The following is a 72,089-nucleotide window of genomic DNA, read 5'->3' on the forward strand; positions in this document are numbered from 1 at the left end:
CTTACAAAATTGCATGTATAATTTTTATAATTTTCTACATGTGAAATTTTTTCAATAAATTTTTTTTCGACCGGCGTAGTAAGAAAAATTTTTTTTTATTTAAGTAAATTTTACTCGATTTAAGAATCAAATCCACATAAAAAAAAATTTTCCTTGAATTAATCATTGAATTACAATTTTCAATTTTCAATTTTTCTCACCAAATTATTTTGATCTTATGACATTAATTAACAATTATGAACAACCACAACGCTCGTTAAAATATCTGAGGTTTCAGGTCCATGCAAACTGACTCTATACTGAACGGATGTTGGGCACGAAACGCTAATAAATGTGATAAAGTCTCTAGTCTGCAGACAAACTACACCCTAAAATATCCGGATAGATGGACGTAGATAAATATGTAGACAGGAGAATCATGGCGTCTATACTAGTACGTAGGATTGACTGCTATTATACAATCCATACACACATACATATGGAAGCAAGACCTAAACATGATGTTTTGGAGCAGCAGATAGAAGAGCCTAGTACAACACACACTAGATGCTACTAGTTGGAGTTAGAGTTGGAGTTGGGTTAGTTGGATTTAGTTTTCGAGTTTATGTTCCTCGGCTTCCTGAGTTAACCAACCGCGTAAACGCGTACCGTTCTCGTCCAAGCACTTGGGTCATATTATATTACGCGATAAATATTAAACCGGATATGTTGTCGGATTCGAAATAGAGGAATTAAAATAAGGGATTCAATATAACCGGGTTAGTATTAAAGCTCGACAAATTTCAGAAGTTTTGTGCTTTAATGAATTTATTTTCATATTTTCGAGACATACGGCTTTGAGAATTAATTAATCAATTACTTATAATAAATAGTAAGTGCTTGATAGAATCGTCTATAAGAAAAGAAATTTTGTAGAAAAGAAGTCGAATGAGATAGCAATTTATCTGGAGCTGATATCCTTGATGTTCTTTTTATTTTATAAGTTCAAGTCTAAGTCTTACACCTTCGCCCGAGGGAAAAGCTAATAAACCGGGTAAACATCGAGCTAGAGCTGGATGTCGATCAAGTCTACGGGCTTGAGGGCGAGTCTAAGAAAGAGGTGCAAGTTCGCCCTTATCGTTAGCTTGGACTTTGACCCTCGACCTGCGGCCAGGCTTCAGTCATTTGTTGATGTCCTCGATAAATCGAATCGAAGGAGAGAAAGAGAGAAAGTGAAAAAGGCAGGATGACCACGATGACTAAGTTGCCGAATAGAGTGAGGCTAGAGGCTACTGGCACAAAAAATGCCTCGTAATAAATGAGCGTATGTCAAGTGAATTAAGTTATTTGTTTGATTGTTCGACAATTGATTTGTTATCGTTAACATGTGATGTATGGGGCTATAAATCTCCAGGAGGATTTTTTTATGCAGAAAACTAATGGATTTCTTTGTCTTCTTTGGAAGCTTTTTGTTTGTTTATTGGGAATATTTTTGGATGAAAAATTGAATTTTAATTTTAGAAAAATAAAATTAATTTTCTACACGGAGAGAAATTTATAGGAACCTTTCCAAAAATTATGGGAATGGTTCCTATAATAAAATGATCATTATAGGCATCAATCCTATACTCATTATGGGAACCATACTCATAGTTTATTGGAAACGTTTCTATACAATAATGGAATAGCTTCAATATATTATGGGAATGGTTCCTATAATATTATGGGAATGGTTCCTGAAATATTATAGGAATGGTTCCTATAATATTATGGGAATAACGCACGTAATAATAGAAAAAAGTTTATTTTCTTAATAATGAAGCAATCACTTCAAAAATATAAAGTAATTATTGTATATTTTTTTGCTAATAAATTTTTTTTTTGTAAAAAAAAATTGATCTTTCACTAGAGTGAAAAAATTTCTTTTTCATAATTTTTATTCACGTGTCTATTAATCGTAAATTGTTTATTCCAGCTCAGTTATTATTGTGTTAAATAATATTAAAAAATATTGTAGCAATTCTAAAGTTTCTCTAATAAAAGGGATATTTTCTCACTATACAATTAAAGGAGCAAAATAGATATGGAAATTCATCGTTTATTTTTACAATTTCATTTTATTTTTAAAGCAAATTATTTATTAACAATACATACGTTGAGCCGCAAAAACATGTGAAAATTTGGAATTTCAAAACCATTGGAAATTTTATTTTGTTTAAGAAATTTTTTTGTTAATTAATTTTTTTTTTTTTTTTAATTAATTTTATTTTAATTTACAAGCATGTATACCATTAAAGATTAAAAAAATATCAACTGCTACAACTAATTAATTTAATAATAATAAATATTATTACTGATAACATTTTTATCAATTTATATATTATAAAAAAAGAATCATTTAATCAAAAAAAAAAAAAAATAAATTCAGTTAAAAATAATTAATTAAATACCACAGTTATGTGAAAAAAAATTACTCCAATATTATTAGGCATCATTCCTATAATATTATGGAAACTATTTCTGTATATTATGGGAATCATAATTATAGTAACATTTCCCAAAAATTATGGGTACAATTCCCATAATTTAAGTAATCGCTTCTAAAATAGTATAGGAAAATATTTCATTAATATTCTAGGAATGATTTCCACATTTTTCTCTCCGTGTATGAGAGCTTTAAAGTTTGAGTGTAAGTAATTGCTAAAAGTGTTCAATTATGAACAAAATAAAAATACTAACTTGAGATATAAATTTTGATTAGAGAATCATAAAAAATAATTGATAAATTTTTTCTCCTAGCTTTATGTTTTTGCACGGTGCAATGAATTTAATGCATGAAAATAAAAAAAAATCGATTTTAGATATCGGATCACTCGTAAATCTCGGGTTAACGGTGTATAGTACGATAGCCGCATGTATAACGACGGGCATCGCGGGTACCACGTTTTACGACTCTATTTTCGATGCACCGTCGGCGGAGCTTTACGCGAGGAATATGCTAAATCGTGTGCCCGCGGAAAAACTCGGGTATTTCCTCTCGATGCAAATTTCCCAAGTTGAGAGCTGAGTCCTGAGTTTCACCAATCTAATGAATATCTCTTTTCAACAGCGAGTCGCTTCTAGGGCGCAAATCGTTTGGACCAATTTAACTTTTTTTTTAACCCTCATTTCTCGGGAGTTTTTCTTCTCATTCCCAAGCTCCAAACGGAATTTCTCGATTCGGTAATATAGTACATACCGGTGCTATTTCGATGCAAAGCAAGTCATATCACTTTGCCGTTGAATCAAATAGAGTTTTTGCTTTTTTTATTTTTATTTTATTTCTTCAAAATAACAGATCATTCATTACTTTTCATTCTTCTGTTTCTTCACATCAGTATTTTATTCAGTCATTTGGTGGCTCGTCATGAAAAAATGTCTGATATGGTCATATGGGACCATATAAGAAAATTTAATATGTCCACATGTGACTTGATATAAACATTAACTATATTAGAAGATATAGTAATAAAAATATATTTTTATGCGTAATATATAAATTTTTATGTTTTTTTATGTACATAGAAAAAAAGGTTCACTTGAGCCAAGAAAATATTTTTCTTCCTAGTTATTTTCTTGAGCGAAAACAAAATTTTTTTTTTTGACAAGAAATTTCACTTATTCCAACAAAATTAATTCTCTTGCTTTAAGAAATACGTATTTTGATCCAAGAAAATTTATTTAAGTCAAGAAAATCTTGTTGTTTTGAGAAAATTCAGCCTCTTGTTCCAAAAAATTTAGTTCTTGATAGAAGTAAATTTTCTTGTCTTGAGAAAATTTCTCTCTTGCTCCAAAAAATTAAATATAAAAATAGAAGTAAATTTTCATAAATATTTTTATTGATTAACATGTCAAATGGGAAGATCAAATAATATTGAATCATTTTTTTTCATTCAATATGTATAATTGAACGTTAAAATAATATCCGAACAAAAACAGTTTCACTGTAAAAAAGTCGCGCCAAGTCCACGTTCATAAGACTATTAGGAAAAAAAAATTTTTTTTTTTCTTTAAAAAAAGATACAAAATAAAAAAATTAAAAAATCCAAGTAACCGATATGATTGTTTATGAATTTCGAAAATTAAAAAAAATTTTATTGTAAGTTTAAAAATTAAAAAAAAAATTTTAGAACGTATTTAGTGTGCGTGGTTGCAAAATATTTTACTTTTAATGAAATTCGTAAAATCTATTTACTAGGACTTTAAAAAAATTGAAATAGACAATGACGCACACCAAGTACGTTCTAAAATTTTTTTTTTAATTTTTAAATTTACAATAAAATTTTTTAATTTCCGAAAATCAAAAACAATCATATCGGTTACTTGGATTTTTAATTTTTTATTTTGTATCTTTTTAAAGAAAAAAAATTTTTTTCCTAATAGTCTTATGAACGTGGACTTGGCGCGACTTTTTTACAGTGAAACTGTTTTTGTTCGGATTTTAGTATTTTTTGTAATTATAATGAAAATTTACAATCGGTACCAACTTAAATCTCGTGTTGACTGCATTTTTTACTGCAAACTATCCCTTTGAAGCTACAGTTTATGTAGATGTAATTCCAGTGCACCCTGGCGGCCATAAATGTAAGCTGTGAATTACTTTTTTTAACTGTAGTTGCTTATCTATAGGAGGATTACTACACATTTTTATTTTATCTAGTCTGTGGCGCTGACCTTTCTCCATAAAAAAAAAGTCAGGATCGAAATTTGTGAGAGAGCTATAGTATGTGCTGATAAAATTTAATAATTTCAAGTAAATAAATTGTTATAAGTGAATATAATTAATTAATACGGTGAAGTAAATTATGAATTACTGTTATGATAAACAAATTGGATAAAAAAAGTACCGTAGAATTAAATAAAATTTCGCAGCCTCAAAAAACCGTTCTGCTTACAGTAAACACAGTCGGTAGTCTGGCGCTCCGTTTACAACGGATTTGAACGGAACTTGGCGCCAGATTCTACCGAATCTGTGGATAAAATGGGTATCAAATATTCAAGAGAAAAATTTTCTCAAGGTGAGAAAATTTTTTTCTCAGCTGAAGTAGGTGGCGCCACTTCCTTAAAGTATCTAAAAATCTTGATCAACTATAAAAATTTATTGCATCAAGTTTTTATGATAATTTGAATTAAGAAAAAATGACTTCCACCAAAAATAGAATTTCAAGAAAAATTTTTACTTCGGTCAACACAATTTCGGTCTTCCTTCAGGCACCCGAAAATTTTCTTGAACTAAGAATTTTGTTCTCCAATCAAGAAATTTTTCTTTCTGTGTATACATTTTTATTGTATGTTTCTAAAATGTTAAAATATATTTTTTTAAGAATTTTTTCTATAACTAATATTTTGTTTAATATTTATCTCTACAACTATAATAAATTATTTTTTTATTGTTATGCTTTGACTGATATGTCTATACATGACCATATCAGGCCTTGTATAAAATTTTTTTACAGAATGGCAATTTATAAATAAGTAAAACTTACTTCTGAGAAATATGGATTTCCCAATTATTTTAATTTATTATTGTGTCTTTAATTAAAAACAGAAATAATAAAAGCAAATAAAAATTGAAGATAATACAAAAGAACCTAAAGATAAAAAAGTAAAAATAAATCTCTACTGCACTGGAACTCGACATACATTCACGAGTGCATCAAGGAGAATATTGACCTAGTGAAAGCAGCCCTACGGACCCTCCAGTGCATATCATTCCTGCGATCATTATTAACGCCCGCGTACTTTAGGGTGGCTTTCGTTAAATTACTAGGTACGCTGGTTCTGAAAGGAGAATAAAAGAGGTATGGAGGTAAGGAGGGATATGCACTGCGCCAGTTTCTCATCTCTATTCTCACTCATACTCATACTCACATTCACTCTCTACCCTCCTTTTTCCAGCACTTCTCCAGATGCACTCTTAACTTCCACGCACTTTATTCGCTCCCCTAGATTCATCCACATTCATAAGCACATGCATTTCTGTGCCTACATTTACGGCTAAAAATATATGCAAGTAGGCCAGTGGGCTACTGCACCAGCCACGATTTTCAAACTTTTTTATATTACAAAATATTACTTGGTTCAAGAATAATTTTATTTTCAAAATCAAAAAAATTTTTGTTAAATCAATCATTTGTTTTTTAATATACTTTTAAGTTTCTCTTTATATTTTTTAACAATAAAATAAAAAAATTTAATCACAACAAATATTCTGAAGATCATAAAAAGTTCATCAATTAATCTATCGTCTAACAATTTTTTTTTTAATTATTTTCCACTTTCATAAATTATATCAAACTAAACGTATCCTTAATTCTTTATATCAAATTTAAAAACAAATTTAAAAATTCTTGAATCAAAACAATTTATTCCCTTCAAAATAATATTGTTTTACCAAAAAAATTACTCGTGAATCAAATAAGATTTTTCCCAAATTAATTTTCCATAAAATTTTTTAATTGTAATTAAAAAAAACTATTTCAATCTTTGGAAAGTCCAATAAAAAATTTCCGATCAAAAGAATTATACATTTAATTTAAAAAAAGAATTTAATTTGAAAAATTATTTCATGGTATAGAAACATATAATTTTTAATAAATAAATTATCAAATAACATTAATGTATTTAACGTATTAAAAATGAATGGATAAAATTATGCATGTTCTCGATCGTTAGTTAACTATAGATAGTTAATTGTCTATGCACTTGCTTTAGAACGCAAAACAAGTCGAGTAAAGCAAGCAAATGAGGACGTAAGTCAACAAGGTGCGTGGGTGGATTTGGGGTCGAGTGGAACGAGACAGGGTGAGGATAAAGGGTGAGTGATGACGGAAGTACCGCGAGAACTTTGGGAAAAGCATATTTCCTTGGGGTTACTCATGCTGATGGCTTTTAGAAATAACTGCGTCGAGTTTTACTAATTTAAATATCAGTTTGGCGGGACTGTAAGCAAAGGAAGAGCGGGAAGAGGGAAAAGGATGTACGGGTTAGGGGTGGCTTGTAAATCTATCAGACATATACAAATTTATGGGTGAGTCGTGTATGGATGTTTTATTTAGTAGCTGAAATTTTTTATGTTTTTATTTTTGAAACTTCTTTGCTTTCATCTTTCTCACTATTTACAAGTAAAAGGATGTGAAATGTAAGAGGAGAATGAGGCTGTTTTTTGTAGTAGATGTTTTGTGTGTACGTATAAGGTGACTCATGAATAAAATATCAGTGCTAATGTCTCGGGCTGGGCGTCGCCTTTACTTCTTTAACCCCGAAAAGAAAACTGGAGGCTTGAAGGATAAATATAATGCTAAATGATTAATTGTTTAATGTATTGTAAAATTTATTTGTAGGCGTACTGGATCAAAATTTAATAAGGAGGATTAGCTAAGGGATATTTGTGATGAAACGATAAATATACAATTTAATCAACAAGTTTTATAATTAATTATCATTCAAGTATATTTTTTTTTAATAAAAACGAAAAATGATTATTTTCATTGAAGAGAAAAATATAATTAAACATTTTATCGTTTGCTTAACTTGACACAGTATAATCTAATAATGTGTTACGATTGATAAGATTTAAAGGCTATAACAATACGCTGTTTAAATATAAAGTAGCTCTTAGCATCCTAATCTCTTTATTTCTTTGCCAATTTATTTAAGTACTTGATATTAAAATTTAATACCTTTATGTAAGTAGTATCAATTATTATTTGTTTAGATATTGAATTATTAATATTATCGCAGTGTAAAATCAACTGTTCACATTTTTAAAGAGTGATATTTTAATTTTTTAACTGGTGAAAATACGAATTACTTTTCAATTTTTAAAAACTAATTTGAGAAAAAAATCAATGTTGCTTTAAAAATTTATTTTTTATTATGTACTGGCGGACAATAAGGCCTAAAGAAAAATTTCAACTTTACTGAAGAGAAAAATTCTTGAACCAAGAAAATAATTTTGACGAATTTTTTTCAATTAAAAACAAGCAGAAAAATTCTGAGAAACCTTATTCTTGGTTGCAGTACATTTTAGTTTATTTAAAAAATTTTTTCCTTGATGTAATATGATCTACTTCTTTAAAATGATATGTTTGGTTCAAATTTTTTTTTTTTTATTTAAATTGTGGGGGTCATATCTTCCACCACTTTTTTGTAAATTAATTTAAATAATTATTATTTATAATTATTAATTTTAATTCATTATCAGTTATGATTATTAATATTATTTAATTATTATTTATATTTATTAACATTATTTAATTATTATTATTAGCATATAATTATTTAGTTAATAATTATGATTATTATTATTATTATTATTTATTAGTAATAGGTAATTAATATAGTAATTACTTAAGTTGTAGATTTTTCTACAACGGTATTAAAATTTTGTTAGAAAAGTTTCAGTTGTGTCTCATCACCATAAATTATACTAGATTATAATTTACTTGGTGATGCCAAACAACTGATAAGTCTCGTCTGCTGCAAGAGCATTTTTGGGAAATTTTAGTTTATTATAATTTTGGTGCAATATAATAAAATTCACATTTGCAGCTGGCGAGACCCTAATAAAATGAATTGTTATAAGATTAAAAATAGGTATAAGTTTGTTGTAAGTAAAAAATTAATTTTTTTCTTCTCTCAAAATTATTTTTCCCAATTTAATCAAATCTCTTTAATTTATCAATAATAATTCCTCATATTAATTTATGATTTGTGTTGATCAGAAATAGTATCAAAAACATACTAAAAATTATCCAATTTTTCTTTTTAAAAACCATCACGCTCTCAACATAATTTCATAAAAAAGTTTGCTCATACTATATCTTAAAACCCAAGAGGATTATTGCATAAGATAGCAACTTTTTCCTCCCAGTTTCACACATACACTCGACATTATTTTTGTAAAGCACCGCGAAAGCTAATTTCCTTTTCGCATTGGATATTCACGACGACACTACACGTTAACACAACACATTTGCGCTGCAAGTTATTATCGAGCTGTGTTCAGTGTTATTTGGAAGCTCGCTCGTTTTATGTTTACCGGGCATTTCACCGGTTTTTCCTACAGACCATATACAGAGTATATCCTTGTATAAATAAAATACCAAATATAGTCTGGATTATATTTATATTATACGCCATACAATATACACTAGCCAGTTTCCTATTTTATTTCAACCACATATAATATTTATTTGACTCCTATCCCCCATGGGATTTATCACTCACGCAGCCCGTTAACGCCGTTGACGACGTCTTGGCTTTCGAGCAGTCTCTTATCGCAGCAATATAAAGAAAAAATAAAATTTACCATATATGTACTGTAAAACTCCACATTTCGTTTTAAGCAATATTCTGACATGTGAAAAAATAATAAACACAAAAAATTAATTATTCTTTACCATTTTAATATGATAAATTACAGCAAAATAAATTGATTTTTACTGAAGCTACTAAACAATTTATCGGACTTGATAGTAAAAATTAATCTAAGTAAGTAATATGATTTTTTAATCAATTATAGTATTGAAAATCTTCAACAGATGGCGCAAGGTCGCTTAATTTTCTCCTTACAAGAAAGTTAAGTTTAAGATTATAAGTTTTTAAATACATTTTTTTTTTCTTTTAAGGAGCTTACAATATATTAATTTTTAGTGTAATCAATAATTTTTTACTAAAAAAAAGGATGAATCTATATAAAAAAAAAAAATAAATATGACCAAATCAGACTTTGTGTAAAAAATTTTAAAAAGGTCGAAAGGGGAGTTTGATCTTGACGAAAAATTAAAGACTAAACAAAAAACCGGAATGCAAATGACTTACGTATCCGGACTGAAGTTCCTGACTTGACTTCCTGGACACACACTCCTGCTTAAACAATTGCGCTCTTAACTCTTACTCAACTTGATGTCAAGGAACCATTTCAAGGCTCGGAACCATTTGAGAGGGTGGATGCATAGTACCAGAAGCCTTTTTCCCAATTCACTTAACTACCCGGCCAGAAATAATAAAATGCAGATTCTATTCGTTTTGAATGAAACTTTCAGCCCGACAACGAGTCACGGCACTGGTTTGTTTGGTGCTCAGCATTCGAGCCCAGACGTCACCCTCGCTCTGTCTATAAGTTTCCCGATCCAACCCTGCGGATCTTGTGCCTTGTCGAGGCACTTACCTCCCGGTTTTCGGCATTTTTTAGCCGCGGCAACTTTTTTACGGCCACAAGTACCCGGTTTGAGCAGCCTTTGCTCCTCGTTGTCGTTACCCACCTCCGAGCTGGCCAAGTACTTCTTTTTAACGAGCTTCTGCTCAACTTACTGAGGATTTTTCGAGATACGCCGGAATAATGTAAGATACGGTGAAGATGTGACGGCTTTTTAACATTTTTCCGACGAAGTGAAGGGATTATAGTCCTTCTTTTTATTTATAAGCATTTTTTATTTTTTTTTTTGCTTAGCATTTACTAAAAAAAATTTTTTTTTTTATTTTATTTTATTTTATTTTTATTTTATTTCAATAAACAAACCCAACAGCCTAGGCCATTAACAGGGTTAATAATACAATCGTTAGTACATAAGAAAAATAGATTTTTGATGTATAACAAGATGACTTATAGCTAGCATAGTGATTTCATTCATTTATACTCATAAAAATTGCTGAGTAATTATTGCTTATTACTTATTAATTATTACCTATTAAAAATTACTTATTAACTATTAATTCATAATTGCACATCTTTAACGCCACTTAGTTGCTAGTTTGTCAAGTAACGCAGTTACATAGCCATTAGGACAATTCAACATATCAAGTGCAGGTTCCCATTGATAAAAGCGATTCACTGTATTAGAGATGCGATATATTGGCGCTGCCTGAGATAAGTTAGATTTAGCAATAGGTTATTTGCATATATAGGTTTGTTTTTATTTTTTATTTACTCATGCGGATTTTTTAATATCAGTAAAAAAGATGTGGCGAGAATTTTGATTTCTTTTCCATACTACACATTAAGAGAGCAATATTGGGCTATCACGGAATAAATTAAAGGAACAGGAACACACTTTCCAGAGCAGCATTCGTTATCTGTTAGACACTGAATTAATAAACGTCATTAAATTATTATTATCAGCTATAACTCCGTATATAGAAAATGACAATATTAACTTCTTATATAATTACGTACGTAATTTTTATCTGGAAAACAAAATCTTGGCTCGTCGATAATTAATAGCTGGTTTACTAGCGTGTTATCAAAATGAGTGTTTGTTTTTGATACACAGGTAGAAAAAAGTCTGCCAACAGCTTGGTCACATTTTTTGTTGCAGCATTCAACATGTTTCGAACACTGAAATAAATTGTTTGTGATTCGTTGATCGAGGCTTTAATTTCATTTTATGATTTAATTAAATGTGAGAATAAAAATATACTGAATTTAAAAAATATCTAATATTTTGTGAATAATAAACAATTATTCTCTTTAAGGGAAATTAATTGTATTCGACATTTTATAAAATTGTTATATTTTGTTTTCTTTTTTAAATCTTTTTTGTCACTGGCTCTAGTTATTATTTATTATTTTGTTTAATATATTTATATACTTACAATGCTGTCATCTTGTAAGCAGCTGTTGTTTTTGAGACTTTGTACTTCAATTTCACAGGTAATTAGTAAAGAAATTAAAATTATAAGTATCATTTTCGGCGGAAAATTATATCATTACGGGTGATCGTTACTAGTAATAGAGTGAATTAAAGAATTAATAGTTTAAATATATACTCTTCACGCCGACATATTGAGCATAAAGATATTTTTGTCATTAAAACTTCATTAAAAAGTTATTATTAAAACATTAGTGTAAATTTTTTTTATTTTTAGGAACAAGAAATATAGAATAAACCTATTTGAAAAACAGAAATAAAATTTTAAACTACACTTTGATAAAAAATTAAACTAAAGAGAACAAGTTGAAAATAATTTTCAATAAATTTAAAATAATAATAGAGTGATTAATTAATAAAATTAAATTAATTCTATTATAAAAAATCTATTTTATTAAAAAAAAAAAAAAAAAGGCCTTTTTGATATTTGTCACGCAATTTATTAAAACTGGCATCTATATTTTTCTTTAAATTTCTACATGTAATTTTTTTCTAATAATAATTCATTTCTTATAAAAATTTTTATAAGTTCAATGATTCTAGTTTAATTTACACTTTCCAATTTAATAAATGTTTCCTATCCATAAAATTTTTTAATCACTCAAATTCCTTTCTTAAAGAACATTCCATCCAAACAAAACTACTCCCTTACCCTTTTATTTCCTCAATATGTATATTTATCCAAAATGCTTTCAACAAAATGATAACCCCCGAAAATCATATTTAATACATACATATCTGGTAAATATTGATAAACCCATAACGTTTTGATCGCCAGTAAATTCAGTATCACCGTACCGAAAAAAGTCGTCGAAAGTCTCCCCAATCCACCGATAGCCGCCGAAGTTAGTACAGCGCTTTCGCGGTATTTGATCTTTTACTAACGTGAATTTTATGTTTCGGCTCGCTTACGTACGTGATATATTATATGTATATGGATTATTTATATTTTTAGGTCTACTCTTCTCTACATTCTTCATTCTATATTCTTTATATCGAGATTGTACCCTTTTATTTCCAGCATAGAATTGTGCTCACTTTCCGTAGCATCTGTTGTGACTGACAGCCTTGTAAAGACGCCCGAGAAATAAATATATCGTAAAATATTGGATAAATGCAAACAATTTCCAACGCTATTGCCTTACTACACTTACACTATGTACCTTATTTCTTTTTCTTGTAGAGCACAACAACCGGTGAATACATATCCTCATATTTATTTTTATTTTATATAAGAAATTCAGAAAGAACTAAACAGCTAAGGACAGCTATTGGTTATGCTTATACTCCTTGGAAATATTATTTTACATTTTATTGGTTTGTATACGCGACCGCGTATGTATAATATAATAACTCATAAAAAAACTTTCTCAGTTTTATAGACGTTAGTTTAACTGCAGAAAAAAAAAAAATAACTGAAATTCATTTAACAATATATTATATAATTTATATTGTGAAAAATTTGTGGAGTTAATGATTTTTAATTGATTTAACTCTTCCGGAGTGAATTCTTTTTTTTTTTTTTGTAGTAAAAATAAAAAAATTGTTATACGTTTAAAAATTACAAGGGGCGTGTTTGAAAATTAAAAAAATTGATGTAATTTTTCTTCTTAATTTAATTTAACAAATAAATTTTAATATCTAAAAAAAAATTGCATCAATATTTTTTTTAAATTTCTTCAAGCTATAAATTTGGATAAATTCTCTTTATGGGTGATTCTCTGTAAGGATGTTTTTTGCTGTCCCAGGCATTTTTTTTTTAGAAAAATTGTTATTTTGTTAGTAAAAAAAATTTATTACGAAAGTAAAAAAACATTTTTATTTGGAGCATTGAAAACTAAAATGAAATAAATTTTAGTTTTTTTGCTATAAATTCGTAAACCACCGAAATAACCGTCCCCTGGGTTGTCCTATTCCCAAAATTAAAAATTTAAGATTAAATTTTAAGTTATTGGTCCATAATATATAATTTGGTCCATAATGTTTATAAACTTAATTAGTTAACTAACAATCTTCTTCAATAAAAAGTACCGAAAATTAATTTGTTTCATTAAATTCATTAAACCAAAGTTTGTCCCAGGCATTTTAAGAACAGTCCCCTGCCAGAAGTTCAAAGCCAAAAAAAAAATCCAGCGTGTTATTTTACCTCTTGTAAGGTTTATAATGATCTAACTAGCCTTTAGTTAATAACCATAGGGCTGTTAGCGCTTTATCGCCATTTTATTTAGTGTCAAAGCACCGTTTGTGCTGGAAATATGTGTCTGGGCCACTTCAAAACTCAGTCCCCTGGCAACTATTTTTATTTATAATTTATTTATAAAATTGGATCCATAAGTCTTAATATTATTCTAATTAATGTAAACATTCATTGAGAACTTGAAAAGTTGAATGCATTGAAATAGTTTGCTTGATTTTTCTCAATTTGATAAAAAAAAAAAACAGTCCCCTGGCAAACAGTCCCCTGTCATGTTATATGGCAAAAGATACACAAATATCGAAAAAGCAAAAATTAGATCGGCTGTTTATTTATTATGATTAAGCTGATAGTTTTGTAACCCTTGTTAATTTTTTTTCTAATAAAATCAAAAATAATTTGGTCGGACAATTTTGTACAGATTTAATACGTCCTTACAGAGAATCACCCTTATAATAATAAACTATTTATTGCAGCTAAATAAAAATTTATTTTATTCTAAAAATTCCATAAGGTAAAAGCCCCAGTATATGATCATGTACCAGTATATGATCATATATTGGGGTTTTTACCTTACTTGGATGTGATAGGAGTTGAAATTTAATCTCGATTTATTTCAGTGTTTATTATAATCTTCATTATTTTATAATATACAGAAATATTGTATAATATGAATACTTATGTGCTAAAAAAAAATCATTATTATTGCTATTGAAAAATAAAATAAGGACATTGTAACGATGACTGGAGACGGCAGGGACTTTAAAGTAGCCTTAGCCGTTTATTACAATAAAATAGTAAATAAAAGGCAGGACAGTATAACCGAAGAGTATATGGGATGCGAATAAGAAAAGTGGCTATTATATCTGGAGATATAAACGCAGATGGAGATGGTTGACAGTGTTCTGGTTCTAGCAACGCTGATGATACCTTGTGTTGCATTGGAGCCATTGTAACAATAAGTTTAAGTATAAGGCTAAGGCTGACTCAGCGCGAGCGAGAATAAAAACGGATTGCCATCGAGGCGTTACTGCCAACATTAAATAAAGAAATATAGCCGGGATGTCGACCGGATCACATCAAGCCTAAGCATTCGTGCGTTGGCACTAAACTAAGCACAACCGCAGCGACACTTCGCCAAGCCAGTACACATCTAATAAAATTCTTTTGGTTGGAGAATATGGATGGATATTGTATTTTATTATTTACATGTATATAGAGATGGTCACCATGTCATTATTGGTGTGGTAACACTGCGAAGAGATATGACCGATTCTTTACGAGCCTGTGATTTATTTTATCGACGATGGAATTAAGCGATTTGTTGATGCGGTTGTGGTTGGTTTCATTTTTTTCATACTTTGTATACAAAAAAAAAATGTTTACCATAAAAAAATTAAGTTAATTAAAGAGAAAAATTCATTTATTATGTATGGCCTAATATGGCCATGTAAGATTATGTGTGAAAAAAAAAAATTTATTACAATTTTTTATTTTTTCTCTAAATGTGTAAATTTTTTCCTTTCAATATATTTGTTAGAATAATTTTTATCAAAACCTAAATTAGGTGTTAAAATGAATTTTACTTTATAATTTAATATCTCAGACTTAACTTTTTTGTATTAAGATAATTCAGCAACCATACACAGAAAAAAAGGTTTACTTGAACCAAAAAAATATGTTTCTTCCTAATTATTTTCTTAAGCAAAAAAAAAATTTTTTTTGACACAAGAAATTTCACTTATTCCAGCAAAATTAATTCTCTTACTTTAAGAAATACGTATTTTGATCCAAGAAAATTTATTTAGGTCAAGGAAATTCTGTTGTTTTGAGAAAATTCAGCCTCTTGCTCCAAAAAATTTAGTTCTTGATAGAAGTAAATTTTCTTGTCTTGAGAAAATTTCTCTCTTGCTCCAAAAATTAAATATAAAGATAGAAGTAAATTTTCATTAATATTTTTATTGATTAACATGTCAAATAGGAAGATCAAATAATATTGAATCATTTTTCTTTCATTCAATATGTATAATTGCACACTAAAATAATATAAAATGGGTATCAAATATTCAAGAGAAAAATTTTCTCAAGGTGAGATAATTTTTTTCTCAGCTGAAGTAGGTGGCGTTGCTACCATAAAGTATCTAAAAATCTTGATCCCATATAAAAATTTATTGTATCAAGTATTTATGATAATTTGAATTAAGAAAAAATTACTTCCACCAAGAATAGAATTTCAAGAAAAATTTTTACTTCGGCCAACACAACTTCGGCCTTCCTTCAGGCACCCGAAAATTTTCTTGAGTCAAGAATTTTGTTCTCCAGTCAAGAAATTTTTCTTTCTGTGTACGCCCTCTGCTGGATATTTTCAACACTAATTTTGATAAAAAAATTATGTATAGCTAGATATGTCCATATTACAAATTTTTTTTATCGGTTCTGTCCGTAATGATTTATGATGTATAATAAAAATCAAAAAATTTTTTTTAAATAATATTGTGTAAGTATGTTTATATAAAATATAAAAAAAAAATAAAGACGAATTTAATCCCGAGAAAGTATTGAGCGAAAGAAGTAAATATTCTTATGAATATCTTCAGGATCCTTTAACTTCAGAGAAAAATCCTCGTCATTTTAATTTTCTTCGCGGCTTGATTTCACCCCTCGAGACTGGAAATTTTTTTTCCTTTAAACTTTTCATCCCTTGTTGGGCAGGCATCTAGCCAGCGGAGTATCGCTAACGCAGATTCTTCTATCGTCTCTGGTCTCAGCAGACTCTCCTCTTCCCGATCTCTTCTCGGAAAAGAAGAAGAAGAAGTGTAAAGTCTCAGCACCCTCAGCTTAAAAAATAGATCCGATATCTCGGCGCGTTGGTCCTAAGATCCCGAGGGACTGAAAGGGACAATGCCACCACCGAGAAAATAGTGTAAGGGGATGATGAGGAAGGCGATGAAGGGAATGAAGAGTAGTGTAGTAGCATAGTATACTATTGTGTCGTAGGGTGTAGGGTGTCTTGTGAAAGATTCTTGAGTTCGAGAAGAGGCAAAGACGAGGACAGAGGACCTACCAGCTGAGACAAAGGTTGGAGAAAAATCATGTTGAAGGAGAATAAGGAAAATAAGTCGTGTAAGGTCGCTGAAAATGCCGCAGTGATTATATCCGACAAGCCCCTAAACAATTCAAAACAACCCTCTAAACTCCGCTGAGTTACACACCGGTTTTGCCATTTTACTTTGCAAATATTCTTTTTGTACTTTGGTACTTTAAATAAAAATATTTAAAACCATCCCCCTTGATGATGTCCTCATCTTTTTCCGAGCACTTATATTTATTCTTTCGAGATTTTTCTTCACGTCAGTTATCGTCGAACTTTTTTGTTCTTTATTTTTGAGATGGCTTCTTCGCAGATTTTTAGGTTTATTGAAAAGTCAGCAAGAACTCATCTTCTTCACGATGGAATTCATGTGCTGAATAAGATTTTTCATTCACAAAATTAAACAGTGGTTTATATTTTTATATAGAATTTCTTCTTGTTGTCGATAAGCTGTAAATTAATTTTTTTTATTTTATTATTTTTCTTTTATTTTATCAATTAATTATTTACTTAAAACAATATTAAACGCTATTTGAAATGTTTAAATAGTGTTTAAATATATAAAAAATATTTAGGAGACGGACGGGCAAGACGGAGAGGGCGGGTAAAATGAATAATCGTTTTAAATCGCTGGTCGGTCGATAGAAATATTTTAAACTGCAATCTATCATTCTATTATATAACTACATTTACCGTTATCGATAAAGCATTGGTTTTGCACACTTGTGAGATTTTTTTTCAATAAATATTGAAATTTAGGAAAAAAATTAAAATTTTAAATCGTAAGTATACAGTGATTATTTTAATGGTGTTAAAGACGATGTAGATTTGATTTTTTTCTTCATATTCGGGACGCTGTTTATATTTTTGCGACGATTGTTTTGATTAACATGTATTTTCCAATCAGTATTCGTTTTGCGCGACCTGAGTATTTATTTTGCCCGCTCTAGTAGGGCAAAACGGATAATGTTAACTTTTTTTTTTTTTTAAATTTCGAAGATGAATTTCTTTGTTTTTATTTTTATTTTACTTTAATTATAAACTTCAATTACCCAAAAAATGAATACCCAAGGTTAAGAATAGATATGATTATAATATATATTTGTTATTTCATTTTTAAATTAACATATCCTTTTTGCACGTCTTTCCCCTAACACTATTTAAAACAATATAAAATTTTTTTTTTGTTTTAATGAATTTTCTTTACAAATAAAACATTTCAAATTATTTTTTAATTCAACTTAAAAACCTCATTATCATTAAAGTACCCTTTTCTAACCGGGATTTATAATTTGTCACAGTTTCCTTAAATTACAAAGTTATTAGCAGACATTCATTACAATAGACCGACAAAAGTTTCAAATCATTTTTCCGAAGCAATATCATTGAAAGAAATTATGAACAAAAGCCCAAAGGATTTAAATAGTCAAAAATCCTGAACATTGAGTAAGTATTAGGGGCGTAACTGTGAGAGTACAGTAATTAAAAGTCATAAATTTAACTTGGGTTAATTTTAGCCTTAAAGTCCCAAATTTCTAAACTTCGAAATTTGAAAAGCAAAGTTTCATAAATGTGAATGAAACAATCAATGCCATTAAATATACTAAATAAGTTAATTTCTCATAACTAATAACTCATTTACTAAATACCAACAATTAAAGAATGATATTTATTTAGTAATTATTTAAGTAAAAACAAAAAAAAAACCACGATTATTTAATTTCTTACTTTTCTTTGGGGCACTTTTAAGCAAATTTATCTTATCCTCCAGTCAAGTTTTCGCAGAATAAGTTCCCATAAAAAACAAGAAATGAATAATTTTTGACGATGACCATTTTTGGACCTTGATAAATCTCTGTAAAAAAAACTTAGTTACATTTTTTATATCGCAGTTATTTTATCACTGGTTTATTTTCATTTAAATTTAAATAAATGTGAGTTTGACAGCAGTGTGACTGGAAAATTTATGGTAAACATTTCACCCACGCAACCACTTGCACAAAACGAAACTCAACTGTATTGAACAAAACAAAACTGGTTCTTGTTCTGGGCAGTAACCTGCTGTCTTGGCTGGGCTCTTTGTCCTTCATTTTTCACAATTTTCTTTGTGTCCTAGCGTCTAAATTTCACTCACATTAAACTGAGTATGTTTTGAAATATTTCTGTCTAAATAGCCCGAGGTTGTCTCGCGACCAACGGAACGACAGACTTCTCACTGCAGGAGAACTTTTGACCCAATTCATAATTAGGCTCGGCTTCATTGTTTAAGACATGATATTTATCATTACCATTATTATTATTAGTATTATATCATCGGGTACTTAAATAAACAAGGAGCTTAAAATACTCAAGAATAACTCAAAATAAAACGAATAATTGGCTTCTTATTCTCATACTTAACGTCATTGCAAAACAATAATAACGAATTATGTAAATAATTACAATAATCTCATTCTATTTATAAAAAAAAAATAAAATAAATTTCGTGAAAGCTTATCTCGAAAAAGCTATTTCCTCAACAAAATTATTAAATTAAACGATCTGTATCTTATTATTTTTATCTTATTTTATTGCATCAGATCCTTAAACAGGGCATCTCGCCCCATCCCTTCACACTCGTCCTTACATCCCACGAGGAACTTTACACACAAGGATCTTTATTCACCCTCAAAAATTTTCCGTCTCCAGTACAACCCCTATATAATAATTATGCTTTATTTTTTGTGTTCAAATCACTTCATTGGTTAGATCTCTGTAAGAACTAAAATTTATATAACAAGATTATTATTATTATTTTTTTTATTATTGTTATTAAAAGGAAGGACCTCCTATTGTATATTTTATTGTATACACACCGATTACAAAGAGGGAGTTCATCCAAAACTTTCCGACGGGGCCTCTTAAATAAGGGTCGATGTGACTTAAAGACATCCAGCTAATCGTAGTAAGAATTTACATCTCTATTTCAATTTTTACACTGATAAAAGGATTTGTTCATATTTAATAAACTTTATTAACTATTTATAAATGATTCTTTAACATCGTAGAATTAAATAAATTTTTATTAACAGTTAATAAGTAATTTATCAAGTACAAATTATTGACTGTTAATAAATATTTATTAATGGTTAATAAATATTTGTTAACTGTTAACAAATATTTATTTAACATAAAAAGCAAAAATAGCAATTTTCTTTTGACACTTTTTATAACCCTATAGTTGGAATACATGATAATAATTTAATTCACTAAATAAATTAACGTTTTTAATATTTAAAAAGGCCATTCGGCAGCCGAAATAGAAGTAGATTTCATGATGAATGAAAAAAATACTACTAGGGTTGTATATGAAAAAAAAAATAAATTTCTGTTACATAAAACAACAATGACGTCAAAACGAATGCAAAAGTAAAATTTCATTAAATCTGTCTGAGAAAGTAGGTAATTTTTGGTCTAGACTGATAATGAGGTTTACAAGTTAAAGCATATTTAATAGGCTTTCAGATGCCATTTATAGAATTTTCATAAGATATCACGTTCAATTGTAATTGCACGGAAATACGGTAAAAGTGAAAATTTTTGCGATTTTTGAAATTTTTTAAATTGCTATTATTCCTAAACTATTTAATTTAAAAAAATAAGTAAGTATACAAATTAAAGCTTATTAAATAAGCTTTCAAATGCAATTTACAGAAATCCGATAGGATATCGCGTTCTATTGTTATTTCACGGAAATAACGTGAAAGCGAAAATTTTTTGCGATTTTTGAAAATTTTTGAATTGCTCTCATTTCTAAACTAATCGACAGATTTGGCTCATCTTAGATCTTAACCTCGGAAATCGTCCTAAGAATAAGTATGTTACGTTTTATTGAGATCCGTACAGAATTACGGGAGTTAGAGAAGAGACAATGCCGATTATATCGTATATATATATATATATATATATATATATATATATATATATATATATATATATATATATATATATATAAATTTTTGAACCATATGCGTTTTCTGAATCCGCTTGACGAGCTGAGTCGAAACATAGCAAAATTTTTCAAAAGTTCCCTCATGACGACCAATGCAATAGTTAGATTTCTATGAAATCTACTAAAAATATAAAAGATAATTATGAGGTGTAATAGAATTTAGTATTTTACAATAAACGTTATTATTATGTAATATAATTAATGCAAATAATTTATAAAGATGATTTTTGTTTATAAGCAATGTTCATATCATATAACATTGCAAGCGAAACAAATTCACTCAACAAAATATTTATTAACTGTTGATAAATATTTGTTAACTATTAATAAATACTTATTAACTATTAACAAATGTACTCTCCTCCCAAATAAATATTTATTGAATATTAAAAAATATTTATTAAAATTTAATAAATTAGATAATTATCTTCAAATAAATTAAATTATTAATAGTTAATAAATTCTTCTATCAGTGTATAAGCGTTAAATTTTTATTATTTTTCAAAACTCACTAATCATTTAATTTTTTTGTTTATGATAAAATGTTTTATCATTAGAATTGAATGTCAGAAGCAATGAAAGCTTCAAAACGTAATTAATAATTGATAAGCGAAAATTATTTAATTGCTAGCTGCCACTGAACTGATCAGCCGTGAATTAGAATGATTAATAAGGGTGTTTTGCCTGACTGTTATAAAGTGAATTTTTTAAGTGACTTTAATTAAATTGCATAATGAAAGAGTCAATATTATCTTCATTCTGAAAATAAATAATTAAAATTAATAATTACTCATGAGTGTCAATGAATAATCTGCAACTACTCGTTGCACTCAATAAAAAGCCTCTATTGATTATCCGCGAATAAAATTAAACTAGAGACAGTATTATATAGAAAACGAGTCTACTGTAAAGTATTAAATTTTCCGCGTCTCCTACTCGGGATAGGTATCGTCTGGTGGGTCCTACCAGTCTGGAGACAAGACGGGTCTACAGTCTCTGGGCTTAAAAACTCACAGTGCAACAATCGCACGCATCATAATGCACTAATGTAGCAATATACCATCTACAATCTCTTATTCAAAAGAATAATAAAAGAGGATTTGTACTTGGCCGTGTGTTTGTATACAGACACAATCGCTGGTTTCCAGTGAGTTATATCTTTACTTGCGCCACGTAGTCGCCCACGCCGGGAGGTAACACGTTTCGCGCACGTTCCATGCACCGACTAGAGCTTTGTAATCGTATGGAAATAAGGTGCTAAGAAGAAGTTAAAGCAACTATGTTTGCTCAAGTGGCGCCAGTCGCCTAGTCATTACGTTTTTTTAACACTTCATTTTTATGCATCCATCGCTTAGTTTTTTTTTTTCTTTTTTTCCTGGTATACTTCTTAGTCCTTTCATATTTCGCAATCACAAATAAAATTCTTGTAACTCATAACTGTAACCAATTACACTGGCTTTCACGTTACATATGAGAGATATTGATATATGAAATAAATAATCAATATTTTTAAAAATCAACCTTAATTTTAAATATTTTAATAACAAAGTAATTTTTATTCAAATTAAAAAAAAAAATTATTTAATATTTACAAATTTATACTTTAGATAAATTATTAAAAATATTTTTCAGTAATTTTGCATCAAACAAACAACATAAAATAATTTTTTTTTACAAATTATCTTTTCTTAACACACCTTAAAGAGGTCCTTCCGCCATCAATGTTAATTAAAAAATATTAGATTATGCATAAAATTAAGTTTTATCTAATAGTCAAAGTCCTTATTTATGTACTAGTGAAGTTTAATTTATTCTTCACTATGGAAATTTTTGAGAAAAAAATTTCTAAAAATGTTAGTATTTTTTCCGAGTCTTACGAGAAAGTCAGACCTTGACAACTTTCTCGAATTATGGCATTAATCACTTATTAGATGAGGTAAAAAAAAAAAACTCAAAATAAGGTTTTTGAAATATTCAGGTTTGATTTTTTGCAATAAAATATATAGGTTGCCGTGGAATTTATGGAGAAATTAAAATTATATAATCACAGAAAATTTTTGAGTAACCTACATTTAAATGGCGTCAGAACATTTGGCAACGTTGCGTAGCGCGCGAGCTTCAGACCATTCAATAAATTCAAACTAAACTTTAACACACTTATGTTTTTCATTCATACTTATTAATTAATTTATTGTTAACAAATTTTCATATTTCATAATTAAAAAATAAAACAATAATTTAAAAATACTAGCATTCTTGCGATGAGACATTAGAATGTTATGGTTTTATGACTAAACATTTTTAATTAATTTATTTATTTACACTGACTGCAAAAACTTAAACATAGTTAAGGTTATATTGTGCAAATGAAAATGTAAACAAACAAAATATAGCGTTGCCAAATCACGGACAGGTTACTAACAGCTGATTTACAAGAGTCAAATTAATTTTTGTATTTAACTTTTTTTTTTTTTAATTTTCAAAATTTCAACGATTAATGCCTCATATACTATTTATTTTTTAATTTTAGGAATTTTTATGGGTTTTTTATTTTAATTTATCGAATATTGACTGCTACAGTTATTGTGACTCAACTGGAGCGAAAGGACTTCCTTAAAAGTTCTTTCTCCTCATTTTCAAAAATTTATTCAAACTTCCATAAAAAATCCTCATAGCTCGTAAATTACCACCCCAATTTGTCTAAGCCGTTGTATTAATTATCTCAGAGCCAAAAACAAAGAAATAAGTTAGAGTGTAGCCAGTCGATAACTCGTAAAACGTCAAGGACATTAAACTAGCTTGATCGACGTCCCCAAAAAATTAGCATTCCAATTTGACTTTTAGCCCGAGCTTCACTCGTAAACTTTGATAATTAACGTCTTCTCCCTATATTGCTACATTGCTATCACCCGGTTGCAAGAGTAAACGCAACTGGAAACTTCATGCCTTTGTGTCTTTATCTTTGTCTTTTGTCATAAATATATCCATCCATAATCTCATTACTCAGTACGATTTATAAATGGTTATTAACTCGATGCGCCTCATCATCGCTATTTAATTTAAGCGCTCGTGAAATGTAACATTCTGGTCTGATCCTCTATTACAGGATCAAGACGTGACTTTTTAATTGCAAGAAAATTCACCATCACATCTTAACAATTTGTAATTCGCGATCTCTTTACAGTTTTTCATCTTCATCATTTTGTTTCTTTTTTTTTGTCCCATCTCTTTTATATTTAACCTTTTATTCGTGTTTGTCAAAGTGTGTATTTGCGACAAAGTGCAGGCAGTAAAATTATGTAAGTTAAGGCTTTACCGAGGAGAATTATAAAAAGTTAAAATAAAATGTAAAACGAAAAAGTAGAGTTGCTTTTGATGCTGAGATTTACTTTTAGACTACATGGCAGTAATGAGGAAGTTCACTAGAGAGATCCTTTCAAGAATACTTTTATCGCTGCCTGGATTTGATAATTATGAGTATTATTTTCCGCTTTTCTACTATATAGTGTATATAGTATATAGTATATAGTATTGCGATGATTATGATAATAATAATAAAATGTTAAGTATAAAATAAAGAATTGGGGGTCGTACTTGTACTGCCGGCAGACCGAGACCGAGACCGCGGAGGAAATTTAACAAATCCGCTCATTAAAATCTAGTGCCTAAAAATTTTCTGTTTACTCGTTTTTTGTCATTCATTATTTATTATTACTTTTTGTTCTGGTGCTTTGGGACGAGTGCAGGTGCCGAGTGAGTGGAGGGTCGAAGGAGTCGGGGAGGACTGGGAAGTTTTAAAGACAAGTTTGAGCATGATCGTGCGAACGCACTTGACTTTGTGTCGTCGATTTTAATTGAGCCACCTACCAGCTAGAATCTTAATTAATTTAAAACCCGGGTTAATTAGCGAGTTTTAATTGACCCTCGTGAAAACCCTCATCCTCACGGTTTCAGCTCCTGTGCTCTAAACTTCGGCTTCAGCTGCGTTGGATACGCCGAACACAATTCCTAACCGCAATCATGCCTAATCTACAATCTAATTCAAGTTGTTTAATAGTGAAATTAGTTCAGGAAAATATTTTTTGTATGAGAATGTAAATGGAAATTTTTTAGAGGAATTTAATTTGATTTTTAGTAAAATTTGAAAAAAATTTTTTTTTGTTAAATTTTTTTGCCAAATCAATTTTTGTATTATTAATAATTATGTATTTACATTAATTAATTATTCAGATGAAGTGAAAACAGACAATTTCAAGTGCAGGTTGAAAAAAATTGTCAATTCCAAAATTTGAACAGGTAATTTGTTCATTTTTGTAACATTTAAAAAATTTCAATCTTCTCAACTAAATTTTTCCTTAAAATTTACTTATTTTTTAGAATAATTAATATTAATATTTCACCTACTTGTCTAAGCACTATAATAACTTTGAAATAAAGGGTTAATTTTTTTTTATACGTAGCTTAAATACATAAAAATAAATTTGGAAAATTTGAACTGGACATATATCTATATTACATTAGAAAGAATTATGATTTTACAGCACAATATTAGATGTTCATCCCTATTCTAGTAGCTTGCTCGTTTCCATGAAAAAAACATACTTTAAAATATAAAAAATATATATTTAAAATAAATGAATAGTATATAAAAAAAATTATGAAAGTATCAAAAATATACATTCAATATATTTTAATATATTTTTATACATGTATTTTTTATTTATTCTAAAATTCAATTTTAATATGTTTTAATTACTATAAAAATATATACAAAGTTTGGTTGAAAGTAATTTTTAGAGAATAAATATCTCATGCATATTTATATATTTGATACATTATTATTTTATTTTTGATAACTTTTTTTTACGTCAGCATGCTCCCTTAATAAAATATTCTAGATATTTGACCGAAAACAAGGTTACCTCTAAGCCGATCTCTAAGTGTGTATTCTGCATTTTTTACCAAGTGCAATTTAGTTATTTGCTATTCTGTGCAATATGGTATAAGACTTGAAGTAGACTGTTTTTGTTTCAGTATTCATTATTAATCTTGATTAATTAAATTTATATTATTGTGATAAAATTGACGTTGAGAGACCTATCAATATTAACATTAACATTATAAGAATCTATTTTGATTGTCGATAATAGCTTATGAGCACTTTTTGTTTTTGATTTTTACTTAAAATTATATTGATCTGTACTTAATTTTAAGATATTTTGTATACTCTGTATATGCTTTTGGCCGTTAGAGGCCGTTATCGGCAGAAAGTATATAAGCCTCGCATCTATTGGTTTTTCGTCATTCTTCACAAAACTTCGTGAGGTGTGGTTAGTTTTTCTTTCATCAAATATTCAGTTTATAAGTGAAAAAAAAAAAATTTAGTTATTAATAAACTTAAATACAATTGTATAAATAAGTGTGTTAGTTTGTGTTATTACAGCCAAAAAATGGAAACTGGTTATAAATTTGTTAAAAAAAACACAATTGAATTCGAGTGGAAAATAACTGAGGTTAGTAATCGTATGAAGAAGGCAGGTAATTCAATCGTATATCTAGAATCTCCAACATTCACAACAGGATCTAGAATTGGAGATAAATGGCGGATTCGGTTACATTTGGTTAATTCTGGTAAATTAGGATCAATTCCTGATATGACTATTTATTTGTCCAATGCTCATCACGATTCCGTGACAGTTCACGCTGCATTTTATATTTTGAATAATCAACAACAGAAACATTTTCTTTTTGAATATGAATTTATGATGCCCAAAAATTTTTCTTTCGCGAGAGCTATCAAGAGAGAAAAGCTATCGAACTATGAGCTTGAACTGCTAGTTAACGATTCTTTGACAATTCATACCGAGATTACTGTTAACGACGATGCCAGGACAATTCCAATAAAAGATTTCTGCTCATCAAATTTTGCGAATCAATTAGCAAACGATTTAGAACATTTTTACCAAAGCAAGATCAACACCGATGTCACTTTTATTGTTGGAGACAAAAAATTCCAGGCTCACAAAATAATCCTGAGTTCACGCAGCCCAGTTTTAGCAGCGATGTTCACCCACGACATGATCGAGAAAAAAACTAGCCGAGTTTCGGTGGAAGATATCACCTCTGAAATATTTGAAAAATTTTTGAATTACATGTACACTGACCGAGTAGCAAACTTGGACGACGTGGCTTTAGACCTGTTGAAGACTGCTGACATGTACCAGATTCAATCTTTGAAAGATATTTGCGAGTCATCACTCATCAAGTCGTTCAAATTGAAAAACTTTTTCGAAATCGTGGATTTAGCAGATCGTTACCGTGCGGAAACTCTGAAAGAACATGCTATCAAATATGTTGTCGACGGAAAGCGAGATGTTATTAATACTGATGAATTCAAACAGCTGGAAAAAAATAATCCATCTTTGGCGTTGGAATTACTTAAAAGAGTTGTTATTCAAAATACTAGTAGAGTTTCGACTTGTTCTATCATTGATACATTTCATATTTTAATTGCTGGAGCTATAATTCTAAAGCTTATTCGTTAAAAATGTTGTTAATATATTTTTAAGTTGAAAGTAATGTACCCTCATTAAACAAAATGATTTCACAATGTTAAATACCCATAAGAGATATGATTTAAAATGATATGCATGACTTGACAGAATTAAGAATGACTAGAAAATAAAATATTAATAGATTTTAAAAATGATAAATGTAAAATTTAATTTTATGTATTTTAACTTTTCTTATAATTATTTAATGTAATAAAATATAATTTAGTAATAAACGAACAATAAAAATATTTTTTTCAATAAATAAATTAAATAATAAATAACAATTAATAAATAAAACTTATGAAATTTTACTAAATCCTTTTATCAGTGCAATATTATTACATTTCAGGAGCTGATTTTTAAAAGAATATCTTTTCATATTTTAAAAAAGCAGTTTTTTAAACTATTAAATATTAATTAATTCGAGAATTATAAAGATTTCTACTAGTCCAGTCGAAATAAAGATTTTACTTGGTAAAAATCGCTAAGAAGAAATTTCTTTCACAGAATGATCCAAAATATGCTAAAACTACGACATCCGAAAAAATCCAACAAAAAAGTGCGTTGCGAGTCTATTTATTTATAACAAAACGGTCAAAATTGTAGTTTTAAGCAAATATATGATCAACTGTAGTACCCAGATGAAAAAATCCTTCGTAGTAGTATGTAGTTAAGACTAATGGATAAAATAAGTCAATCAGTAGACTCCTACGTGCTATAAATCTTTAATTATCTAAAAGTTAATAAATTTTTTCCGCAAGGTAATGTTTTTGTTGATCCGCCATATTGCTTGGCGTCGAAAGTTGTATTGCGCATGCGCAGCACGCACGCGCACCTATTCAAATTCAAACGCTGAGAAATAACTCCAAACTTTTTCAGAGAACTATATTTTTATTCAAAGAAAAAAATTAAATAGTTTTAAAGATTTTACATCAATAATTAAAAATTAATTAAGATATTCTTATTTTTAATTTTATTAAGAAATATTTCACTCAATAAAGTTTATTTAAAGAAATTTATAATTTTTATAATTAAATGCTATACATTTTTTTAGTATAAGGTAAAGGACCCTGTTATTGACCCTGCTCCAATTTCTGACCTTTTTAACTTCTTTATAAGTTAATAAAAAAACTATATTTTAAATAAGAAAAAAAAAATGTTTTCTCAATTAAAAGTAAGTAATTCTGTGACTAATGAATAGCAATTGAAAAAGTATAAAAAGTGTTAAGTGAACAAAAAAAAAATTTTAAACCAGCAGTGACCGTGGAAGCCATTTTTTTGTTGTTATCTAAGCCGTTTACGTTAGTAAGTACGACGATTCGATCTGGGTAATATTCACCATGAAAGTATAGAAATGTAATTAAAAATATATATACAGGTTAATATTTAATTACAATTTATGTTAAAATATTTATAATACACATTAGAATAATTTTTATTATTAAAATATGAGGGTCAATAACTAGGATCAATTCTGAAGGTATGATGCAGTTGTTGACCCTCAAGTTTTAACCTATAACAAGTAAGTTTATCTGTTTAGTGACATGTGCATTAAATCTAAAAATAGTAATATTCATAATAATCTTGGATTAGTTATTATTTTTCATAATGTGTAGTGATAAACTAACATTCATTATTAGTTTTTGTCAATAAAAAATTATATTTAAAGGCCTTGAAAGCACATTTTTGGAGTAATACTGTCATTGTAAAAATTATGGTTAAAATAATGTCAATTTCGTTAGTATTTAAATTATTATAACGGTTTTAGTTGAATAATATTTTTATAACAAAATTAACTTTTTTTTCTTTTATTTAGGAGTTAAAAAAAAAAACTAGCTACGATGAGAAACAGTTGGGTCTGGCGTTGGATGAAGTGAAGGCAGGTATTCCTGTGCGAAGAGCTGCCAAGAAGTTTAATATCCCAAAAACCCCCAAAAAGCTAAAAGATTACAAAATAAAGTATGAAAGAAATAGAAAAAATTATAAAAAAAAAAGAAAAATAAGTTCGTAAAAAAAAAAATAAGGAGTAATTTTTCAAATTAATTTTAATTTTTTATATTTTTAAGTGTTGCGTTGCATAACTTAAATTATTAATTAGTTAAAATGTAAAAAAACTTCTTTTTTAATAATAAATATTTGATATTTTAATCTAATTAATGATTTTAATTTATTTAAACTTAATAAAAGTACTTTATATAACGTAATCATAATTTAATTTAAGGGTCAGAAACTACACCACTGTCAGGATCAGAAACTGCCAAATAAGAAATTCTGAGGGTCAGAAACCGATGTCTTAGATGTCAATTATTAAAACGTCGATTTAAATTATTTATTCAATTAAAATAATTATTTTACGCATTCGACTTTATTTTGAAAACTATAAACTAGTTGATAAAGTTATTAATTGTCTCTTAAGTTAAAATTTATATTTATTATTATTGTATAACTCCAACTGTCACTCTAAAAAGGTCAGAAACTGGGTCCTTTACCTTAATCAAATTTTAAATAAATTAGAGCATGTATATTATTTATTAATTTCAACAATTGGTTTATCACATTTACAATAAAAGCAGTAACAATAAAAAAATGCTAATTCAAAAGTACACTAAAATAAATTTAAATTTAAATTTCATCGTCAGAACTATCAGAACTTTCGTAGTTATCCAAAGTTTCGGGAAGATCTCGTAACTTTTCTTTTTCGTTTGTATCCGTGTTTTCAGTGTCCAAGCAATCATTATCAGAATCGTAGTCGTCTGCTCCTGATGTAGAGATTGATGAAGCTTCTGAATTCGTACATGATACTCCAGCACAACTTTAACAAGCGTGAGAATATTTTAAGCCTAACTTTCTGCAGTTACACGCGTTATGACTGCATCCTTTTTTACACCCGCAAGATATTAAATCTAACAATTCTGGAGGAGCAACAACTTTATCCATACGGATTGGTTTCAAAATATCACCATTGTTCATCCAGCCCCATGATGTTGGATCAATTTTTAAACGGAAATTTGCCTGACAGTAAGTATACAATTTAACAATAACATTTAGTATAAGGATAGACAGAGCTGAAAGAAAATCATTATTTTCAACTCGTAAAGAAATTCATTTAATGCTAATATAGTATTTAAATTTTGTTAAATACAAAGAAATAAGAATTTCTTAATTAATTTTTAATTATTGATGTAAAAATTTCAAAACTATTTAATTTTTTTCTTTGAATAAAAATATAGTTCACTGAAAAAGTTTGGAGTTATTTCTCAGCGTTTGAATTTGAATAGGTGCACGCGCGTGCTGCGCATGCGCAATACAATTTTCGACGCCAAGCAATATGGCGGATCAACAAAAACATTACCTTGCGGAGAAAATTTATTAACTTTCAGATAATTAAAGATTTATAGCACGTAGGAGTCTACTGATTGACTTATTTTATCCATTAGTCTTAACTACATACTACTACGAAAAATTTTTTCATCTGGGTACTACAGTTGATCATATATTTGCTTAAAACTACTATTTTGACCGTTTTGTTATAAAAAAATAGACTCGCAACGCACTTTTTTGTTGGATTTTTTCGGATGTCGTAGTTTTAGCATATTTTGGATCATTCTGTGAAAGTAATTTCTTCTTAGCGATTTTTACCAAGTAACGTCTTTATTTTGCCTCTTCTCAACTGGACTATACATGAAAATCGAATTGTAGCTTCATAATCGATAACACTTTATAGCTAAAATAAAAAAGTTCAATAAAAATATTTATAATTAAAGATAACCAGTTTTTTATGTCTCATGAAAATAATACATATTTTTGATATATTAAAAATATATATCATTTTATATTTTGAATATAAATAAAATATATTTATTTTATACGTGAAATATATAAAAATATATTTCACGTATATTTCAAATATATTCTAATTACAGTACTTTTGGCCGTTTTTTGTATATAAAAAATATATTTCTGATAGAAGAAAAATATACGCAAAATATATTTTTTTTGTATGATAAATATAAATGTCGAATATATAAAAAATATACTCAGAATGTATTTTAAGTATAAGCAGCTTTATTTGATGAAAATATTTTCCAGACTATATTTTTTATATATTTTAAATATAATTAAAATATACTTAAAATATACTTTAAGTCTATAGGACAAAATTGACAGTCCGAGATTTTAAACTGTACAAGAAACTGGCCTAGTTTAAAGTTTTCCGGAACAAACATTGTAAACATGCACTTGCAAATGTTCTCAAGTTAACAAAATCCAAAATCTCGGGCTGTCAATTTTGTTCTATAGACTTTAAGTATATTTTACGTATATTTAAAATATATAAAAAATATAGTCTGGAAAATATTTTCATTATCTAAAGCTGCTCATATTTAAAATACATTCTGAGTATATTTTTTATATATTCGACATTTATATTTATCATACAAAAAAAATATATTTTGCGTATATTTTTCTTACATCAGAAATATATTTTTTATATACAAAAAACGGCCAAAAGTACTGTAATTAGAATATATTTAAGATATACGTGAAATATATTTTTATATATTTCACGTATATAATAAATATTTTTAATTTGTATTCAAAATATAAAATGACATATATTTTTAATATATCCAAAATATATATTATTTCCATGATTATAATCAAAAATGAAAAGATACCCTTTTCAAACTCAACTCCTCATTTATTATTAAATAGCCGCCATTTTGGTAATTTGCCGCATTCATATATCATGTCATTTTTCTCGTTGACTGTTCTATTAACATATAGTAGAAACGTTGACTATTGCTCAATTTTAAAAATCTTAGTATAGAAAAATTCACAGTATACAAACTATTCAATGTCTTGAGTTAAAATCACCCAACTTTAAGCCAGGTAGAATTTTCATGTCTCGTAAATGTGTATACTTTTTTACACAATATATAACAGTATTCAACATAATAATTTTCAAAAAAAATTATTAATTTCATTTATCTATTTGATATTTTTATACCCAAAATTTGTTTATATTGGAAATTTATAAATAAAAATTATCAAAATGTATTTTTAGTAATCTAAAAGCTTATAATAAGTTACGACTTTGACTATTTATTTCCCCATGCATCTATAGATGGCAGAAAGCGCACCCACATAGTTTTGACTTTAGTCATTCTCCGAAATATAGTCACGTATGTTTACGTTTTTACACGCTTTATTACTATTTCACTATCAAGCGTTTAAAATTAAATTTTAAAACTTATAATTAAAATAAAATTTATTTTCTACTAAAATTTTGTGATTTTTTGTAGTAGTGAAGTGATTAAATTTCAAGATGGAAACAAAATGTAACTTTTCTGAAACAATAAAAGTGATAGAAAACAAAGTGCCGCAAGTAACATCGCATATTTTGGCGTTCGATAAACCTAATTGTACTTTTGAGTCATCTGAATTTTCTACCAGTACTAAACTTGGAGATAAGTGGCAGGTTTCTATACGTGTGAACAATAACAGTGCATCTCAATTTAAAGATTTCATATCGGCTCACGTGCAAAACATGAGTAATCACATATTCAACGCGAAAGTGAAGTTTTTTTTAGTAAACTGCAGACGGCAACAACTTTTGATGAATCATTTTCAATATCAATTTTCCCCTAAAGCGATTTGGGGTTTCGATGTTTTAGTCCCTAAAAGATGGTTGCTGGAAAATAGGTTAGAGTTTTTACCCGAAGATACTTTAACTTTAGACACCGTAGTTAGTGTTATCGATGATAACGAAGACCGTGGTGTATTAACAATCAAAAGTGAAAATTTAAGTGAGAGTCTAAAAGAAAATGCATCAGAAAATCACAGTGAAGATTCGAAAAAAAATTTGAACAAAAATTCAGAGAGAAATTTAATTAAAAATTCAATTAAGAGTAAAAGTCCAAAGTTCTACAATTCGTCAAAAACTTCATTAGCCGACGATTTGGAACGATTATACTGGAGTAAAGACGACACTGATATTACTATTGTTGTCGAGGGCCGAAGATTCCCAGCTCACAAAATTTTTCTCAAAATGCGCAGTCAATTTCTAGCAGCACTGCTCAGCCAGGACACAACTAAGAAGGATTTATTGCTAGAAGATATTAAATCCACAATTTTTGAAAAAGTATTGAGATTTATTTACACTGATCGAGCTCATAACCTGGGTGATGATGCTGCTGAAGTGTTGGAGGCTGCTGATAAGTTTCAGCTTGAAACTTTAAAAATAATTTGCGAGGAGTCACTCACTAGGTCTTTAAATCGTGAAAACTTTATTGAAATAATAAGTCTAGCGGATCGCCACTTTGCTAAAAATTTGAAGAATTACGCCATGGAGTTTTTTGGTACCGTAGCAGAAGATATTGTTAATAGTCACGAGTTCACGAAATTAGAAAATACTAACCCGTACTTAGCGTTAGAGTTGTTTAAAAAGTTTCATATTTTTAAAATAAACAGTCTAAAAATAAACTCAGGTGAGGAAAATTCTGCTTGATTGAAAAAAATTATTGATAATTTTTTAATATTGACTTTTTAGTAGTAATTAATTTTTCTATGATAAAAACTAAGCATAATTTTAATATTTTATTTTTTTTCTATTTGTTTTAAGTATTTGTAAAAAATGTGACCAATAAAATTTTATGTAAATTATGAATTTATTTTGACTGAATTTTTATTTAAAATTTTCTTTAATTTTTTGAACTATAAAATTTCGTCCAAAAAAAAATAACTAACAAACTTTTCATTAAAAATCCAATAAATAAAAATCAATTGAATGGAAAGACTCATTGATAGTCGGGACAATAAATATAAAGTTTAATGAAAACAAATAAAAAAGTATAAAATGTCGTGGACCGGAACCACGAGGTAACCCTTCCGTTAAAAATACTTTCGGGTCATTACGCAGCGATAATAACTCTCATAAGCCAGAATCTCGAAACTCGAAAACTATTAGCATATTAATGACCGACAGTTGAGTTAACCCTTTCATCGGCGGCGTCGTCGGGGATGGATTTGCATCTCTATGTGTAGATAGACGAGTCCGGGTGCATGACTGTGTGAGTGTGTAATAAAATATATACAGAGAAAGATAGAAGTGACGAGAAGGAGCAGAAGGATGAGAATGAGAATGAGAATGAGAGAAAGAAGCGGACGGTGGCAGTGCGTTAAAAGCTTCAGCCACCCTCACGGATTCGCGAAAGCAAAATTAACATGACAAACTACCCTCAGCAATAAGGGTTGCGGAAATATATTGCGCTGGATATGCGGGTGTATGGTTGAAACAATAGATGTGTCGGGGGTCAAAACGTGCTGGGACGCTGGTTGGTACGTGCGTGAGTGCCACCGTCGTCCGCAAATGTATCAAGAGATATGTTTATACTCACCGCTTATTCATTCATATTGCATTTAATTATTTTTCACTTTTATTGCTTCAATTATTTTTTTGTTGACTTTGCTGGTATATTTATTTTGTAGGATAGAAAATTGAAAAATTTACTTTTTTTTGTCTCACTATTCCCTCAGATGTTATTTATTTTATTTTGATTTTTATTAATTGCAGCTTCTTTGTAGAAAAATTATTAATTCTATTTTTTGTGTTCAAAACTTTTGAGGCTGAAATAATTCGATGAATTAAAAAAAAAAAATGATTTTGAATTTTTTCTTAAAAAAATTTCTAAAGTCTTTTCATTATTCTTCACTAGATTGTTCGTACAAAATTTTAATCGAAAATTAATCAGTTTTACATTTTTAAAATTAATCAGTATTACATTTTTTTTTCTGTTTTTTCAATAATTTTTTTTAATAAAATTTTACAAAAAAGTTTTTTCTATATTTTAATCATATTTTTTATTAATTCTTATTACAACAGTCCAAAATTTTTATTTAGAATCATTTTTTGATCCCAACAATATTTTTTTTTTCAATTAAAAATTTATTTAAAAAAAATTTTTAACTTTTGAGTTTAAAATTGTTTGAGGAAATTAAAAAAATAAAATTATTTTTAAGTTTTTCTTCAAATAATTTCTAAAAGTCGTTTATTCTTCATTACATTATTCGTACAAAATTTTGATCGAATATTAATCAGCTTTACATTTTTACAATTAATCAGTATTACATTTTTTTTTCTGTTTTATTTTCAATAATTTTTTTTAATAAAACTTTACAATAAAAATTTTTTTACTTTAATCATTTTTTTATTCTTATTACAATATATAGTCCAAGATTTTTATTTAAAATCATTTTTTGATCCCAACAATATTTTTTTTTTCAATTAAAAATGTATTTAAAAAAAATTTTTAACTTTTTTGAAAATAAATTTTTTTTCTAAAATTATATCAACCTACCTTATCAATTAATGACTCATCGATTTAAAACCCAAACCCACCCAAATACTAAATGATCCAATTAATTTTTACAGCCAATAAATGACCCATAAAATAAAATTCTAACTTAACAAAATTCATAGATATTAGCATGTATCACCATAAACTTTAATAAAAATTCTTCCCCGAGATTTAAAGCCCCCGAAGACTGGTCGTCCATTGGGGGTCTCGAGTCGTAAAACAAAATGAAATTCACGTGTTAATCCGACAGATGATTAAACTTTGCTTTACTACCGCGGCAAAATGTCCATGAAAATCTTAACTCGACAGAATTTTAGCTTAAATTCCTTTCAACACGTCACATTTACAGTCTTCTCATCACCATCGTCACCTTCACGGCGAATATTACTTATTCACGTCTGCTCTGAGTTTCATGTTTCATACTAACGCTAACATTAACAATAACAGCAACTAACGCTAGCAAAAAGAAAATACAGGTTTCAAAACAAAAATCTTAATTAATCAGTTAAACTTTCATGCAACCGTATAACCTAACATGATGTCGAGATATTTATCATAGAAACTACTACTACCGAAAGTTCCTTTGACACAGACATTTTTAATCCTCGAATAAAGTGAGAACTTTAAATTAAGATTTCAACGACTTGAGTAAAGTTTTGTCGTAGAGAATTAAATCAATCTTAATTAGCAATGTAACATTTTTTTTTTAATTTACTGTTTAATTTATAAGAAAAATTCCTGGATTGCATTAAAATCGTCAAATGCTGCTTTACTATTTATCAGTAACAAAAATACTTTCCAAAGTTAATATCAATAAAATTTACCGGAGTCTTTAATAAAATATTATCATTATTTTTGTGTTATTCAATTGCTACACTGCAAAGTACTAAAAATTTTTCTGCGAATGTGTGATTCAACAATAACAATTGTAATGATGCATAATATGTGTGTAGAGGTTAATGTATGTGTGATCGCGGTTGTATGCTCGCGTAAAGATATGCCTCTGAAACCGATGCCCCGGCACGGGGGCGTCGAAAACATAAAACAATAATGGCGAAACATAAACGACAGAGCACTTAACACTTGGTACTTAAACAACTGGCAAATTGCTCCCTTGTCAGTCGGGCTTTAAGAGAGAATTTAGGACTCGGAGGTACCAACCTTGTGTGACGTATGTGCGAATGTAAGTATGTAGACATCCGTGATGGTACGTGGCCGACCCTATACTTCTATACTCGTACTCAATAATAAGACTGAGAGAGTATGCTCTCGCATAACAAGAGAAATGTGAATAGAAGCCCCTTGTGATTATTCTCGCTTATTCATCGTTGTATACTATGCAGTATATGTCTACTATAGCTATTGTAATTTGTATTGCTTCGTAACCTCTATTACCGAAAGTAAATTTGTGTCGATGATAAATATTTGCGTATTTACATTGCTAATTAATTATGTGTCTTTTTAATGTTGTGGAATAGTAAAGGGAATTTTTAGCTTAGAAATCAATGAAGAGTCATTTGTTTTGGATGTATAACTATTTTTTATTTGTCTCGAGTAAAAAAATGTTAGTTTTTGATGTTTTAAGAGCTCTCTCCAAAGGTTGTAAACAAAAAAAATTTTTAAGAGGTCGCTCCAAATTTTTTGAAATTTCAAAAATCGTCAGAAATCGAATTTTTTTTTAATTTTTTTTCTCGTTACGTCATAATTTTATAGACCAAAAAAAAATAAGTTCCTGAAAGTTTCAGTTCAAAATTTAAATTTTGAAAGGTCACTCATAATTTTTTTTTAATTCATTAGTGCATTACGTTAGATTTTTTTAAGCGACCTTTTAATATTCAAATTAAAATTTCCTGCATTTCTTCTTTTTAGTAAATTTCATAGAAATCTAACTATTGCATTGGTCCTCATGACGGAACTTTTGAAAATTTTTGCTATATTTCGACTCAGCTCGTCAAGCGGATTCAGAAAATGCATATGGTCAAAAGTTTATATATGTACAAATATAAATAATGCTGTGAAGCGGAAAAGAATAGGAGTTACGGTAATTATTACGTGAAGCGTTCCACATTCACGTAACAAGATATTGGTAGGAAAGGATTGAGAAAGGAATGTGGAGAGGATCATCTTAATGTGAGTTTATAGAATATGCGAGAAAAAATTATTAGATAGCTTGGACTGGGGTGGATGTATGTATATATATATATATATATATATATATATATATATATATATATATATATATATATATATATATATATATTAGGGTGTGTCATTTTAAGGCGATATTTTTAACTTCCCGCTAAGAAAATCAAAGATTTTCGAAAAATCGGGAAGTTATTATTTCCACCCCGTTTTGCAAAAATCGAGGTTTCAACAGATCTCGACGTTTGGAAGCCCTAAGAAGCTTTCATGACTATTTTTACGATGATGTCCGAACGTCTGTGAGTGTGTGAGTGTGTGTGTGTGTGTGTGTGTGTGTGTGTGTGTGTGTATATGTAAACCTCTCGTAACTTTTGAACGACTTGACCGATTTCATCGTGGTTGGTGTCATTCGAAAGGGCTTTGCTAAACTTAAATTTCCTGTGAGTTGGGACCAATTCGGACCGGTAGATTTCGAGAAAATGCAAAAAATGTAAAAAAAAAGTTGTTTTTTTTTCTTTTTTTTTTAAATATCTCCGAATTGGCTGAACCGATCGGTCTCAAAAACTAATTAGCTCTTAACCTTGAAAACCCCCATCAATCGCCACCAAAAACGTCAGAATCGGTTGATGCGTTCGTGAGATATCGTTGTCGAAAAAAGTGTTTTTTTTTGTAATAACTTCGAAATTTTTCATCAGATCAATTTTTTTGTTCTAAATTTTTTATAGAGCTTAAAACACTACACCGATCGCCACCAACCGCGTGAAAATCGGTTGATTCATTTAAAAGTTATAGCAGCTTGAAAAATAAAAAAATTAGGAAAACGGTTGACCCTAAAGGCCATCCTTGCAACTTCCCGCTAGTTCCGTTAATACCTGGCCGCCATTTTTGAGCTCTTTGAGCTCAAAAATACAATCTGTGTGTTGTTTTAAGCTCTCCGAGCTCAAAAAGATACCTTTTCTATCTCTTTGAGCTCAAAAGTCTGATAGAAGTTTCATAGAACACTATTTTTTGAATTTTCAAACCGCAATAACTTTTGAATGAATGAACCGATTTTTACGCGTTTGGCAGCATTCTACGCAGTTTTTTAAGCCTTATAAAGAATTTCTAAGTTTCAATTGGTCAAACTATAAATTTCGGAGTAACTCCGAAAAAACCATTTTTTTAGTTTTCTTTCGTTCACGATATCTCTCGAACGAATCAACCGATTTTGACCGGATTGGCGGCGATCGACGTGGTTTTTCAAGGTTGAGAGCTGATGAGTTTTTGGAATCGATCGGTAGAGCCGTTTAAAAGTTATCGCAAAAAAACCACTTCTGAAAAAATTTTTTTTTAGATTTCTCCAAATTTCTCAAAATCTATCGGTCCGAATCGGTCCAAATTTCCAGGAAATCTAAGTTTGGCCCAGCCCTTTCGAATGGCACCAACCGCGATGAAATCGGTTCAATCGTTCAAAAGTTATAAGAGGTTTACATACTTACACACACACACACACACACACACACACACACACACACACACACACACACACACACACACACACACACACACACACACATACAGACATAGTGACACCCTTGCGGGAATAGTCAGGGAAGCTTCCTAGGACCTCAAAACGTCGAGATCTGATGAAAACTCGATTTTCGAAAAACGGGGTAAAACCAATAACTTCCTGATTTTTAAAAATTTTCAATTTTCTTAGCGGGAAGTTAAAAATCGTGTATTATCAAATTTTGAGCTCGAAGAGCTCAAAAGCAAAAAGCAGCTACTTTTTTTATAGAGCTTAAAAAACTACATCGATTGCCGCCAACCGCGTGAAAATCGGTTGATTCATTCGAAAGTTATAACAGTTTGAAATTTAAAAAAATTGTGTTTCATCGAACTTTGATAAGACTTTTGAGCTCGAAGAGCTCAAAAGCATAAATCAGCTATTTTTTTTTATTGCTTATACAATGATAACTTAATGAATATTATTTTATTGTAATTAATTTAACAAAAATTATATCAACTTATTATATTTACCGATCGGTATAGCCGAGTAGTCTAAGGCATAAAACCGGCGCCTAGATCGAATAAAGTACTGAATTCAAACTCTGGCATGAACAGGATTTTTTCCACTAGTATAAAAATAATTTAAAGAGTAAAATTGATTTAGTCACTAATATAATCATCTCACGATGAATACAAAATAATGTTAATAGTAACAGTGAAATTAAACTTTTTTAAGTTATGATAAAAATTATTTACAATTATAAATTTTAATAATCATTATTAATAAGTTATAAGATCAAATTAAAGTGCTTTTTTATATTTGTTATTATTTTTATTTTTTATTATTTATTAAATTAAAGTAAGTATTTATGAAGAATAATAAATTAAGTTGATCAAGTACTATTAATTTCATAATAAACTAGAATTATTTTCTAATTTCATAGTTTAATATAAAACATAGTAATGAACAATTACATGAAAAAAAAAAAAAAAGCAAACGAAACTACTATTATAACAAAATCTTTAACATTTGTTATCAGAACTCTACTATCGTTACATTTTTCAAGTGTCACAAAACTGCTGAATAAAAAAAGTAATTAAATACTTCAAATAGAAAGACGAAAGTACAATTATTACATGAAAAAATACTTAATAAATGGTCTCCGATATGAAATAGTTTTACAATTACATTTCAATAGGATTCACTTAGTACATCACTTAAATTTTTTAAATATTAATATGGACATCCACGACGACTGTTATACTGATAACGTCGACGACGTTGCAATTTTTCTTTATCTTCACGGTATTCTTTAACGTAATTCTTAAAGAACTCCAATTTTTGTTGTAATTTTTCCTCTTTTTCTTTCAGCTGTCTTAATTTCTAAAAAATTGTTTACAATTTAAATTAATTAAAAAAGATAATAATAAAATTAGTATGTATTTAATAATTTTTATAACTTCATTAATAACTAATTTATAACAAAAAAAAAAAATTCGACGTTTAAAAATTTAAAATTACTAAACGTCTAATTCTTGAAACATAATTTTCTAAAACTAAGTTATTCATGAAATAAAATTCAAAAATGGAGAAATATTGACTAATTTAAACATAATTTACAAACATCGTATCTATTAAATAATTAACAACACCAATTTCTTACCAAAACTGTCTTCCAATTCGCATTATCTTCGAAATTTATTTCCTAGAATATCTTGAATTCCATCTAAAATAGCCTTGATGACTTCCAATTTCTCTGGTTCACTTTTGATATCCATTTTCAACTTTTCAAATTTTTCAATAATTGTATCAATCATGTGTATGGATAGTTTTTCAACTTCTAAATGTAATTTTTGATCTATCTATTTACTTTAAATGAATTACAGGTTATGTATTTGTACTAAAAAGAACAAGCTTTAACAATTCATCAACTTGACTTATTGTTTTACTTTACTTTTTGTACATAAATTCTCAACAAAATTTTGCAGTTGTATTTTAATTTTTTTTTATTTTTATTAAAATTTAAATAAAAAATATTTATTTAAATTAAGATCAAAATAAACTTTCAAAACTATATATCAATTCCAGACTATAGATGTAGACACTTACACTTAAGGTATTTAGCTAAAATAGAAGTGTTAAGTTATAATTTAGCACCCCAGTCTTAACTAATCACAATTATACTTATACACTGTCTAGATACTAAAGATGCGATTCTGCTGCCACCTAATGGCAGAAGTAGTGAAATACCTTTGTAAACGACTGATTTTAAATATAATAACAATTTTTTTATTTGAACGGAACTTGGCGCCAAATTCTACCGAATCTGTGGACTTATCAACCACAACACAATAAAAGCTGATTTAAATTCCAAACAGTGGGCTTTTAAATTATCTATAGATTATATAAATCCCAATTAAAAGCGAATTAACGATGGAACGTAAGTATGCTATTTATTATGATAAATCGATCATTAGACTATATAAAAAATTATGAAATATTAATTTATTACTAGCTACAATTACGGAAAAAGAAAGATTGTCAAAAATACAGCATTGATTTTTTACTCTCGAGAAAATGTTGGATTTATCTCAAAAAAAATTACCTTCAGCTCAAACAGTAAGTAGATATATTATTTGTTGTTATCGTCTAATCAAATCGTATAATGAATAATATTTAACTTTTTTTCTATTTTGGAAAATAAAACAATTAGAGAAATCTATACAACAACTAAACGACGAGATTGCCGTATACCGACAATTGTACTACGAGATTAAATCTGCTAAACAGTTACGTAGTTCAACTACTCATACTAATTATCAACCATCATACAAAAAAAATTTTTTAAATAATTCTTTGTAAGGTTAAAAATACCAAAAATTACTTTTCTATTCAATGTTAAAAACTAAATTTTAAATATTTAATACTCTTATTCTTTATGTACTACTCTTTTTATTAACTAACGAATTAATAAATATAAAATAATAATAAATATAAATATAATATAATCTAATTTTGGCATTTGAATTTTCATTACTATGATAATCATACAATAAATTAACGAAATCATAAATTATAAGAACAATGACGATGATTAATTAATTTAAAACAATAATCCAGCGAACTTAAAAACATTAGAAAAACTTTTATAATATTAATTATTCACTATAATATTGAATTTATGCATTTATTTATTTTTTTGCTCACTATTTAAAAAAAAAATCTATGCTTTAAAACGGCAGTTTGTATGAATTATCAATTAAGATTCAAGCGCAATTTTTTTTATCACTCGTAAAAAGAGAGGAAGAAAATTATCATAAAAATTTTTAAAAAGATCATTGTTGTTTGCGCTACAAAACATCCTAAATCAGTATCGTTTTTAATTTCGTTTTATTTATAAAGCGTTAGGTAAAAAGATAATTTGATTAAGAAAAAGTTCAATAATTATTGCATAAAAATAATGTATTTAATAAGTTTTTTAAACTGAAAACTGATTGCATCGATAAAGTTCATATTTTATTTGCTTTTTTTTTGACCTGATACTACATGAAGCTGCATTATATTTAAAAGATTAATTAAGTTACTACAACATTGAATAATTAAAAATACTAGTATGGATATCCTCTACTACGACGACCAAGATACTGATTACGTTGATGAAAATGCGATTTTTCTGCATCATCACGATATGCTTGAACGTAATTCTTGAAGTACTCCAATTGTTGTTTTAATTTTTCTTCTTCTTTTTCCAGCTGTCTCAATTTCTGAAAAACATTACAAAATAAAATGAATCAGAAATTTCGTTACTAACAAACAATTAACCACACCAATTTTTCAATTACCGAAACTGTTTTCCAATTTGTTTTATCATCTAAACGAATTCCTAATTGCACTTTAATACCCTGAATAAAAAAAAGTATTGAGACAAAGAAAAAAGTATTGAAAAGTATTGGATTGACTAAAAAACCAATACTTTTCAATACTTTTTTCTTTGTCTCAATACTTTTTTTTTATCAGGGTAGCGTTAACTGCAGCTTTTATCTTTTGAAGTTCTTCCGGAGACACTAAAATGAGTGAAACAAATATTTAAATTTAATAATTTTCAGCACAAAATACATAAAATAAATGCAAATGTACATTCCCGAATCTTTTATTTATTTAGTTATCACTTACTTTCTCAATCGCTTTCCGACTTTTGAATTGAGCAGATATATAAATTTGAGGAATTCTCTTTACTTTCAATAAACTAAAGCAAATTTAATCTCATAGTGTAAATCAAGCTTACACTAAAAAAAAACTACAGTTAAAACAATCTCCTGATTTTACGATGGTAAAATAATTTACGTAATGTGCTTATTACTTTTCCATCTAAATGTACAGAAAATATAAATCGATCATTTCAGTAGCACATGAAAAGAGGCCCAAGCTTATAAAAACGAGTGTACGCAACTCTCGCATGAAATTTACTATACTGCCACCTCGTGGGCAAAATTGAGAAATACATTTACCGCAACCATCACAACATATTTAATTTTAATCTTTATGCACAAAATATTTAAAAATAAACTGTTAATCTGAAAATTATAGATAAACGAAGATTGATTATTTTATTGGAATTAAGTAATGAATCTATTAACTACACGGAAAAAACAATAAGTCACTGTACATCCTCGTATAGTATACTCCGTGATATCTATAGTGAAAAAAAATTAGGAGAACGGTTGACCCTGAAGGCCATCCCTGCAACTTCCTGCTAATTCCATACCTGGGCGCTTAAAATTGCATTTACGACGTTTTTGAGCTCTTCGAGCTCAAAAATACAATTTATATGTTGTTTTAGGCTCTTCGAGCTCAAAAAAATAACTTTTCTATGCTTTTGAGCTTTTCAAGCTCAAAAGTTTGATAGAAGGTTGATAAAACACTATTTTTTGAGTTTTCAAACCGCAATAACTTTTGAATGAATGAACCGATTTTCACGCGGTTGGCGGCATTCGACGTAGTTTTTCAAGGTTAAGAGCTAATTAGTTTTTGGAGTTGATCTATAAAGCCGTTCGGAAGTTATTCCAAAAAAACCACTTTTGAAAAAAATTTTTTTTTTTCAGTTTTTTTTAGATTTTTCGAAATCTATCGGTCCGAATCGATCCAAATTGTATCCAAAATCTAAATTTGGACAAGCCTTTTTGAATGGCGCCAACCGCGATCGAATCGGTGGAGCCATTCAATAGTTATGAGAGGTTTACATACTTACATACACACACACACACACACACACACACACACACACACACACACACACACACACACACACACACACACATACACACATACATACATACATACATACATACATACATACATACATACATACATACATACATACATACATACATACATACATACATACATACATACATACATACAGACATAGTGAGACCCTCACGGAGATAGTCAGGAAAGCTTCTTGTGACCCTCAAACGTCGAGATCTGATGAAAACTCAATTTTTGTAAAACGGAGTAAAACCAATAACTTCCCGATTTTTAAAAATCTGAGATTTTCTTAGCGGGAAGTTAAAAATTTCAGACTATAGTCAAAATCCTTCAAAGTATACTAAATTATTTTTGGACTGTATTCCGTGAAGTCTCCGATTTAATCGATCAATTTTTCTGGTTATATCGCGTAAGATTTCACGGGATATAATCTGAAAAATTATTTCGTGTGTTGTATAGCCCCAAATTGGCTATAGTAAATTTATTGAGTTCTTTTAATTCGCCCGTTGGAACGCGGTAGGGCGTTCAACTCGTAGTAAATAGATTAAGGCGCGAGAGTAGATTTAAATTTGAATAATTTAAAATAAATAATATAAATATTTAATGAATTTAAAACGCTCAGATTATTTTAGTTTAATTTAGATTTGCCTTGCGCGCAAATCTATTATTTATTATTCAATAGGTTACAAAGTAAAAAGTACCGACAATAATTTCGAAAAAAGAAAATTTGCGTAGTGTACTACAGTCTTGCTTTTTGATAAGTGTCTTCTTGTTCCTTGGTTTTCGACTGCCCTGGTTGAGATGTTCGTACCTTTGGAGTGGGAGAGTCCCAGAGGGTAGTGAGGGTAGTTGCGTGCGCCTCTGCGACTCCTGTCTTCAGCAAGCATCCCTTCTCGAGTTGGCAAAAATGGGACTATGCTGCGATGACGTCACGGCGACTTGACATTCCCAGACTATATGCAAACCGCATGGATGCCTGGTTTTTATGACCTAGTCTCAAGTACTCGAGCAATCCCTTTTTTAAGCGAACGTTTTGGAAAATAAGTTACTTAAATGATTATGACAATAAAAAAAGTAATAAATAAAGATCTCCGGGTTTTCCCAGCATTGTAAAGAGTATTTCCAAAATGTTCGACATCTTATCCTAAGTGACCATTACAATTAACGTAGGTTTATTTTAACAAAGAAATTTTTTCTTAGCATGTCTAAACTAACTGGACAGTACTAAAAGTTTTTATAAGTTTTTCCTTGGGAATTTCCGGTAATTATAAATTCGTCTATACCCTAAAATTTATGATAGAAAATTTCCCATACTTAACAATAGAATTTAAAATAGAAAGGTTTACAATTTTTTAAAGATTCTTATTTTTCTTACCGATACTATTACAAATAAAATACATATATTTTAAATATTTCTGGGTTTTTCCCGCTATCATTTATTGCAGCCATCTTTTTTATATGTAATTCTATATTAATATATAGAGAGCGTTGTGATCAATCCTTTCGGATTCACAACACGTGTAAATTGAATTATACTCGGTTGAAATTTGGATTATGCCCACGGTGACTCCGCCATTTTTTTTTCTAGTGCCTGCGCACTTAGCATTATCATATCTATTATGTATTTTAAATATTCGGTTAGTCAAATATTGTTTTAAATAATTATTACATACATTAAAAACATTTAAGGAGCATTAAAGCATAATTTTTCCGATAGTTCGGGGTTAAAAAAATTTTTTTTCTTTTCTTAGACTCTTCGAACTTAAAAATGTTAAGCTAAGAAAAAAATATTTTTACATATCAAAATATATAAATAGTCACACACTCATATAATTCACTGATTATATTTTAATTAATGTCCAATATGCTGATTGATTATAACTCACAAATTATAAACAGCACTTTGCGCGCAGGCGCTAGGAAAAAAAATGGCGGAGTCACCGTGGGCATAATCCAAATTTCAACCGAGTATAATTCAATTTACACGAAATAATTTTTCAGATTATATCCCGTGAAATCTTACGCGATATAACCAGAAAAATTGATCGATTAAATCGGAGACTTCACGGAGTACAGTCCAAAAATAATTTAGTATACTTTGAAGGATATTGACCATAGTCTGAAATTTTTTTTCACTATAGATACCACGGAGTATACTATATGAGGATGTACAGTGACTTATTGTTCTTTCCGTGTATATACTTACATTTTGTTATATTTTCCTGCTGGATTAAATGAATAAACATAAACTAATACTTTTATTTACATCAAAATCTTCACAGTACTTCGTAGAAAAATCACTACATTTATTTTAAAATCCGTTTATCTTAATAATGACCTTACGTGGTATGTTTTTTTTTTTTTCAAACGGAATAGTACTTCAATTACTATCGGGTGGAAAAAATTATCATGTTGCTTACTAGATCATTGAAACGCTGATTAATAAGCCCTTAAATTATTTATATTCTATGAAACTCAAATATAAAACTAATCAGCCTAAAACGCGTGTAAAATATTTATTACAATTCTTCTTTTTTTAATCCTTTTGATAACATTACGTAAAACTTTTGAATAATTAAATGAATAAAATCTCGCAGTGTTATAAGTCTTAAATTCTTTAAAAATTGAAACCAATTCGGCTAGCTAAATTTTGCAAAATTCAAAATACAATATTTTTGAAAAATAATGGAGAAGTTCATCTAGCGTGGGTGATTTCAAAATAAAAAATGCGGGTGGGCATAACACCAGAATAGATAAAATTTCAAAAATTTCTTGCACGTCATGAGTTCGTACTTAGCGAGAAGTTCCAGGGATGGCCTGCAGGTCAACCGTTTTCCAGATTTTTTTTTTTTACTGATATAGCCCGTCAAACGGTAACATTTAAAAAAATACACATTAAATTCCATTTAATTTTCAATTTATTACTCTTACATAAATAATTTAATTTTTTTGTACATTGTCGAGCATCTAAATTTTAAATTAAAGGATTGACTCGTTTTAATACAATAATATCAGTCAAATTATTGTTAATTAATCGTTATAATAACGAAAAATTTTTTACTGTGCAGCTTTATAATAAAATTTATAATAATTTTTTAAAAACGTTAAAAAAAATAAATTTTGAATCAAACATGAAATATAAATTTTCGATAATTAAGAAATCACATCGAGATAATTTGATATCGACGGTCTAATTAGCAATTGGTCTAACTTCTTATTTTTTAGAGGGTAATTTTTTTTAAATTTTAAATGCTTTATTAAAGTGATAATAAATTTCGAACTGATTGTATTTTCGTACAAATGGAAGATTCTTTAAAATGAAGTTAGAAAATTTGCTATTTAGAACGTTGATATACGATTATTCGCAATGATCACAGACATATTTGTGGGAATAATCTTTGTCAATACCTACGCAAAAATCATGAGACCATTTTTTATTGCAATTTTTACACTGATTTCATGACTCTGTGGATTCTGAGTAAAGTCCAATGCATAAAGACAATGGATATCCTCATTTTTATATTTTAAGCATTTTTTTTTTCAAATTTTTTGGGTTTGATTTTATTTTATTTTTTTTTTTTATTTAACTGAGGTCCTTTTTTTTTGCTTCATTTTGATCTTTTTTTTCTTAGAGTTCTTGATGATACTTAAGACTCATAAAAATCGTGGTTTTCCCTCGACGACTTCTTTTCGGAGGAGAATTTCCAAACTTTGATAGTAATGACTTCAGTAAAAAAAAAATTTTTTTTATATGCTTTTTTGTGAAGTGGGCCGTCATGCCCCAGAAAAAAAAAATTTTTTTTTTTCGATTTTCTGCAAAATTTCGACTGATTTATTCGAAATAGATGGAAAATAAACAAATTTAATGGTTAGAAACCACAAAAAGAAATAACAAGCTTAAGTGGGCCGCTGTGCCCCACCCTCCCCTATATACGATATAATCGGCATTGTCTCTTCTTTAACTCCCGTAATTCTATACGGATCTCAATAAAACGTAACATATTTATTCTTAGGATGATTTCTGAGGTTAAGATCTAAGATGAGCTAAATCTGTCGATTAGTTTAGAAATGAGAGCAATACAAGAATTTTCAAAACCGCAAAAAATTTTCACTTTTACCTTATTTCCGTGCAACAACAATGGAACGCGACATCCTATCGGATTTATGTAAATTGCATTTGAAAGCTTATTTAATAAGCTTTAATTTGTATACTTACTTATTTTTCTAAATTAAATAGTTTAGGAATAATAGCAATTTAAAAAATTTCAAAAATCGCAAAAATTTTCACTTTTACCGTATTTCCGTGCAATTACAATTGAACGCGATATCTTATTAAAATTATATAAATGGTATCTGAAAGCTTATCAAATAAGCTTTAATTTGTGTACCTTATTATCAGTCTAGGCCAAAAATCACTGACTTTCTCAGACAGATTTAATGAAATTTTACTTTTGCATTCGTTTTGACGTCATTGTTGTTTAATCAAACAGAAATTTATTTTTTTTTTTTCGTATGCAACCCTAGTAGTATTTTTATTATTCATCATGAAATCCACTTCCATTTCGGCTGCCGAATGGCCTTTTTTTATTTAGTATAATAATTGATAAAAATACACCACGTGATGTACTAAAAATCAAGCACAATATAGAAAACATAATTTTTTTTAATTTAATAATTTGACAAAGAAAATCTATCATTATTTTTAATTATTTTTTCTCTGACTTCTTAATATTTTGTAAATTTATCTGAACGCCTCGTTTCTTCGCCAAATTCCTACTATAGCCCTAAGAATTGATTTATAATTACTAAAAGATCTGGTTCAATTTAAAGAACAAAATCAAAAGTTAGGTATGTGGCTTGAAATTTTTTTAAAAATTTGGGATGAAATTTTTGGATGAAAAGTTGAATAATTAAAAAATTTTTGAATATTATAATAATTTCATTTTATTTTTAATCAGATCAACTTTCAATTAAAAATTTTATCTAAAAAATTTCAAGCATTTATAAAAGATTGGACGGCTCAACAATAACATGTGGATTGACTTTATTTCTCTTATGTGATTCGCTTATCTGTTAAATCTCCCGATAAATTTATCCCTCATATGACTCGTAATGAAAGTCAAATAGCGGTTTGCCGGTCCCCTAAAAAATTCGCTTTAAAACCGTGCCACTGGGGTTTCAATTCTCTAAAATCGATATATGTTTATATTTATTGCTGTATCGGGGCATATGGTGTAGATACACGTGTGATGAAAAAGACCCACAGGATCTTAGGTATTGTGTTAAGTCAAATAATAAAAAAATCCAGGGATGATCTTCATCCTCGGATACTGTGACGTGACACCCCCTCTTATTATCGCAGCAGACCCGAGCACTCGGATAATGCTCAGCTTGAGTAGGGTGCCAGCTATGCTTTTTAATTTTACAATATCGCCATGAAATATTCGCTATAACAGTAAAAGTTAACAGTGGAAGCATACACAGTCTGTAGTCTGAAGTCTGTAGTCTGTAGTCGGGTCCCGCATAGATACAGACGCTAAGCTGTGATTTGCGAGCAAGGATATTGCCCTAGGGATCTTTTCACGAGTTTAGCGCCCGTTTAGTCACCAGACGACCAAATAGAAAGATTTTATTCGTTTCATTACATTAATTAAACTTTTAAGCCTTTTTTTTTCTTTTTCAATAATTTTTTCGTGAATTATCGTATCTTCTTCAACAAAAATTGATTGAACAGTTATCTAGTTACTTAAATTCGAAACCTATGACATGTAAGCTTCTTAAAAAAATTTTTTTTCGTTTTTAAAAATACTTTTCATTGAGATTATATTATACATTGTTACAATATATGTATTTTTTTTAAATACAATTTCGTTCCATCGGACTTTAATCATATTCGTTGTATATTAATTAACTTTATTTGATTTAATATTTAATATTTTTTATTTCATTAGAAAACTATGCAAAAGAATATCAAGCCAAATATTTTTCTTAATATCGCTTATTTTCATGTCAAGCCACATCAAAAAATTCACGGGTAATTCGAATAAATACGAGGAGACTGAAAATTATTTAATAATAATAATAATAACTAAGTAGAAAGCAACGGCATTATCTTCTAAATTTATCATCGCAATTGTAACGTTATGTTTCATTATTACATAGTTTGAGTTTGTATAACCGGCTGTTAAATGAGTAAAATAAATTTCTAAAAATATTTAACACATAAAGTTCCTATTATTTAAATTTTCTCTTTTCTATGCTTATAATTTTGTATTATTTTACAATATTTTTTTTTCTCAAAAAAAATTTACAAATATGATCGTTGGTCTCTTCTGTGACGAATTTTGACACAAGAAACGCCATTTTTATGTATAGTTTAATATGAAAATAATACTGAAGGGCCATCTCAGTGTTGAAGTGTTTTCTTCTACGTGATTTGAGAAAATGTTTTAGACTAATAATTTTTGAATTACTTATTCACAAAGTTACGAGATAATAAAAATCATTTCATGCAAAACAATGCAATAACTTCAAGACTAGAATTTGAGTTTATTTAAAATTAAATTAAACATAACTCAAAACCTCAAAAATTCAGCGTTTGTTATCAAAGGCAGCCCGACATAATTAAGTTGGAAAATTGAAGAGGAATTTCTCATATATCCTCACGTATAAACTATATTAATATAAGAATTTCTCATATATTATATTATAATTATGTATATTGTATATTATAAAATTTAATGAGTCAAACAATGTTCCGAAAATTAAATCAGCTTTTTGTGAGTGAATAAAATAATTTTTGTTTGTATATATTAAGGTTTTAATTATAAGAAGAAATTATAATTATTATGATAATGATAATGATAATAGTCGAGATCTGAGCTGAAGAAGGAGTTGTTTAATTCTCAGAAATGATAACGGCAAGAGTAGAGCAGAGATGGTTAGTTTGCTTTAGAACAATTCAACTATACTGCTCTACTGAGTAGTACTGAGCACTATTCACTACACCAGTGTGATATGAGGATAGTAGTGGGTAGTAAGCATTATTTCCTGTGTGATAAATAAGCTCGTCCTTTAGCATTATGCACATTATGCACATGAAGGCCATTAAAAGCCCCGAGTTGTAAACAGACCTTTTAAACTTTACGATCTTTATTAAAATGCGTTAGCGACGCTTACTAAATGCTAAACTTTGAATTATTGCTATTATTATTACCTTATTTTTATTTATTCGTCTTTATTAAAATACACACTACACAAGTAGTCGTAAAAAGGTTGTTTATATATTTTTTTTTAGTTTTTATTTGTAAGCAGATAATATTATATTAATTTCTGATGGAATAAATTTGATGTTTTATTAAAAATTAAAATTTTTTTGTTTCTAATAATAAGGCATCGTTAAAAAAGATGAAAATAAAATCATCCATAGAATTTGATGTTATTTATTGTTTATGAATATTTTTTAGAAAATATTAACAAAAAAATTATGATTTTTACGATAAACCAAAACAAAATTGTATTGATTAAAAAATTAACGTGATTTAAGAATAAAATTTTTGAAGAATTTCACAACTTTATTTTAAGTTGAAAAATTTTAAGGCTCAAAAAATTTTCTGCCTGATTCAAGAACATAAAATGATCTGTTTGATTTAATTAAAGAGTTTTTTTTTAACAACGTTAATTTTTAATCAATGTAAAAATTTAAATTTGAATATCAAGAGATTGAAAGAAGCTAAATCTAGTCCCATTAAATCATCATCTTGTTGGCGAAAAATCATAAATAGGGGTAGGGAGCAGAGATGAAGTATATAATAGCAATACATAGACCATTTGTTAGCACGAACATGTATTGATGCACGAGGTGTCTGTATGTATATTTGTATATGAATACAAATACATATAAACAGAGCTATATTATGTATGGAACTCGGGATCAGGAGTAAGCTGTGCAGGGTTGAGGTGATACAGTAGGAAGATCATAACGAGGGGGTGGAAAAGCCTCGCCAGGCCGGGAACGGCCACCCCGGGGACATTGTGTCGAAACCCGGGACATAATTAATCGCAGTCCTTTAATAACTCGCTGCCCTATTCTGTTTGTAACGATAGTGACATTTATAAACCACCATTGCTGTTCAAATTCCATTGGCATACATCTTCTTCTCTAATCCCGAGCATTGCAATCCTCTAACCCACACCGACTACTTTTTATTATCATAATTTATCACATTAATATCGTGATTAATTATATCATTATTTTTGTCGTTATTAAAATGCTTTTTTATAATAAATTGTGTAAGCTATTAAAATCATTCTTTCCATTGAAAAAATTTTCTGACCAGGCATTATTTTAGAACAATTTAAATTCATTTATAATTAATTTTATAAATCTACTTTGGAAATTATTTGAATAATTAATAATTAATCATATATTTTATTAATTAAGAATCAATAATTATTTGTGAGCATTTTTGATTTATTATTATTAGTTTTAATAAACTAATCAGTTAATCACGCATGCACATTAAGAGCTTCAATAATTGAATCATTAAAAAATATAAATTTAATTGGAAAAAATATTAATTAACTTATTATGGGAATAAAAATTCAACAATATTAAATTTTTAATGCAGTAAAAAAAATGAAATAAAATTATCAATTTTTTCTTTATACTGTCAATAATTAGTGTTTTACTTTGTGTGGTAATATATGACCACATCAAAATTTTTTCATGGTCGGGTGAAAAATATTTTCAAGCCTCGAGGACATTTTTGTTAATAAAAAAAAAAAAAAAAAATAATTATAAATATTTTTTTTGCAGGTTAAATATCAAAGGTAGAGAGAATTGGAAAAAAATGTAACTCGACATATGTATGTTTTCACGGGATATTTGCATACGAAATTAAACTGCTGTTTGCGGACGAGGATGTGCTCTGTCAGTGTAAGCATATATACACATTAGCCGTGGGCCAGACCGATGCTGGCTATAACAGCAGAGGAATAGCGGTCGCTTGCATCTCGTAGTCATACTATTATACATATACATATATGTGATATGTGCAGACGGTATAGTATAATATTCATAGAGACTTCTCGAGGAGCATAAGTTGAGCTGATACAAATCGTTTGCAAACTGTCCCCATAATTCATTCCTTCAGATCTCGTACGTCCGAACAGAACTCGGATCCATCAATGTAAATATCATAATCATAAGTATTAATACTGTATACACGATGTAGAATATAGGATGGAGTAAGAGGAATGAAAATAAATAAATAAAAATGACAGACGTACTGTAGATAATAAAAGATACACTCTACAAAGTAAACGGCTGATATGAAAAATAATAAAGGAAATTTTTTATTCAACTTCATTTCCCCATTCCACCCGCCCTTTGATTTCCTACCTAATGTATAATATAATATTCCACATCTTACCTACGTATCTTCAGACGTCGTCTGTCTCGTATCGTCGGTTCATTCATCGGAGATGCTTTGATGTTAAATATTATATGCAAAACTCAATACGCGTATATTTATACTTATCAGGGATCTTAAAGGAAAATTTCAATCAAACCTGTTCTAAGACTTTGGGATTTTGGAGTTTAGACTCTTGAAATTATATTAATTTGATAAATCTCATTAAATATATGTAGCATGTGACCTACACTAAGGGAAAAAATTTATTTTTAAAAAAATGAGCAATGTTATAATAAGAAATTAATTTGTTAAAAATTTTCGACAATTTTATTTCTTATTACATTAATTACATTAATCGCTCCTAAAATGGTATAGAAAAACATTTCATTAAAATTATAGGAATGATTACCATATTTTTCTCTCCGTGTAGTTTAATTAAAAATTATTTATTTTAAAATCCGCATCCCTGATTTTATATAACACCAAAAACACTAAGTATCATCATAAAATATAACATAAGCCTTAGCTCGTTAAAAAAACTTCATTACACCGAGGACTAATCCACCCCTGACGTGACATGTAACAAATAAAACGAAAACTAAAGCTAAAAATCAAAAGCAAAAGTAAATGGGGTTGACACCTGGCCTTCGACTCGGTTGGTGTGTCAAGTGGACATTTAATTAAACCCTCCCCAAAATAAAACCCCGGCGACAATAACTGACAATAATAACGATAATCACCAAAAAAGTAAATAAATCATGATGATAATCTCCGAGTGTATCAATAATACAAACATTAATATACGGATCGCATGATGCATGAGGAAATAAAATAGCCGTTTGTATGTCATCGAGGTAGAATATATCTGTATCTATCTGTCGCTGTCGATGCGACGGCATCATGTGTGGGACGCACAGGTGTTCAGCCGGTTTCGCATTTATATTATATTATATGTTATTGAACGAACCGAGCACAGCTATCAGCTATCAACTGTATAATGACTACTGTTCCACAGCATTAATGTCTCATGTAAAGCCTACGCTACGTCTCCCTGACTCAGATTGTGGGCAGAACAGCTTATTTTTACACTTCTCTACTATTATATTATGTTGAATTAATAATAGTATTGCACTTGTACAACACTTAATTACCGTCCAAGTCAACTTCACGGCTGACGGTTGGCTAATCAAGGAAATTCCATTTTTTCTTTCTCTAATTCTTGTTTGCTTAACTTCAAACTGTATAATGTAATAATGTGTTGCGATTGATAAAATTTAAAAATCATAACAATGCGCTATTTGAATATAAAGTAGCTCTTAGCATATTAATCCCTTGATCTCCGTGCTAATTTATTAAATTACTTTGCGTAACATGTATCAACTATTATTTGTTTAGTTATGAAAATATTAACATTATCTCAGTGTAAAATCACTTAAGGTAATACAAGTACTAAGACTAGTTTTGATAAAAGGCTTGATTTTTTTTTAATACACGGAAAAAAAAATTTCGTTCTGGGAACGAAATTGTAGAGTTACCATAACTATACACAGTTTACTGTTTGCTATAAAGTTACAGTAACAAAATTTTATATAGTTCTGATAACTTAATGTTGTTGAGCTCTCAGAGCTCAACGGAATAATAGTTCTGAGAGACCAACGGTATAGTTGGGAGAGCTTTACGTTGCGCAGTAGTGGAGTGCGCTGACATTTCATAACCTTCCAAAATGTCAAACATAATTATTTTGTTACTTATCCATATTATTAAAAATATATGAGGACAATTAAGTTTCCAGTTTACTTATTTAAGGAAATAGGTATTTTTTTTTGTCAAATTGAATTTCGTTAGAACGGTTTTGTATTTATGGTTTTTCAAGGTTCATTTGCAGTGACTGTTAATTAAATTTATTAGTTTAATATATTGTAATTGTGATAATTTTTCTTTTTAATATAAGTTCTATTATTATTTTATTTTTATTATAATACTATTCTTATTTGTCATAAACAATTATTATTGGCAATATAAACTCGTTCTGCTGCATTTATTTATTAAATTATCAATATTAAATCGCGCATTATAGATTTGTTAAAATTTTTTATAGTCTCAGAACGATCCTGTAGAGTTGTGAGAGGTAAATAACGTTTAGCTCTCAGAGCTCAACGAAATAGAGTTACAGAGCCAAACGGTATAGTTACCATAAGAAAGCGTTAACCTACTGGAACTTTTTACAACTAACTAACAACTATAGAGTTTCTGTAGCTAAATTTTTTTCTCCGTGTATGAAGTTTAAATATGTAAATAAATTCCGAAAATTTGAAGGAGATTGCCCAATTATTCAAATAAATAATTAACTTTGAAATTGAGCGATTTAACATTGGTCTTATGGGATAACCTCTAAACATTGATACATTTCTGTATTTTTCTTGTAAAACTGTGGGTGAATATTTTTAAAAAACTTATGAATGAAAGTAAATATATCAATGATAAATTTAATTAAAAAAAAAAAAAATTACACTTGCCCGACTAATTAAAGTAAATTAATTAAAAGAAAAATAAATACCGCCATTAGCCAATGTTAAATGTATATCTATATATTGAGAAAAATCATATGGTTACTGCTCTCCTCTTACCGCGCTAGAGACGATACCTATCCCCACCCCGCCTAGTGCTCGTACTACCTTAACTTGACATTCTTAAAGTGATTTTTTAATTTTTTAATTACTGATGGTTCGAACTAATTTTAAGTGTTAACATCTCTAGTATTTACGATCAGTAATCACAGTATTTTTTTGAAATTATTACGATTAGTTATTTCAAATTACTCCAAATTGATTAAGTATAGTTCAATTAAGTATAGCAAATATGGTAAATGTATGTTACTCCTATTAACCTTTTACTAAAAAATTAAATTCATAAAAAAAAAAAAATCTTCAATTGAATCAAAAAAATCATTCTTTCATTCATAAAATTTTTCTTAGTTTAAAAATTTTCAACTTGACACAAAACTGTGAAATTTTTCAAAATTTTTTTTCTTAAATCAAATTAATTTTTTTATCAATGCAATTTTGTATTTGTTTATAGTGAAAATGACCAATTTTTTTTAATATTTAAACATTTTTTTTTTAAATACCTTGCTACAATTTTAAAATTTAAATAATTGATTTTTCAAACAAATATTTCATGGAATTCCTTTCATTCCAACAAAAAAAATGCGAGTTTTTCGCCAGCAATCCCATTTATTTATTGAAGCATTAAAAATTTGATTAAATAAAAACAAAATCGAATATTGAAATAAATCGAGCAATTGTCGTCCCTCGCTATAAAAAATAATGGCGTGGACTTGCGTACATGTGGATGCAGACATAAATATAAATATACCCTCGCAGTTTCAGTAATTGGTGAGTATTTATAAGCGATCCTCCTCGCAAAATGACTTTAATTTTTTTGGTAGAGAAAGCGTATCCATACACATATATATAGGTATATCGCGAAGCGCATAATATGGTAATACGGGCAATGGGCCATATTGACATGAACGATGCCAGCCATTAGTACAAGCGATTCTACGGGAGTGAGAGTTCCTAGGCCCGGACTGTTTTTAATTTCCTCGGCAAGTGAATTTTCCCTTCCCGCCGCGATTCCTCTTTTCTCCTGTCTCGTCCTGCTCGAGGGTTGATATTGCCGGAATCACTCATAATCACATTTGGACGTGAAAAAAGGTCTCATTTATTTTTTCTCTGGCTTTTATACTCTTACTCCTCCTCCTCCTCCTCCTTTCACTCACTAGCTCTTATATATCTTAACTCAATTTTATTTTTTGTTTCCATAAATTTCTCTCGAATACGAGCATCGCATTAGAGATGATTAGTGTTGGTAAATTTTTTTTTATTTATAATCAAAATTTCCTTACATTCTACATGGAGAAAATAAAATAATAATATTTAAAACTCTACATAATAATTAGAATTAGTAACCAAATTCATTTTTCATAAAATTGTAAATTATACTATTTAAAATAAGATTAATTACTATTTTTCTGCTAATAATTGCTGTTACTTTGCAACTAAGTAAGAAGTAATGCATCACTATAATCTATAAACATTATTGCTATGGAATATCACTCAGTTTCATGTTACATACATTGTATTACTATAAATAAATAAGCTACGATACAATCATTAAATATTAATGATTACAGAATATTGGTTGTTTAAAATGACACCAATGTAGCAAAAATAAATAATTACATTTAAATTTATATTTCAAAAATTACAGATATAAAAATTATTCAATAATTTGTTTTTATAAATTACTAATTTAAATTCTGTTGAATCTTTATTTAAACAATTTTATCAAAATTTTTTACTCCGTTTAGTTTGCTTCGATTCAATAATAGAGCTTATTATTTTTTTATTACCAACCTATAATTGCTTTTATCAAAATTTATAATTTTTTTTTCTCATAAAAAAGATCGTTTATTACGTTATGATCTCATAAGTTTATACGATTATTTTTACTACTTTTTTTTATTTGTTCATTGATTGATTACTTTTATAATTAAATTAAACTGAAAACATTTTTTTTTCTCAATGTAAAATCACTTCAATAAAATCAAACCATTAATTATCATCCCGGAATCCGGAAACTGAAATAAATAAAAAAACTTTGTGTTGTTAAAAATTTTTATTTCCATTTTTTCTATTCTATTCTAGTCTCTTACGCACTGGTAATAGATCCAAGATGAAGCGACAGAGACACGGACATCTCGATATTTCTCCGGTACGGCTGGCTGATACTTTTTTGCTGGTTATTTCATCCCGTGGTTGTATTGCTTGTTCCATTCAATCGGGTACACCGTACAGTTCTTCTTTGGTAGATTTCATTTGTTCTGAGGCAATAGCCTCGATGGCGGGCATTAATCGCCTTGTCCTTTTAGGACAGCTACAAAACGATCCAACTGTATGTATATCATACCGTTGTCATCATGATATTTATTAGATTTTTTCCGACAAATTTTATCATGGAAGAATAAATTGCACATTTCTGATATATGCGAGTAGACTCTCATATCTTCCCTTGCTGACTTTTATTAGAAATAACTGACGTCTGTCGATGGATCGGTATGACCTTTATCATTCGTTATATTGAATTATTTTATTTATTTATTATTCTTATTTTTTAGTTCGCCCAAAAATAAAAAAAATTTTTCTTATATCAATGATTAGAGTACTTACATTTAGCTGGCGCTGCAAACACTAAAATAGTTTGGAAAATCTTAAAATGCACGCCTCATAACGCTCACTCAATTTTTAAGAGAAAAAAAGTCGATATTAATATTTTCGATGCTTAGTTAGAATTTTGGTTCACTTTAATGCAAAAAAACTTCATTGATTGGCACGCGACTCTTTTATATAATCTACATTATACTCTAGATAGAGCGATAGAGCGTCACACATCCACAAAAAAGCTTCTTCAGGCATAGAAAAAATCCAGACAGTACAGGGGTTGTATTTTCACGTCAATTTACCATTGTTAGATTAACTACGTCACTTACTCGCATAATTGTAAATACGTCAGCCGTCTGACCAAGTTCTGCACAGAAAAAAAGGTTCACTTGAACAAAGAAAATATTTTTCTTCCTAATTATTTTCATGAGCGAAAAAATTTTTTTTTTTTTTGTCACAAGAAATTTCACTTATTCCAACAAAATTAATTCTCTTGCTTTAAGAAATACGTATCTTGATCCAAGAAAATTTATTTAAGTCAAAAAAATCTTGGTGTTTTGAGAAAATTCAGCCTCTTGCTCCAAAAAATTTAGTTCTTGATAGAAGTAAATTTTCTTGTCTTGAGAAAATTTCTCTCTTGCTCCAAAAAATTAAATATAAAGATAGAAGTAAATTTTCATTAATATTTTTATTGATTAACATGTCAAATAGGAAGACCAAATAATATCGAATCATTTTTTTTCATTCAATATGTATAATTGCACACTAAAATAATATAAAATGGGTATCAAATATTCAAGAGAAAAATTTTCTCAAGGTGAGATAATTTTTTTTCTCAGCTGAAGTAGGTGGCGTTGCTACCCTAAAGTATCTAAAAATCTTGATCCAATATAAAAATTTATTGTATCAAGTATTTATGATAATTTGAATTAAGACAAAATGACTTCCATGAAGAATAGAATTTCAAGAAAAATTTTTACTTCGGCCAACACAACTTCGGTCTTCCTTCAGGCACCCGAAAATTTTCTTGAGCCAAGAATTTTGTTCTTCAGTCAAGAAATTTTTCTTTCTGTGTGGCTAAATAAAAAGCTCCTAGAAAATGATAACCGTATGACATGCTTGTCTGTACTTACCGGTCAATTGATTTTTTTACTCTCATTATTGTATTATTTACAATATACGGCTATATATGAGAATAAAAAAATAATTTTTCAATCGCATGTAATTTTTAAAATATTCAATATTAATGTTTGAAGTGGAAGAAAAAAATAATGATTAAAAGTAATGAGTATTTGGTTAATTTTTTTTGTTCGTTTGAGTACGTAGTATAAAGTTAATAAAGTCGGAAAATATTTCCATGGTGAAATTCCAAGGGTAGACAGTTAATGAAAATAATTTTTTTTTTTTTTTTTTTTTATTTTTATTTTAAGCCATTTTTCGAGCAGTCGAGTAGACATTGTCGGGGGCGAGGAATTCCTTGAAAAAAAAACGTTGAAAGGTTGGTAGGTAGAATCAGCAAATGAAAACAGTTGAGAATCACCCCCGGGATATGTTTGACCATTTTAACAGCGGATGTAACTAAACCGAGCCATAAAGATCTAGATAGCAGTCGATGAACGCGTCGTTGCAGCGTGTGAGATTGTCGTTACACATGCACATATACTATGTGTATGGATGTTGAAAAGGATTCAAACTGTGCTTGTATGTTTGTACGGAAAAATATTTAACTAACCCCAGACAAGTTGAATGGACAAAAAAGCAACTTCTCACCCTTTACTTTTAGAGCTAGTTCTTTTGTCGAGTCGACTCACGAACAATAATTTTGAAACAATCGTATCCGGTTTCCGATGCTTTACTTGTAGGCAGTGTAGGAAATGATGTTTTTTTTTATGGTAATAAGAATAATAATATTACTTTGAAAAACTATGTCTTGAAATGAGAATTATTTAGATCGAATATATCAAAAAATTTTTTAAAATGCAAAAAAAAATTTTTCGGGAGTGAAGCAGTTAATTTAAAACTGAATTAAGAAATTTCCATGACAACATTTTTAATCACGCAAGTATTTACACAGAGGCTTTTAATATAGTAGGTATGTGGTTATGCATAATAATGAGGGAAAAAGAATAAATGAAGGCGCAACAGAAGTATGATGAAGAGAATGAACAGAGCATACGGCATGAGGATAGACGAATATTCCGCTGAGAGAACGTAATAGACGTGAAATGCTTTAACTAAAAACTCCATCTGTAGGCAAATTGTTCAATTACTTGCGATATTGCGTGCAACTACCCTTTTTACGCACAATTTGTCAACTGTCGTTTTAAATTTCATTTTTTAAAATTAACTATTCAAGGTCCCTTGGCATATTGCTCACCGGAGGAGCAATTATTATTATTCCTCATCAAACGTTACTGCCATTGCACTCAAATTTTACTAATTATTATCGTTATCTTTAAGTGTTTTTTATTTTTTTGTCCATCACTGTTCCTCCAAATATGAATTTAGAGCATTAATTACATCATCGATTAAGTAATTAAAGCCAAAGCCACAAGTGTAGATAATAAAAATTGACTGTTAAAATAAAAAAAACCAACTAAAAATAAATATCTGGTTGTTAATTGTTATCAGAAAAAAACCGCTTTGTCAACGTAATTAAAAAATAATAGAATTTACGACTATAAAAAGTCAGTTGTCAGTTATCGGTCAAAGTATTAACTCTTATTCTTGCCAAAAAAAAAAAAAAAAAAAATGATTATGAAATCCATCGGATTAGTGTTTTTAGTCGGAATAATTTCGGTAGCATCTCTAAAAATAACAGAACCTGTTGAAAAATCTCAAACAAAAACGGGTATGCCTTACGGATGGCGGATCACATTTCCAACTTACGATGGAAAAATTCCACTTCATGAATGCAATGGTGTGTTTATTATTCCAAGAGTGTTCATCACCAATGCTTGGTGTATGATGAGGTAAAATTTTTACAATTAATTTTTTTAGGTATTGTTCTCTGAAAAAAAAGTTCTGATATGTACATATGTAATTTTTGATATGTCTAATTGACAAATTGTCTAAGTCCATATTTTTCAGGAGGTGATTCTTCAAAATTTTTAGATAGTCAAGCCCGAAAAAATATCATTTGAGTAACCTAGCGAAAAAAATTATACATTTAAGTATTGAATTGATTTTTAGATAAAAAAAAATCTTTTAATTTACTTTGCGTGAAATAAAATTCGACAGCTTGCCAACTATAAAACATCGATTTATGACATAATATGGCCTATTATGGTCATATATATCTATATAAAATTTTTCGACCCAGAGTAGTGCTAAGAATGTCCAACAGAGGGTGCATGTTCGCTGATTCGTCTCATTAGAAGATAGTTAAGTTTGAGGTTTTATAAGATAAAAATAATTATTTTTGACTTCGGCTAAAATATAATGATTGATTTAGACATTTTACAAAATTTTTTCTAAAAATTCAATTTATATAATATATATCAAGATGAACAAGCATAAATATGTGAAAAAATAAATATATAGATTACTTGAAGTAATTAGAGCCCGCATCGACAGATAGCTCTAATTATTGTAAATCATTACTATAAAAAAATTTTTTTTTTTTTTTTTTTTTTATAGATATTAAATTATATCAATCAATGACTTAAAAAACAATTAAAAAAAAATTTTATGACTTCCTCAAGGTAGTACTACCGGTTTCAGAATTGACGTTCAGAATTTGATGAAACTTGGCATATAGGTGCATAATAATATCTTAATTAACCACTTAAATTTTTGGAGGCCTACCGAGAGCGGAAAAAAAGATATTAATATTTGCATATTTTTGCCTTTACCATTGACCCTTATGGAAAATCACAGACTTTATTTTATTTCACAAAACTGGACGTTCATATTCTTATAAAAATTAAGACAACGAGAGAAAATAACATCTAGAACATATTTAATAACAATCAGTATGGTTCCAGAGAATATGAGAATATTATAAAAAACATTCAAAATTTATCTTTATTTCTCTTTCTCCAACGCGATTTAGTATGGAGAAATCTACTACGTTAATCAAATAAGGTTAGGCCTTGGAATTTGACTCTTGTGGTAATGGTAGTACTACCTTAAGAAGTTTATCTGACATTAGTTTTGAGTTTAATCAAAAACGGAAACTATTTTTATTTTTAAAAAAATTTCAAATGATTTACACATTCTCATAAGAAAAAGTTAATTAACAAAATTCATTCAAAATTTTAAATGTTATTTATAGGAACACCCTTGGACGCGATGATGGTAAATATTACATATCAAAATTATACCACGGCTACTCAAACAATAGCCGTGTTCTCACTGTCAAATCTTCTAACATATACTATCACGAGGATTTGAGTGACACCTACGACTTAGACGAATTGCAAGTAGCTGTTCTGATAACTGATGACCCGGTAAAACCTGAACTTGATGAAAATGAGTACATACAGCTGAATTCAAATTTTGATGATGTCAATACTACGAGCTGTTTTGTTCCATCCTACGATAGTTGGAATATCACATTCACGTCTTGTGAAACCGCGTATATCAAATCTGATGATCCTCAGCATGTTTATTGCCTCAGTCGCGATCTCTCTGTAAGTAAAGTAACCAGAGTCTTAGTACTTTAAAAATTTTATAACTAACGTTAATTATAAATTATTAAATTTTTGTCAGAAATTTTCTGGAAATAGTTTCATTTGTCACCTCGAAGCGTATCCTGATGTCAAAGTTATGGTCGGGGTACTGACAGAATTCTCTGATTTGACCAAACATGACAGCAACGCAAAATTCAAGCTGTTTGTTATCGAAAATGTCAGCGGGCTTGAAAATGTAATAACTGAAAAAATCAAAAGTATATTATGATTTATGATTATAATAATTTTATAGTCATTTACGATCTGATGATCTATCATATAATTTCAATAAATAAAAATTTCATATACAGTCAAAACCGTTTACAGCGACTTCGCTTAAAGCGACGTGCCGGTTATTACGACGAAATTTTTAAGTCCCGTCTCTATTACATATAAAATTCTCAAGCCGAAAACCGCTTTTAAGAACATTGCTTATAGCGACAAATTGTTTATAGCAACCGAATTCACAGTACTTATAGTAGTAAACTCATACTAAAATGCATTGGTTATAGCGTCTGATAAATACTTTCATTCGTTTTGCAGTAAATATACTTATGATGCCATCAAATTCTTTTGCAGCTTTAAATTAATGAGAATCACAATTTTCATTTTAGTTAATGGTCTTACAAGTTGTAGAAAACAATTTCGTTACAATCTTAAAATAATTCTCCGACAAAGTAACTGATTATTTTAAAAAATAATTATGTTATTAAATCTATATTATTAAATGTAGTATTGAAATTTATACGTGGTTTTATTAAAAACCATTTTATTAAAATGTTTAATAAATTAATTTATATGTAGTTTAATAAATGTTAAAAAAACTTTCATCAAGTATTTATTAGTTTAATAAACGTTCTTCAAGTATTGTTTTTTAATTTAATCCGTGCATTTTTGTTTTCTAATATAATCCATGCATTGCTAATTTTTACTTATAACGACTGTCGGCTATAACGACCATTAACAGGAGGTCCTTTCAATGTCGTTATAAACGGTTTTTACTGTATATAAAACAAAAATTATTTATTTTGCGGCTTATTTTTATTTGATTTTGGGAATTCCAAGTTTTATCGGCACAAAAATTTTATTGAATTCTTGAAGAGATAATGATAGTGTTAATTTGTTTTTTTCTTCTAATGAAACAATTAAAAAAAATTTCATAACACTGTTATATTTTCAACAAGAATTACTTAACTGTTGATAAAAAAATAAAATAAAAATCTATTTTTCCTCAACACCAAAATTTTTACGACTATACGCATAAAATTTTTATGATATAAGCTTGAAGTTCAAAATTTAATTAATTTAATTGAATCAATATAAATAAATTGTAATTAATTTAATTAATTACAATTTAAAATAATATTTTAATAATTTTTTTTTTTTCATTTTCGATACGCAAAAAAGTCTAAAATGATAATTTTTAATGACTTGATAGATGTGAATCATCCGATATCTTCATAAAATTCGTCCTCCACGTAGAAATATTCATACCGAGATCATTTGAAAATCAAAAAAATTAAAATTTATCAATAGTTTCGAGCATATAAAAGCTCTGGTTGCTTCTGACACAGTATAAAAATTGTTGGAGAAGACACCTCTAAATAAGGAACTACACGGAAAAAAAAAATTTCGTTCTGGGAACGAAATTGTAGAGTTACCATAACTATATACAGTTTACTGTTTGCTATAGAGTTACAGTAACAAAATTTTATTTAGTTCTGATAACTAAATATTGTTGCGCTCTCAGAGCTTAACGGGATAGTTCTGAGAGACCAACGGTATAGTTGGGAGAGCTTAACGTTGCGCAGTAGTGGAGTGAGCTGACATATTTCATAACCTTCCAAAATGACAAACATAATTATTTTTTTACTTATCCATATTATTAAAAATATATGAGGACAATTAAGTTTCCAGTTTACTTATTTAAGGAAATAGGTATTTTTTTTTTTTTTTTTTTGGCAAATTGAATTTCGTTAGAACGGTTTTGTATTTATGGTTTTTCAAGGTTCATTTGCAGTGACTGTTAATTAAATTTATTAGTTTAATATATTGTGATTGTGATAATTTTTCTTTGTAATATAAGTTCTATTATTATTTTATTTTTATTATAATACTATTCTTATTTGTCATAAACAATTATTATTGGCAATATAAACTCGTTCTGCTGCATTTATTTATTAAATTATCAATATTAAATCGCGCATTATAGATTTGTTAAAATTTTTTATAGTCTCAGAACGATCCTGTAGAGTTGTGAGAGGTAAATAACGTTTAGCTCTCAGAGCTCAACGAAATAGAGTTACAGGAGCCAAACGGTATAGTTACCAAAAGAAAGCGTTAACCTACTGGAACTTTTTACAACTAACTAACAACTATAGAGTTTCTGTAGCTAAATTTTTTTCTCCGTGTATGAAGTTTAAATATGTCTAAATAAATTCCGAAAATTTGAAGGAGATTTGAAAAAGTTATGATATTCAAGTAGTGAAAAAATGATTTTTAAATTGCTTTTCGTAGTACTTTATTTCGAGATTTCAGTTAATTCTGAAGAAAAAACTAACTCTATTATTGAATATAACAAAAAGGGATTCATGACATACGGATGTCCTTCATAAGGACAAATTCAATAGTTAGATTTCAATGAAATCTACTAAAAATAACGCTTTTAATAACTTAAAATCAGTAAATAAACAAGCAATCTTAAAATAATTACCGAATTGAGTTTATTCTTGATTAGCTATTTCCTATTCAACAGCCAGATTATTCAGTAATTTAATCCCCTGTACTAGCTCCTAGCTGAAACCACACAAAGGATCTTAGCGATGGTAATGCCGTGATATCACCCCTCAGCTTTTACTTACTCTCCCTGGTAAAAGTTATTTCGTGATTTTGAATGAGAAGAATTGGCGGTGGTCGCTTACCCTTCCCTTAGCCCTTCTGCGATTCGCAAAACTACCACTTACCCCTTTTAGCGACTACTTCAGTCACCAAATACATTACTCGGTAACTAACTATCGTATCCTCGTAAGAACCCATATTCATACGGATCCCATCGCAACTGTAGTTTCCTATTTCACCCCAAACTCTCAACATTCTACATTCTATACTCGAAACTCTTTTCCTTTATCAACACATAACATCCATGCCCGGCAATCGGAGCTGAGGAATATTTTCATACAAATGTTTCACATAAATGACGGGGGTTCTCCGGAGTGCTTATTTCCAACCACATTATCCTCAGGGCTCAGATGTTCCGTTTATTTGAAACGGTGCCTTTTTTTCACCACAACCTTGATGCTAGCCCTCATTACGCGGCCCAAGGGGTTACTTGCAAACGGTAATTGTTTTTAATTACTCGGCCCGAGTGGGAAAGGGTTGGGTTGGACACATCAATTTTATTTTTCAATTTTTTTTTACAAGTAACGCTGCGTTTTATTTACATTTTGTAACAATAGTGCCTGCGGTTATCGATCAGCTCGGGCATTTTGTTGGATATGAACAAGCAGAGGTAGAGGGTGTTTGCATTCATTTGCGATGAGTGAAGAACATAAAAAAAAATGTGGTTAGTATTCTCCGAATTGTTGACTTAAGCTAAAAGCATCAATTATTGACGACATTATTTTATTATGATATATTTAAATACTTTGAATGGTAATAATAATTGTACGTCTTTTTAAACAATTTTTATAATTTAAAAAATTGAAATTAATTTTTTTTTAGTAAACAATATTACACAGAAAGAAAAATTTCTTGACTGAAGAAGAAACTTCTTGGCTCAAGAAAATTTTCGGGTGCCTGAAGGAAGGCCGAAGTTGTGTTGGTCGAAGTAAAAATTTTTCTTGAAATTCTATTCTTGGTGGAAGTAATTTTTTGTCAATTCAAATTATCATAAATACTTGATACAATAAATTTTTATATTTGATCAAGATTTTTAGATACTTTAGGAAAGCAGCGCCACCTACTTCAGCTGAAAAAAAAATTTTCTCATCTTGAGAAAATTTTTCTCTTGAATATTTGATACCCATTTTATATTATTTTAGCGTGCAATTATACATATTGAATGAAAAAAAATAACTCAATATTATTTGATCTTCCCATTTGACATGTTAATCAATAGAAATATTAATGAAAATTTACTTCTATCGAGATATTTAATTTTTTGGAGCAAGAGAGAAATTTTCTCAAGACAAGAAAATTTACTTCTATCAAGAACTAAATTTTTTGGAGCAAGAGGCTGAATTTTCTCAAAACAACAAGATTTTCTTGACTTAAATAAATTTTCTTGGATCAAGATACGTATTTCTTAAAGCAAGAGAATTAATTTTATTGGAATAAGTGAAATTTTTCGTGTCAAAAAAAAATTTTTTTTTCGCTCAAGAAAATAATTAGGAAGAAAAATATTTTCTTGGCTCAAGTGAGCCTTTTTTTCTGTGTAAATATTTGTTAATAGAAAATATAAAGTTTATTTGAATTTATTAAAATGGATCTTGAGCCTTAGTTATTTTAACTGTTATAAAATTTTTTCATCAAACTTTTTTTTATAAATAAATCAAATATAAAAAATTAAAAATATTATTTATTTAATATAAATTTAATGATTTATAATTTTAAAATACTGGATATAAATAATAAGTAATTAATATATAGCAAAAAAAAATAAAATTATTACCTTTCCCCTTATAGTGTCAGTAATTGGTGTTTTTACCTTAGCAGGAGGTTTTTGTACCGTATAGAATGTAAAGGCTATAAAATTTGGGGGTGAGGATGTAAAGTGCATGGGGTATGTAAAGAAACGTTTAACGAGTACATGACATGGAAAAGTGTAATTTGTATACGCGTGTCCTTGTGACAATAAATTAACTTGTTTATTATTTTATCTTTCTCCGGTATCATACGGTTTGTTTTTCCATAGCCACGTGTAATGTGAGTACGTGTGGGTGTGGGGAAAATTTGGTTTATGTATATAAGAGTAAAAATATAAAAATAATAGAGCGCACACGTATGGTTTATTTTTTTGTGAGCTTTAATTTTCGGGGTTTATTTATTTTTTTTTTTCAACCGGGAAATGGTAAATGTTTATTTTTTTTTTCGCTGGGAAAATTTCGAGAGAATGGGAATATTGAAATTGATTTATTAACTGTGAATTGATAGAAAGTGTAGTATTGTTCTTGATAACAAGTGTGAAAGTCGTTGTAGCTGTTAATTGGTAAATATTCAATGAAAAAAAATGATTTTTATAAAAATTAAAAAAAAATTGGGTAAATGAATGATTATTTTTTTAATTATATAGATGCAAATTTTTTTTTTTATAATTTTCCAAATAATTTGATGAAAATAATTTTTTACTCTAGATAGATAGCTCAAATTTAATAAATTAATATTAAAGTTTAAAGGATTGTTTTTAATTAAAGCAATTATTAACTATTTTTGATAATATTTTCAATTTATTTCATGATTTAGAAAATTAAAAAAATTGAATTGAGAATCTTCATTTTCAAATAACTTTCATACTTCATTATTTATTGTATTAATTATCATAACAATTATTAATTGTTAGAATTTTATTTTTATTTTCATTAAAATATTTTTTTTTTTAAATCATCTTAAAAAAAATTCCAAGTCATCAGTTGTCAATTAGTATCAGTATTATTAAAAAAGTTTGTATCCATATAAAAAAAGTGTAATAATTAATGCAGCAGCAAAAAGATAAAAAGTATTCCCAGGTGTGTACGTTCGTGCCTTAAATGATCCGTGATATTGGACAGGCCTGTAAAGTAACATACAGTAGCGAAATGACAAACAAGACTCTTAACTGGTTTTACGCTTACTAGCAATTATCAAAGTTGTCAGGCAGCTCGTTGGTGCCTTCATTTATGTGCATATAAACACGAAGCTGCCCATACCAAAATATATACCGCTACGGAAACGCCACTTTAATAAAACTTTAAAAAGTCCCTCGTAATAAAATTATAAGTCTCGTGTGGATTTTCAATGCGTGACAGCTACATTTTATACATTTAATATCTTCAATTTATATATTAATTCGCTATCAAAGATTTTAATCCTCATTTTTTTTAGCTAGTTATTAGTTAATTTTTTTTAGTTCAAAATTGTCATCTAGTTATTGTAAAATTTTTTTAATTACACTCGATAGTAATAATTACTACTCAGATTATATAAAATTTCACATAAAAAATCATGATCCTCGATAGTAATAGTTACCATCCTCAATAATAACTACTACAATTCAAATGATAAATATTACGACATTTTATTATAGAAACTTCTATTAAATGATTATTAATTCTAATTACAAAATTACAAAACTAATTATTTTAACAGTGGACACATTTTACTACTACAAGGAAAGAAATTTTCTTTAAAAGTTACTATTAATTTTACTGTTATCGTGGAACATAATGCGGCCTTTTTATTTATTATCATTTTTTAAATAAAAATTACGGAAAAATTCGTTTATTTCGTAATAGTCTTCATAAAATTTGCCGAAAACCGAATAAAATTTACAGTAGACTACGGTAAAATTTGTTGAAAAAAAGTTTGGAAAATCCAAAAGTGCACGCCTCAAAATGCTCATTCATTTTTTAAGAAAAAAATAAATTATAATTAAGTAATTTCTTACAGAGTATTTTTTATTTTTTTTTTAAATATCGGCGCCCTTTTTTCTTGTCATATGTGCACGCAGTCTAAAAAAATCAAGCTTGATCAAGTGGCGCCATAGTTTTCATGTGACAAATAAGAAAAGTTCGTTTGTCTTTGTACGGTTGTATCGTAGTGAATTTTAATAAAAATTCAATTTAAAAAAGAAAACGTAAACTAGACTACTGATATCAAATACGGACCCAGTTCATCGAATTTTTGAACTAATAAAAAAAGGTCCGGTTTTGAAATATTAATTTGTTCGGGAGTAATTGTTGGTACATCCAAAATGGGGTAACATCCGGACGTCCACGTAAAATTTTTTTCAAAACGTTTTTTTTTTTTTCAAAATAGCAACATGAAATGATTTTAGAAAGTAAAAGATGGTTTAATTTAAGTGTTTTTTCGGTATACATCTACTTATATCATTGTATAAGTGTAATATGGTTGTGATAGAGGCATTTAAAAATTACAAAATTGCTTGACCTTGACGAGTCGAGTATAAAGCACAACCTCACGCGCTTCGCGCTATGAGGCGTGCAATTATCTCACTTACCGACAAATGATTAGGTCGTACCATTCAGTGTACCTTAGATGATTAACACTAAAAATTTGGTATTGTAGATAATATAATTAAATTCTCTCCGTGTAATAAAAATGATTGACTTGAGGTGATTTTTTTGGTTGTTGATTGCTGATCGAAGGGGACGAAATTGATATGAGTCAAGTTGCATGCTATCCCACTGTTAGATCCATCGGCGATTAATAAAACCGTGTCGGGGGGTGTGACGGCGGTGAGAATGTTTTTGGGTGTGAAAAAGTAGTCAAAAAAAGATCAAATAATGAGAGAAGCGTCAGTGTCTAATGGAAGCTTTGTACTACAATGTGTACACACTTATATTAGTATATAATAATAATAACAATAATATATATGCAGTAAGTGGGATAACATCACTCGGCACTGGCACTCCACCGCTACACCTAATGCACACCCTAAAGAATATCTAATTATTGTACACGTGACTTGACACGTGTGGGAAGCGCCTTCCATCTACTCTCCGGCACTCGGCGTCGGCACAACTATTTTTCAGATTCGTTTATATTATTACAAGAGGATACTCTGCTTCTGAGAGAATGAGAGAGAAAATGAGAATAGAGCTGCAGTGAAGAGAGCCTTTAATTTTATAGACTGCCTCCCGGTGCGATATTTTGTAAAGTTTACTCGCACCTACTTTAACAGTCTATGAAATCTATTCCGTCATTAACTGTTAGTCATTACTATTGGTACTATATATGTATTTATATATATTTATATTTATAGGGGGCAACATGTAACATAATGGACACAAATAAAATAAGACTG

The 72,089-nt window shown here is 28.6% G+C and overlaps 2 protein-coding genes and 1 long non-coding RNA gene across 3 annotated transcripts; 2 read left to right on the plus strand and 1 right to left on the minus strand.

Moving 5' to 3' along the window:
* Positions 1-12,810: 12,810 nt before the first annotated feature.
* On the minus strand, positions 12,811-28,119 carry LOC123258650. Its single transcript, XR_006508111.1, has 3 exons — positions 27,948-28,119; positions 19,967-19,974; positions 12,811-12,821 (listed from the first exon to the last, which is right to left on the minus strand). It is a non-coding gene; the product is annotated as an uncharacterized LOC123258650 (long non-coding RNA).
* LOC123258641 (speckle-type POZ protein-like) lies at positions 26,278-27,525 on the plus strand. The gene has a single exon (XM_044718783.1). It carries the CDS (start codon positions 26,399-26,401, stop codon positions 27,491-27,493), a length of 1,095 nt encoding a protein of 364 aa, XP_044574718.1. The 5' UTR covers positions 26,278-26,398; the 3' UTR covers positions 27,494-27,525.
* A 5,272-nt stretch (positions 28,120-33,391) lies between the features above and the next one.
* Positions 33,392-54,123, plus strand: LOC123258644 (speckle-type POZ protein-like). Its single transcript, XM_044718785.1, has 2 exons — positions 33,392-33,990; positions 53,577-54,123. The coding sequence occupies exons 1-2, from the start codon at positions 33,552-33,554 to the stop codon at positions 53,579-53,581; spliced, it is 444 nt and encodes a 147-aa protein (XP_044574720.1). The 5' UTR covers positions 33,392-33,551; the 3' UTR covers positions 53,582-54,123.
* Positions 54,124-72,089: the final 17,966 nt, after the last annotated feature.

This window comes from Cotesia glomerata, linkage group LG2, assembly GCF_020080835.1.
Source record: "Cotesia glomerata isolate CgM1 linkage group LG2, MPM_Cglom_v2.3, whole genome shotgun sequence".
NCBI classification, from domain to species: Eukaryota; Metazoa; Arthropoda; class Insecta; order Hymenoptera; family Braconidae; genus Cotesia; species Cotesia glomerata.

Coding starts and splice junctions, on each gene's coding strand:
- LOC123258641 (XM_044718783.1), top strand. CDS start 26,399: ATGGAAACTGGTTATAAATTTGTTAAAAAAAACACAATTGAATTCGAG.
- LOC123258644 (XM_044718785.1), top strand. CDS start 33,552: ATGCGCAGTCAATTTCTAGCAGCACTGCTCAGCCAGGACACAACTAAG.